General features: G+C 49.2%; 1 protein-coding gene and 1 non-coding gene across 4 annotated transcripts; one reads left to right on the forward strand and one right to left on the reverse strand.

Moving 5' to 3' along the window:
- The first annotated feature begins 4,386 nt into the window (after window positions 1-4,386).
- TFCP2L1 (transcription factor CP2 like 1) lies at window positions 4,387-53,088 on the forward strand. Of its 3 annotated transcripts, XM_037049860.1 has the most exons (15): window positions 4,388-4,552; window positions 8,291-8,442; window positions 29,484-29,560; window positions 30,091-30,196; window positions 30,830-30,936; window positions 31,962-32,114; window positions 35,180-35,290; window positions 37,597-37,688; window positions 40,377-40,431; window positions 40,518-40,611; window positions 42,696-42,786; window positions 43,790-43,896; window positions 46,913-47,055; window positions 51,410-51,461; window positions 52,298-53,088. In XM_037049860.1, the coding sequence occupies exons 1-15, from the start codon at window positions 4,491-4,493 to the stop codon at window positions 52,342-52,344; spliced, it is 1,449 nt and encodes a 482-aa protein (XP_036905755.1). In that variant the 5' UTR covers window positions 4,388-4,490; the 3' UTR covers window positions 52,345-53,088. The 3 variants fall into 3 exon arrangements, with proteins under 3 accessions (XP_036905757.1, XP_036905756.1, XP_036905755.1); XM_037049862.1 differs by lacking the exon at window positions 31,962-32,114 and having other exon boundaries at window positions 4,387-4,552; XM_037049861.1 differs by lacking the exons at window positions 51,410-51,461; window positions 52,298-53,088 and adding an exon at window positions 48,884-49,729 and having other exon boundaries at window positions 4,387-4,552.
- LOC118989675 (U6 spliceosomal RNA) lies at window positions 44,717-44,823 on the reverse strand. Its single transcript, XR_005067052.1, has one exon. It is a non-coding gene; the product is annotated as a U6 spliceosomal RNA (small nuclear RNA).
- Window positions 53,089-70,281: the final 17,193 nt, after the last annotated feature.

The raw sequence follows: 70,281 nt of genomic DNA on the forward strand, positions 1-70,281 counted from the left end.
GACTCAAATCAAGGGAGTGGACCAGAAAGAAAGAAACAACCAAACAGAAAAGAAGGAAGAAACAAGAATTCAAAAAATGGGGAGAGGCTTAGGAATCTCCAGGGCACCTTTAAACCTTCCAACATCCAAATTATAGGGGTACCAGAAGGGGAAGAGAAAGAACAATAAGTGGAACACTTATTTGAACAAATAATAAAGGAGAACTTCCCCAGTCTGGCAAAGGAAATAGAATTCCAGGAAATCCAGGAAGCTCAGAGAGTCCCAAAGAAGTTGGACCCAAGAAGGAACACACCAAGGCACATCATAATTATATTAGCCAAGACTAAAATGAAGGAGAGAATTCTAGAAGCAGCAAGAGATAAGGGGACAGTCACCTACAAAAGAGTTCCCATCAGACTGTCAGCGGATTTCTCAAAAGTGACCTTACAGGCAAGAAGGGGCTGGAAAGAAGTATTCCAAGTCATGAAAGGCAAGGATCTACATCCAAGATTGCTCTATCCAGCAAAGCTTTCATTTAGAATGGAAGGACAGATAAAGTGCTTCTCAGATAAGGTCAGGTTCAAGGAGTTCATCATCACCAAGCCCTTATTATGTGAAATGTTAAAGGAACTTATCTAAGAAAAAGAAGATAAAAATATGAATAGTGAAAGGACAGTAAACTCAGTTATTAACAACCACACCTAAAACAAAAGCAAACTAAGAGGCCCCAGCTGGTGTAGCTCAGTGGACTGAGCATGGGCCTGTGAACCAGACAATCATGGTTCGATTCCCAGTCAGGGCACATGCCTGGGTTGCAGGCCAGTTCCCAGCAGAGGATGCACAAGAAGCAACCATACATTGATGTTTCTCTTCTTCTCTCCTTCCCTTCCCCTCTAAAGATAAATGAATAAAATATTTTTTTTAAAAAAAGCAAACTAAGAGGAAAGCTAGATCGGGAGCGGAACCACAGAAATGGAGATCACACGGAGGGTTAGCAACAGGGGAGTGGGAGGAGGAGAAGCTGGGAGAAGGTACAGAGAATAAGTAGCATAGGCAGTGGGTTGAAAATAGACAGGGGGGAGGGCAAGAATAGTATGGGAAATACAGAATCTAAAGAACTTGTGACACATGGACATAAACTAAAGTGGGGAGAATGATGGGGGAGGGGTGTGCAGGGTGGAGGGGAATGAAGAGGGGGAATAGAACAACTGTAATGGCATAATCAGTAAAATATATTTTTAAAAAAGAAAACCCAAGTTATGTTTGTTAAATTATAAACAAACTTATAATTTATCCTCACCACAAGGTTATGTATTAAAACATAACAAAAGGGAGTCAAATCTAAAAAAAAAACAAAAAAAAAAACAAAAGACCATCCTCTCAGGCATCAGGCCATCAGGCCCAGAATCCTCATTGTGACCTTCTCCAAGGTCAGCTGGAGTCCCTTGAGGAACTTCTGGGAGGATGTTGCTCCCTGGGGAACCTGTGGGGCCTTGGGCTACTCCTTGGGAGCAGACACACATCTGACCATAGGACATTTATTCAGTCTGTGTGAAGAAAGGATAAAGGGCCTCAGGACAGGAATTGATGGTAGCCAAAGATCATAGACCCTGAGATCTTTACTGGCTTCAAAACCCAGAGCCTTGGTTTTCTCAAGTATAAGACAGGGTGATGGGCCTACCTCTCAGCATTAGGAGATTCCAGTGTTGACCCAGGCCTGGCAAAGTATAAAAGTAGATATTTCTGTGTAAATGAATGGTGGATACTTACAAAAGAAAAAGAGGGACTGGCAGGCCATTATCTCAAACCTTCTTTTCCCTTTTCCTCCTCACTAGACTGAAAGCCCCTGGGGTCCAGACTGGGCCTAAATGTGCCCTGTAACAACAAGAATTCAAAGGCAGGGTTGTGCTACCATGTGACTCAGATGCGGTCTCTGTGGGCTTTGTTAAATCCTACCCTCAAGAGAGTCAAAATCTAGGAAAGGGAAGAAGGTATGCAGTCACTTGAAATGAACAGAAAGAGTCAAACATTCACAAGAGGCTACACTCACCTGACCCTGAGCTTTATCACAACCCTGAAGCGAAGGTTTATGACCCCATTTTACCAATGGCCAAACAGATTCAAGGGGCCCAGGATATCATTTCTTCATTGGTATATAACAAACCATCCTGTAACTTAGTAGCTTAAAACCACCAGGGCTTGCTGGGATGTCTTAATCTGTTCCATGGGACTTCTGGGGCAGATCCATTGGCACATCCAAATGATCTCTGCAGTAGGCAAGGGATGTCTGGAGCCTTGCTGGTTCTTTCTCTCCACTGAGGCAGTTGGATTCTATACTGTGATCCAGAACTTGAGGGGAGCAGAGGTGGCAGCTTCCAGGCCTTCTAGGGCCAGCCTGGAACAGGGACATCACCTCCACTGCACTCTATGGTCAAAGCAAGTCACAGGGCCAGTCCACAGGAGAGTGAGGAGGAGAGGAAACACCCATCTTTGATGGGAGACTAGCATGCAGGCAATTTATCCCACCCAGGGTCACCCATCCTCACAGAACCAGCTGGTAAACCCAGGTCTGAGACATTGTAATCTGTTTCCCATATTTGGTGCCCTTCCTCCAGGCTTCTGCACACGCTATGTGCTCAACTCGACGCCCTCCTCTATCCCCCACTTTATGGATTGGCCTAACTTCCACCTACTCATGCATCAGGATATGTTACTTCACCTGGGAGAGTTTCCAGAGCTCCAAAGTCCTTTATATTCTCAGAGGAGCAGCTTCTACTTCCTCAATCACACGCACTGTGCTGCAATTGCTGCACACCCACTGGCCTCTTCTTTTAGAATGCAGGCTTGCACCCTGGAGCCCAGTGACACACCTGGCACATGGCAGGTGCTCTCAGGGAAGGAATCCAGTCAAGGGTAGGCTCTTTCCACACTACCCAGAGTGCCTCTCATTTAAATGCTGTGCTTGTCATGAACCCTGAAACAAAGATTAGTGTTAAGGATGTTAATTGGGAAATTTCTCTGAGATTAACACCTGTGCAAGGGATGAGAAAGAAACAGGGGTGGACTGAGGAAGCCCCGCTCCCTACAGCTTCAACTGGTCCGTGGGGAGTCCTGGGGCTGAAAGAGCCCATCAGCAGAGATGGCCAGACTTCTTAGTCCTGCCTCAGTGGTGGCTCTCTGCAGTAGAGGCAGTCCCTGAAGTTGATGGTGGCTGAGGGCTACCTGCTTACAGTGCTCCCTGTGGCTAGTCCAACAAGTCCTTCCTTGAACCTGGACCTGAATGGCACATTTTCATTTTTCTCATGAGACAGAAGAGCAGTGGGAGGTAGTAGTCCTTGAAGGTTGCTTAGGGTAAGTGGCCTGCCAATTGTGGTGAGAGGGAAGGGAGCTGAGAGAACAGAGTGGGGAGCTAGGAATTCTGGGTCCAAGTCTCTATGGGACTTCATTTCATTTGATTAACACTCAGGGACAGAACTTGAGTATAGGTTATGGCTGTTTGACCTCCACTCCCTCCTAACTGACCTCCACTACGGCCCATTGTCCAGACTTCTTCCAGACTAATCTTTCCTATAGGCAACTCAGATATGCAACTCCTCTACTAAAAACACACAGACTATAATGCCAGTTCCCTGAAGGGTCTGCTAGGCCCTCTATGATGGGTCCTGCCCACCTCTCCCAACTCATCCGCCAAGGTTTCCCTTCTGTCACCCACCCCCAGCCGCGCATGCCTAAGTAGGTCTGCCTCAGGCCCTTGGCAATTACTGTTGCCTCTGCCTGGAACCACTTCCCTCCAGATGTTCACAGGTATGCTTCCTCAGCCCAATGTCACCTCCTCCAGGTGACTCTGGTTACTCACTTGATGCATTCCTTTTTTTCATATTTATTCAACAAGTACTCATAGAGCACTTACTGCATCCCAAGCACTTTTCTAGGCAGTGGGTTAGAGTGAGCTACCACCCTAGGCAAAGGGTGAGTTAGAGTTCAGGCCTTGCCCTATTGGAGGTTACATTCTAGGAAGGAAGACAATCAACACGCAAGTAAAAATAAATGCGCCACTCTTCAAAGAGTGTCAAGTGCTATGAATAAACAAGAGCAAGGTAAGGAGTGGAGGGTGTCTGCGTCTTGGTCCCTGACATCTAAGCTCAGAGTGTCTTCCACTTAACTACTGTGAGGCTCTCGGGACCAGCCCTTTGGCAGGACCGGGAGGAGGTGCGTGAGGCCTTAGGAGCTGCGTTAAGGGTCTCTTGAGCCCCACCCTCGGGATCCTTGGCGTAGCAGCATTCCACTCCTCGCACTTAACTCTCGGGAAGCGTTCTCCGTGCAGATCAGCCAGGTGCAGCGGCAAGGCCTGGAGGGAGGGCTCGGACGCAGCCCCGCCCCCTGGGCCGTTCATAAAAGCTCAGGGCTGGCTGGAACTGTGTTTCGGAGTGTGCTTTCAGGTGACCGTGCGAGGTAGGCGCGGCCTGCGTCCGGTTCTGCGCGCCGGTTGTGGCGGGCTCGGAGGTCCAGCCATGCTGTTTTGGCACACGCAGCCCGAACACTACAACCAGCACAACTCCAGCAGCTACCTGCGGTGAGTGCCGCGCCGCCCTGCTGACCGGGATCCAGCCGCGGTCGCGGGCCGGGTTGGCGGGCGAGGCGCTGTTGGCTGTCCTCTGAGCCTAGGGGAGTGTTGGGGTCTGGGGTCTTCAGAGCCCTCGCAGCGCTACATTTCCTTGCTCTCTGCCCTTTGCGTTCTGAGAAGATACAGCAGCCTAGAGCCCCGCCTAGGGCCGACCGACGGACGCCGGCGTGACCGGTTGCGCAGTGTTGGGGACCCGGCTTGCAGAACCTGGTGCCCGGGAGGGCGCCTCCCCTGAGGACTCACTCCGGCGGGCTCGGAGCGCACACCTGTTGGCTGCAGCCAACCCAAGTGCTCTGTAGTGCCCAGTCTCCTTACCTCTGGCATCGGAGTTTTGCCTGTCCCGAAGAAGTCTAGTGTCCTGCTCTTTGCCCCTCTCCGCCCCGTCTCTCTCCAAGCCTCGTGCCTTCTCCAGAGTCCTTGGTCCCACCAAGGGTCGAGTAAGTGGCGAACGCTGACTTGCATCACAGCCTGTCTCACGGGTGCCAGGGGGGCTCGGAGGGTCTAGTGGCTCCCTCCCTCTAGGTGGTCTTGTGCGTTTTGTCCTGAGGCCCACACGCTTCTTGCCCTTGATAGAAATCTTTCGTCCTCAGAGGTTTGACTAGCGCTCTTCAAGGAGAAAAATAAGTCCTTCCTGTCTGTAAAGTTCTCTTTTATCTCCTGAACTTAGGAAGTTGGACCCCGTTAGCGTCCATCTCCGGAGGGTTGTTTGCCACTGTTCTGCAGCGGGCTGGGTACTAATGGGCAATCATTTTACTTTCTGAACTCACCTGAACCAGCTTTAGCCTGTCTTTATTTCCAACTGAGTCACAATTTATGAAATGTACCCAATTTAACCCAAATGGCATTTTGGATGGTCGCAGAGAAAGGGAATTGTGAGGCCAAGGGAGTCTCTGGCACTGACAGCTCCAAAGTGCGAGCCCCAGGGAGTGCTTTTTCTTTTTTCTTTTTCCTCCAAGAAATTTCTACCCAGATTTAGCAGTACATGTTATTTGCTTTTTTTTTAAACAGTTTCTTCGAAAATTCATTTTTATTAACTGTACATGTTATTTGTAAACCCTGGCTTCTGAGAGGTGTTTGTCCAGTAGTTCTCTTTGAAGACATGCCCATCCAGAAGGCCGAGGAGTGACTGAGTTGGTGTGTCTGTTGTTTTTTACTCATAGTCAGGATCACAGGGGATGGCATATGTCTAGGGTCTTCATTGAGGACCGATGACCTCCCTGAAGACCTTGATGATGTCACCAGAGGGAGGCTGCTCTGGGGCATGGGGAGGCCCACTGGGCAGATGACAATCCCTGGCAGAAGATTGTGCCCATTCACTTACACAAAATGCTGCAATGTATTTATTATAATGCAAGATGCAGTTTTAATTAGTTTTGCCTAAGTTTTAGTTTGTGGCCATTAAGTGTGTGCCATACCTTAAAATTGATTTTGAAGGTGACCTTGAATGGAGGGTGAGTGTATTTAAAACTTCCTGGATACCTTCAATGTCATCCCATTAGGGAATAATTCCCCTTGCATGGGAGGCACCTCTGGTACTGAGGAGGAAATGTGTCTGTGGAATACCTAAGATACCTTTTGGGGTTTTGGTGTTGTCCTGGGGTTTGTGGGGAGGGCAGGGAGTTAGGGTGAAAGGAGCCATAAAGCCATATTGGTTTCTGGGATCATTTTGGGTCTGTGAAAAAAGAAGCATTTGGTCCATGCCGCCCACCCTTTTATTTCACTTCTTAGAAGCTAGGGTTTTTGCCTTGTAGAAGTTGACCTCCATGAAGGCCAAGGTGGGCATGGGGTGGGCAGTAAATATGTCCCTTGTTCCCCCAACTCTAGAGTGAGGGTCTTGTCCTCTTCCTTGGTTTTTATATTTTATTTTTGGTTGCCTCCTCACTGCAGAACTTTTGCGAGTTGTTTGACCTTACCAGGGTGGTGGCCTTTATAAAACTCTGTTCTTCACCTTTTCTGTTTGGTGTTCTCATGACTTTTATTCCTTGGCAAATAAGGATACCAGGCTTGAAACAAGTTACTGTTGAGTGATGGTTCTTACTCTGCCTACCCCCAATCCCCCTTTTTAAATTTAAAGGCAGCAGCCAGCCCATGGATTATTAACTTCACATGGTCTGGGCAAACATGAAGTTATGCCATCCCTGGGTGGGCACTCCTGTCTGCTTCTCCCTTGTTCCTCACAACCCCTGGGATTGGGAGTGTGTGCCAGTCTGGTAAAAGGAAGGCACGGTGTTTAGGGAGAGTCAACAGAGCACTGTGCTCTGGTCTTTTGGGCCACAGACCGTGGCAGGGGAGCTGCACTCCCGGGAGGTTTTCCAGGTGCGCCCCAAGCCTGCTTTTTCCTTCTGGGAACTGGTTAGACATCGTTGGGGTGTGTGCTGAGTTTGTGTTTTAGAGACATTCGTTTATTGTGTCGTATGAGGAACAGATTGTACCGGTGGCTCTGCTGTTTATACAGCGAAGTGGGGTCAGTGAATCTGATTTATAGCCCTGGACACACAGAGGGAGGAGGGTTATCAAGATAAGGGCACTGGCACTTTTTTGGCACCTGTTTTTGTCCTGCGTGTAATTTAGAGGTCTAAACAAGGCTGCCCTGACCACAGGTCATTCATGTTCTCAAGAATTTCTTTTTTCTTTGCAAAGGCATTTAAAAATACATCTAGAAAGATGTTCTTTAGTCATAGGCTGCTGTGAGGCTAGGTTTTTTTGTGGATATGTCAGGGAGTTTTGTTCAGATGTGGAGGAAAAGAATCTTTGAGCATCTAACCATTTTCCGTTTGAACAAGAAAACAGAATTGAAGCGAATGGCCTTGTTTTGCATTTAGGAGATATTAGTATGACCTTTATCATAGAGATTATGGATCAGCTGTCCTTTTTATTTTTAGAGGGGTGGGGGCATATCTCAGTCTGGGTGAGTAAAGCAAACAGTTTCTGTGTTTGCATAGTTTATAGAGCCCCAAGGACAGAGTTGTATTATTCTGAGAAGTGGCTAATAAATAAAATCGTTTATTTAAACAATTAAAATATTTGTCCTGGCTGGGTGGCTCAGTTGATTGGAGCATTGTCCTGTACCCCAAAGTGTTGCAGGTTTGATTCCCAGTCAGGGCGCGTGCCTGGTTGCAGGTTGGGTCCCCAGCTGTGGCGTGTACAGGGGGCAACCAGTTCATGTTGTGCTCTCATATCGGTATTTCTCTCTCTCTCCCCTCCTCCCCTCTCTCTAAAATCAAATAAACACATTCTTGGGTAAGGATTAAAAACATAAATAAATGAAAATAATTAAAATATCTGTTCAGAGTCTGATTTTAAAAGCAAGATTTTATAATGTCTTTCTTATGGATGGAAAGAGTATGGCATCTAAAGTTCACTCCATTGCTGTTAGTCCCCCTTGTCATGGAGAATATTTCTATCATTTGTATATGTTAGATGAGTTCGAATTTTGACCTCATTGATGATTCGAGTGACTGAATCTCTTGAGAGACACTGAGAGAAAGTAGAATCATCACAGATTGGTTTGCTCCTTCTGAAAATATTTGCGATGCGTGGTGTGGGAAGCTGGCCCAGCATGCTGCCACGTGCTCTGCCGGCTGCCCTTGATGACTGTGGTAGGCATTCATTGCTCCCAACTTGACTCTGTCTTTTCAAATGGGCTCTTGGGGCTCTGCTCCTGACCGCTCCCTCTGTGTGTTGCAGTGATGTGCTCGCTCTGCCCATCTTCAAGCAGGAGGAGCCCCAGCTGTCCCCTGAGAACGAAGCCCGCCTGCCACCCCTGCAGTATGTACTGTGTGCTGCCACATCCCCAGCCGTGAAGCTGCATGAAGAGACACTGACCTACCTCAACCAAGGTAGTGGCCAGAGCACTGGGCCAGGGCAGAGCCAAGGGGCTGGGGAGAAGGAAGGGGGAATTGACCTGACCCCTATTTGGGTTTCATCACTTTGTCACAGTAGGGGAGGTGGGGATCAGGAATGAGGCTGTGGTGTCAGATGGATTACATGTCCTAGCTGTAAGACATCAGTGAGCCTCAGTGTTTTCATCTGAAAAATGGACATGTCAACTCTGCCATTACTTAGGCCAAATATGGGTAACATTCTTTATATAGGCCCTCCACACAGCAGATGCTTAGTGATTGCAGCCGTTGTTATAAATTGCTGTTTACTGTGACCACAACTGATGCCCTTTCCCGCACGTAGATGGAGCACATTTGGTGTGCCAGGTCTGTTGTTGTTCTGGAGCTGCGCCCCTGGTGCTGGGAAGATGGGCTGCAGCACAGGGGGCTGGACTCCACACGTGCCAGATGGACATCCTTTGTGGTGATGGGAATGCAGTATCTCACTGTGTCCCACGAGAAAGGGCATGGGCTCTGGAGTTTAAATCCCAACTTTAGCGTTTCCTAGGTCTGTGACTTTGAGCTGTGTTTTCTTTTTTGTCTGAGCTTCAGTGTTTTCATGTGTAAAATGGGACATTTAGTTTTGTGACATTTAAAACAGTGAAGGTATGTGAAGTGCCTGATGTGATAGTGGCTTTTTGATTTCGGATTTCCTTTATCAGGAACCAAGTATCACTGTCTTGATGGATGTCATTTTTGTAGTTTCTCTGTGAGTATGTGTATATGTTTATTCCTGAGTCACCTCATAGACACCCTGCATCAAGTGGATGGATTGCCCCTCAGTTTTAAATGGGAAAAGCTTCCCTGACTGGCGTGGCTCTGTAGGTTGAGCATCATCTCACAAACCAAAACGTAACCAGTTCAATTCCCAGTCAGGGCACATGCCTGGGTTGCAGCCGGGTGCCCGGTTGGGGGTGTGTGAGAGGTAACCACACGCTGATGTTTCTCTCTCACATCGCTGTTTGTCTCCCTCTCTTTCTCCCTCCCTTCCCCTCTGTCTAAAAAATGAATAATATCCCTAAAAATAAATATAAATAAATAAATACAATGGAAGAGCAGGGGGCAGGGGAACACAGTGGTTTCTGTAGAGATGCACTGAGTTGCAAGGGAGCTGGAATGTGCTAGTGGTTTGTCTGACACAGTTCTCCTTTCTGTAGAACTTTGACTCCTCAATTTGGGAAGCCAGCTGGGGTGGAATTTCGACCTGATCATCAAGCTCTCCTCTGACCGCTGAACTTGCCAGTTTCTGGGCCAGGGAACCAAATTAGCAGGTGCCCCTGGGTGGAAACAGCCCTTTCCTGTGGTTGACTTGGCCCAATAGAAGGGCATGCTTATCCCTGTAATATCTCTGTGGCCTCAGTGAGTTCCCAGGCCAAGCTCAGGTCCTGAGATCTGTGCTCCATCTGCTGAATCCGGTATCCATTGATGGTGGGTGATGTGGCCATGTGGAAGCTATCTCTGTGCATCTGGGCTTGTTTCTGGAAGGATTTCAGCCATTTTTCTTTCTCTTTTACCAAAGTCAACTGCTGCCAGCTTTTTATGTTGCACAGTTGCTTCTCTCTCTTGCCTAAATGTAGCATGAAGAAACTGGGTGAAGTTTGTGGAGCGCTGTACTGCAAGGCAGTTCTTATTCCTGGCTCCATTCTCTGGTGCGAGGAGTGAGCACTCCGAGGAACTGCTGGACCAAGTCACTGGGTGCACATGCCTCCCTGGCCGTCTTTAGGCCTTTGACTGCCTTCCCTGCTTTCCCTCTGCCTCCCGCCTTTAACCAGTCAACTTTGGACAGCGTCTTTTTACAGTCAGCATACCAGGTCTTTTTAAGAGTTTATCTTGTGCTCAATATAGATAAGTTAAAAGAAAGGAAGAAAGAATTGCCCCGTGGTCTTACCATCCTGTGTTAATTTGGTGCATTTATTTTAGATATTTTTAAGCTACATTTTCCTGATAATTAAAATAATACATGTTCATTAAAATTTTGTATATGATTTACAAAAGTTTAAAAAGGAAAAGCAAAAGAAAAGCAAAATCAAAATCTCTAATTTTACCTGAGAATCACTGCTACCCCTGTTTCTAGATGCTTGTGTAGACACCTTTCACAATTATGGTCATGCACAGACACATGTCCTGATCTTTTAATTTACTGTGTTTGGGTTGCAGTCCAGTTCCCAGCAAGGGGCGCATGAAAGGCAACCATGCATTGATATTCCTCTCCCTCTCTCCTTCCCCTCCCCTCTAAAGATAAATAAATAAGATCTTTAAAAAAAAAGAAAATTAAAACTAGGCATGATTTGCCCTGGCTGGTGTGGCCTAGTGGATTGAGCATCAGCCCGTGAGCCAAAATGTCACAGGTTCGATTCCAGGTCAGGGTGCATGCCTTGGTTACAGGCCAGGTGTCCAGTCAGAGAGGCAACCAATTAGAATATCTCTCACACATCAATGTTTCCCCCTTTCTCCCTTCCTTCCCATCACTCTGAAATAAATAAATAAAATCTTAAAAAAATAACATTAGGCACAATTTATTTTATTCCATTTTCTCTCTTTTTGTTCTATTATCAATGTGCTATACTGGATATCTTTTTCAGTATACCTTATTTAAAGTAGCCTGTCTGTATCCCATGACATAGGCATTGATTCAGTTAAAAGATAGTTTTGACACATCAGCCTCAATAGCAAACAGAAAAGTTTGCTATTAAGTATTTGTTTACTTCACTGGCTCTGTGATGTTGCAGTCTTTCTATTGAGCCATCCCATGTCATTTTCCTTGTAATGCTGTGTTTAAAGTTCTCCAAAGACATGGAAAAGAAGCTGTACCTGTAAATCAAAAAGCCACTGAAACCATTGAATGCCCATTTCTCAGGGCAGTGTCGAACCAGTGCCCTGACCTTATGTGGCTTGGGCAAGGAGTATTCGATACGATATCCTGTCACCAAGCCCAGTGACTAATTCTGAATATGAATGGTGAAAATGGTTTGGGAAAGAAAGCATGTTGCCCTGATTAGTGTGGCTCAGTGGGCTGGGCATCGTCCTGCAAACCGAAAGTTTGCCAGTTTGACTCCTGGTCAGGGCAGATGCCTGGGTTGCAGGCCAGGTTCCTGGCTGGAGGTGTGGAGTGGCAGCTGATATTTTTCTTGCAGATCATATCTATGTTTCTTTCCTTCTTTCTCCCTTCCTTCCCATCTCTCTAAAAGTAAATAAATAAAATCTTTTTTTAAAAAAAGGAAAAACAAAGTATGTCATCTTCCTCTGAAATAGAATCCTAAAGAAAAGCGGTGGACAGCTGTTGTATGTAGGTCTGAAAACTTTCAGATCGACTGTCAGTAGCCAGAGGTCACGGGGACATGTCTTTCCTGAGGGCAGGCTGCAGTCAGAGGGGAGGGATGAGTGGGTGGTGAGGGAGGAGTCCTGGAGAGTGGAGGAAAGAACCCAGGCAATCTGTAGTAAATTCTGGCTTTGAGATAAGACACAAATGCAAGGATGATTTGTTTTGGAGAAAGCTTTGGTATTTCCTACTAAAGCAACTTCTTGAATCTTAAAGATAGTCATGAATTTCTTTTGGACTCTTACTTTCATGTATTCATAGAAAAAAACTTCCTGTTCATTGGAAGGAATGGTGGTTCAGTGAGAAGAGAGAAAACCATGTGCAAAGGCAGGAGTGGGTTGGGGTGGTGGTGCAGTTAAGCACACTACCTATCCAAAGAATCCAAGTTGTTCAGGATGACTAGGTTTGGGAACACCAGGAGTGTGAATGATGGCCAAGATCTCCAACTTCCTCGCTGAGGCAGAGTTATTGGACAGCCACTTGGATGAGTCACTTAACCTCTCAGTTTTTCCAATTTTCACCTGTAAAATGGAGGAAAGAAAATTCCTACAAAGTAGGTACTACTATGTGGATGAAATAAGTTAATATATGCAGGACACTGAAAACGGTGTCTGGCGCATAGTAAGTAAGCACCGACACGTCGGCCATTGTTAATAATAAAGCAGAAGCATGGGGGCTATTGACCCTAATCCTGTTTTGGAAGTTGACAAGGTCATCAAATTGGAAATTCTTCACTGTTTTTGTCCTTTTCCTAATTCAAAGATTAACACAGGATTGGCTCTAGAACTAAGAATCACCCCTCTTAGAATTTAAAGGTAGTAGCTTTCGGATAGGTAGGTAACAGGCAGGAAGGCCTGTTGACCTTTTCTTCTGTTTTTTTATTCTCTGTATAATCAGATGATAGATATAACCTGGAGGAGACATATCCTATGCATGGTGTTAAAGTACCATCTTTATAATTGTGATTACAAAGAACATTGGACTCCTAAATGATGTGAGTGTTTATGTCAAGAATTACTTTATGTGGGTACCTCACAGTCTGTAGGGTGATACTTTGTTTAGCACTTTAGAATTTGCATAACACATTATGACATTCTCTCTTAAATTATTCTCCCAAATTGTATTACGTATTCCCATTGTACAGATGGCAGGCTGAGAGGTGCAGTCAGGTTTGCCTCCCACGGCACGTATCAGGCTAGCCTGGGCAGTGGCTGCGCTGTGATGTGGGGTTCTGGAAAAGGAGACACTGTTTTTGGCCACTTTTTCTAGAATTGCCTCCTGGCAGGTTTCTAGGCTGAGCACAAACTAACATGAGAGGCACAGCTCTGAGGGAATCGGTAAAAAAACTTGCAGGGAAGAGGACCGTGAAGGAATAGAGAGAGGAGAAAATCCCCTCTTAAACAAAAAACCATGATCAGGTTCTCCTACCCCATGCCCGCCAGTCTCTCCACCTCCGCCCACAGTGACCTGAGGGAATGGCGGGGAGATCAGGGACCTTCGGGGAGTCTGTCTTCCCTGCTCCCGGAGCCCAGACAGAATGGCAGCACTTTTTTTTTTTTTTCACCAGCTTCTACTTTGGGAAAATCACTTAATCTCTAGGAGCCTCTGTTGACCTGGATGGAATCAGGAATCAGGATGGTTTCATTTTGTGTGTTGACTTGAGAGTTAAGTGAATAATGAATGTCTGGCAAATAAATGCGTAGTTATATATTTTCCTTCTCCTTGATTATATCAGTGACATTGAATTTCAGGAATGAGGCAGAGGATGAGTTACTGTACCTTTCTCCATAGCTGAAATTTTCTTTCCAGATTAATTTTTAGCCTGAAGTTTGGGATATAAACTGATTAAATCAAATGACCCTTAAATATTACTTTTAAAAAATGCTTCCTCCCTTACTGTTTTTTCCAGAGTATAAAAGTAGCACATACTTACTATAAAATAAAATAGCCAAATAGTACATAAATAGGTGCTCTGGAAAGCTTCCCCTAACCTCATTTCTGAGATTTTTCTTACTTATACATTAATCCATGTGTGTCTTAACTGCATAGTCATACATTAACCTACGTATATCTAATTGTATATAGACACCCATACATAGACACTTGTAGAAGTGTGTGTGACTCTTTTTAAGAGAAATGGAATCATATTATATCTACTGTTTAGCAACTTGCTTTTTTTTTTTTGTCCAACAAAATATCCTGAAAGTCTTCTCAGTGGGAACATCACAAAAGTAAACCAAAGCTGACCCTTCCTGGTTACATGATGGCCTGTGGTGTGGGTGTTGCATAACTGACCCTCTTGAGGAACATTGCGCTTGTTCCTACATTTTCATGATCGCGCCTAGCACTCCAGGGAGCATCTTTGTACCCACATCTTTGTGCTTGAGCAGGAGTGAGAACCTCTGTAGGATAAATTTCTAGAAATAGAACTGCCAGCACCACATTTTGTAGATATTATCATAATACCTGTAAAAAAGTTGTACTGATTTGTACTTGTATGAACCATAACTATATGGATAATTGTTTATTTGCTCCTCTCTTACCATCTGTCTCCCACCTCTCCCACACATGGAATATAAACTTCTTGAAGGCAGAGACCTTGAATATCTTGTTCACTGCTTGTCCTAGCACAGCGTCTGGCATGTATAACTTACTTGAATGAACGGAGGATGTCTATTTTATATCTATACCTTTGCCAGCACTCTTTAACCTTTGGTCATTAGTGGGGGAAATATAAAATATTCCTGTTTTGGTTTTTCATTTCCTCAATTTTGTTGAAGATGTTTTATATTTTATTTGGTTATCTCTATTCCTTTTGCCTTCCATGAGATCGACCCATTTTTGAAATAGGATTTTCATCCTTATTTGTCTGTGAGAGCTCTTTGCATCTTTGGGGTAATGTGTTGAATGTGTTAGGATGCCTGCGCTGGGTGGAGACTTGGATTTGAACTGCAGGTGCTTTGTGCATTGGATTTTCTGCATGTAACTTTTAAAATACTCTGTTTTTCTCTCTAAATGTTAGGGAAGCATTTAAGTTGAGAGAATCATTGAATTTCTTCAAATCACATCAGACTCCTCATCCTGGTCTCTGTTTCCTGCCTCACTCTCTTTCACTTGAGCAGGTGAGTCAATCCTTTTAGTGCAGCTTCAGTCTGAGATTTTAACTGGCCCCCTCCATCATCACCCTCCCGTTCCCTTTGTGCGTGGGTTTTCAGGCACTTCCTTCTCTCCCCCAGCTCCTCTGCTCCTTCCCTTTCCCGAACATTTCTGGGGCAAGCAGCTGGAGGCTTTCCTGAAGCTGGCTGTTGTCACCCGAACCATGTGCTGTTTCCATTGGGTGTCGTTCTGCAGTCTTTCGGAGCTGTCTTTCGGATGTTTCTGGCCTCAGTCCCCTAGGCCTCGTAGGATTTGGATGCCTGTGAGTGACCTCGTCTGCCCTCTGGATGAGCCATTATGATACTCCATGACATGAAATTTTAGAGCACTTGCTTTTCTGTCCCCGGTCAAGGAGGTCTGCTGTGTCCCTCCGTGATAAGGAGACCCTGTTCACAGCTTTGCTGGGTGTTGCCAAACACAGTTTGTGATGACAGAGGACTGGCCCCCACTTTTAGTGGCTCAGGGGTTTCAGTGGCTTCTGTGATACTTCCTATCTGCTTGCTGATGTACACGCTTTTCAATCTGGGTAGCAGCTGTTTAAGCCAGCTCATGTTTCCACCAAGTACCTTGGCTGTTACTGTAAAAATAATCAAAGTAGCGCACTCCAAAACTTCAGGGGCAACTCAGGCTGGTGCCCATCATTTAAACTTCATGAAGGCACCACCCACATTTCACAGGACCAGCAGCACAGACGTTTTGTGGCTGTCAGCACGCCCTCCCTGGTTCCAAAGGGTACTGTGGCTTTGTCCCTGGCCAGTAGCTTGTGGGCCACAGCTGACTGCCCGGTACCTGTGAGTGTCCTACTGCTGAACCAAATAGGACAGGCCATCAGTGGGGCTGGAGGCCAGGTTTAATAAACTCTGCTTTGGTCACTGCACAAGTAGAAAGGGTGATAATTTGTATGGTACATTGTAGGAAGATCCTCATATTTAATGCTGGATATATCAGCTGATCTTAATAAATGTTATTTCTCTTCTGCCGTTAAGTATGGCTGTTTTTCACAAGTGTTTGGAGGGGAGGGGTGCAGGGAAGAAGGTCAGGGGTAGGAAGAACCCCTTTACACTTTACTCTTTGTAAGTGGATCCTTGAGTCAGGTTTCAGGTGGATTACGGTAGAATTAGTACTTAGAAGAATGTATGCAGGTTATCTGTTCTGAACGAGGAATACATTTTTGTATTTTGTTATGTGTCACAGTAGCCAGTCTACACAAGTAGGGGCCATGATTGTTTTAACCCATGTATTTCATGAGAGAAGGAAGGAAGCCCAGAGAAAAGATGGATGTTTCTAGGTCATTCAACCTGCCGAATCAGGGCCAGGCATAAGCCCAGGTATGGACAGTTTTTGGAGTCTGTAGAGGGCATAGGGAGAAGGACAGGTGCTTCCTTGTGTTAATTAGGAACTGATGTTCCTACCTCTTTTTTCTCAGGACTGTGTCCCTCTCACAGGCCCCATGGGGCACTCTTTCTGTCAGAGCTATCTGGCAAAGAAACCCATTGGGTGAGGGGGTTGGTGCTTCTTGGCTGGAGGTCAGAGGTGGACAGCAGGCCTCCCTTCCTACCTTCTGTTTTGCCTGTCACCTTGTCTTACACATGAATGTCCTTTGCCTACCTTAAGCGGTATCTCATTCAACCATTTAGTGATGGGGAAACTGAGGTCTGGAGGGTAGAATCGACTTATCAGCATATATCATGGGTTCCCGACATTTCTCTTGGAGTGCAGTTGTGTCTTCCCTCCAGAGTGGCTCTAGAGTGGCATTTGGCCTTGAACCAGAGTGCTAGGAGCATCAGAACCTCCCAGACTATGTGGTTCCTGCTGTGTTAGAACTGGGAGGGGCAGGAATCTGTTTTCACTAAGCAGCCCAGCAATCAGGTGCTAGGGGGTACTAGGATTTGTTAGACACTGCTTTAAGGGTTCTGCTGTTCCTCACTTTTTTCTTTCCAGAAGGAGAGGGATGGACCTTGTAAAGAAAATGTGGGCCCTGCTGCATTCACGGCTCTGTGCTTTGCAGGTCAAGGACCTCTGTGTGCACAGTCTGTGGCTCTGTGCCCAGGTAGATTTGGGAGGTTCTTGACCTTCCTTTGCCAGATACCATATCCTGGCAACTTCTTACTGGGTGGTTAGAGGACCCCTTGAATCCTGAAGGGGAAGAAGAGACCACACCTACTCTGAGAATTCACAGAGCTGGGCCAGAGCAGACTCCTTAAGCAGTAGAGGGAGAGGGGGCCTAGGATATCTCGGATGACCTGCTACTGAAAACGTGGTCCCTGGAGTAGCATTACCTGAAAGCTGGTTAGAAATGCAGGACCTTGCATCTGTTGCAGAACAACTGAATGAGAACTTGCATTTTCACAAGAGTTTAGCGATTTATCAACATGTTAAAGTTTGAGAAGCACCGAGCTAGTTAAGCAGCCCCCATCTCACTCCTGTATTACAGATGGGTGGGCAGGGGCCCAGCAAGTCGATGTGACGTGCCCCGCAGAGCGGCACTTTACTCCAAGCTCCTTTTTTTTTTTTTTTTTTAAATAGTTCTGTTGGGATACAATTCACATACCAATCCACTCATTGAAACTATACAGTTCATGTTTTTTAGTACATTTAACTAACCATATTAAACTATTATCACAACTAATTTTAGAACATTGTTCTTCCTGAAGTAAACTCTGCACCCATTAGTAATTAATTCTCATTCTTTCCCTGGTCCTAGGCAACCACTCATTTACTTGCTTTCTAACTCTGTAAATTTGCCTATTCTAGACATTCCATATAAATGGCAAGGCACAGATGGCGTGGCTCTTGTGACTGACCGCTTTCACTCAGCACGACATTTTCAAGGGCCAAGGACACTGACTGCAGCATGCATCACAACCTTGTGCCTTTTTGTCGTCCTGTGACCCCTCATTATATGGATGCACCTAATTTTATTTATTCATTTTTTAGTCCATGAATATTTGGGTTGTTGCCACTTTGTGGCTGTTATGCATAGGTGGCTGTGAACATTCATGTACATGTTTTTGTGTGGACCTGTGTTTTCATTGTTCCTGTGTATATGCACCTAGATGTGCAATTTCTTGGTCACATGGTAACTATGTTTAATGTTTTGAGGAGCTGCCAGACTGTTTCCCAAAGCGGCTGTACCATCACACATTCCCACCAGTGTATGAGAGTTCCAGTTTGTCCACATCCAGCACTTGTTATTGTCCATCTTTTGGACGGGTGATGGCAGAGTGATGGGACCCCTTCTGTGGGCCACTCTTGGCCGCCCGCGGACAGCACAAAAGCAGGAGCTCGAGGCAGGGCTGCGTGGCTTCAGGAGCAAACTGAAGCCAGAGGCTCAAATCCCACGAGGATTTTCTGACTCTCTGTTCCTCTCTGGGGATCTGCCTCGTGCTGTTTCTTCCCACCAGATTCTCTGCCTCTGTGACCAGGGGGAGCTGACAGTAAGACCATCAGAAGCTGCTGGCAATGCCCAGGGAGGCTGCTACTCTCATTCCCTGCTTTCTGCTCCACACTCGCAGGGAGGGATCGTTGGCCGGCCAGGTGGCAGGCTCACCTGGATCGGCTGTGGCCTGACAGCTGGGCCCTCTGTAAATATGGCTGCTCCCACCTTCTCCTTTTTCTGCTCTGGAAGCAGTGGCTAACAGTGGAGCCCTTTCCTGAGGTGGTCCACAGGTGTACACACTTCTGGAAGGTCTGGGGGTCCAAGGGAAAAGAAGGCTTTGGTTGTCTCAGGCTATACTGCCAAGCCCTGTTTACTCCTAGAGGAAGGAGAATCCTTTATCTGTCTTGCCAGAGGCTTAGACAAAAAATGGGCCGGATGGGGCCAGACAGTGATGTTTGGAGTATGAGCACCCAGGCTGTCTGGCTCCCACATCCAAGATCTTGGCTGATTAAGGGCATGCGAATGCCCTTAGCCTCAACTTGGATATGGGTCCAGGACTTGGAGGGGAGGTGCCTGGGTGAGTCACATTTCTGACCTTGTCTTAGAGATTTGATTTTCTACTGTGCACTGTCCTTTGTCATTCTAACTTTCACAAGATGGGACCCCAGCCTACCACCTGTGCAAGGTGGTACCTCTGTCTCCACATTCTTGCCTGCATTCCATCTTGTCTACTGTTTGAATCTTTTCTAATATTCACACAGAAAATTAGCACTTTATTTTTATTTACACTTACCTACTTTTTAATAGCAGCAGTAAAATTGAATGTCTTCTCATTTGCTTACATGTATTTCCTTTATATGTGGCTCTTTTTTGTGGCCCTTTTGCTTATGGACCTGTAAGGACCATTGCATTAGGTGGAACTATGTGCATTTGCCATTCTGTAACCCAGAATGGGTTGATGGTCTGTAACCCAGAATGGGCGGTTTCATAGGTTTTAGTATAGCAGTGTAGCTGGACACAAGTTTAACATGAAAAATTTGTGGATTTCCTATGAACAAGCAACAGTGAAGTATAAAATAAAATAGGAAAAAGAGATACCATTCATAGCAAAGCAAACAGTTTTTTAAAATGCTGACCAAGTGTCCAGGGGTCCAGACTGAGAATCTGCCAGCAGTGCTTGTGAGCTGCCTCATGACTGAGCCCACTCATTTACTGTACACAGTGCTGGGTGGGCCTTGGGAATCCAGGGCATCATGGGGAAGAAAGAGAGAATAATTTTAGACTGAAAGAAAAGTCAAAAATAGGACCAAGAATTCCTGCATACATTTAACCCAGCCTCTCATAATGTTAGCATGCCATCCTGGTACAATTGTTGAAACTAGGCAGTCACACTGGTGTGATTCTGTTCACTCTCCCACAGTGCCTTATTTGAATTATGCCCGTCCCCCTACTACTGTCTGTCCTCTTCATGTTCCAGGTTTCTGTCCAGGGCCCCACACAGCACTTCACAGCCATGTTTCCTTAGTGTGCAATCTGTGACTGTCCTTTAGTCTTTCCTTCGCTGCCATGAACTTCACACTTCCAGAGGTCTGACCAGGCAGTTTCGTACATGTTCCCCAATTTGGGGTTCTCTGATGTTTTTAATGATTTGACTGAGGTTATGCATTTTTGGCAAGAATGCCACAGAAGTGAAATTGTGCCCTTGCCAGTGGATCATATTAGGGACCGCGATGCTGAGCGGTCTTCCTGCTGGATGGTGGCAGTAACCTTGATGATTAGTGTCTTCCAGGTTTCTCTACTATGTTTCCCTTTGTAATTAACCAATATTTAGAGGCAGGTACTTGGAGACCAGGCCGATATCTTGATTATCCTTAAATTTGTGCCAACTAATTGTAGCATCCATAGGGGGATCCTGTCTGCACCGATTTTCATTTAGTTCCCTCTTCCCACACTTCACAGTTGGAATGCCATTTCTTTTTCCTACCATTCATTTATATATCTATACTTATTATATCAGTATAGACTCATGGGTATTTATTTGATTCTGTGAGTTAAAATTCAGCATTATTGTTCTCTAGTTTGTTGCTCAAATTGGGCCAGCTGTGATCATTGGGAACTGCTTTAGATTGGCTCCTTGGCAGCTCTGATGTGCCTCCACCCTTTTTCTGAGCATTTCCTCACTTTCGATACTACAAGATGCTTAAGACGAGAGGAGCATCTTGTCTTTTTCCCGCCCTTCCCTGAAAAGGGTTTTTCTCCAAAAAGATTCGAGGACACGACTCACTCTTTTACTTCTGTGCACATGCCCACACACACTGTCTGCCAGGTACTTGTTGGAGAGCCGTTGTGTGCCAGGCATGGTGCCGAGTCCTGGGTATCTGTATGTGTTCGTGAGGAGGCAGAGTGCCTCGCCCAGGGTTGCCTAGCCATAGGGCCTCGGGATTGGGATCAGGTCTGCTGACGAAAGAGCCTTGTCCCTGAAGCATGCCTGTGTGTGAGTGCTCCATGTCCACAGACTTGCATAATGCTGCACGTATTCAAGTGACAAGGCAAACCACATATGCCAGACACAGTATGGGCAGTGTTTGCTGTCTCTGGCTGCCATTAGGACAGGAGTGTTGGTGCCCAGACCTCCTCTCTTTGAGGTAATGATGGCCTCCATTATGTTTTATGTGGCATTAATTATCCAAAGCAATAACTGTTGGAAAGTAAACAACCTGTAAATCTTGGTTGGCCAGTGCAATTTCCTCCTGTTCTTGGGAACATAGTGATCTGGGCAGGAGGCCCTGCACTGGGTTCCGCTCACTGGGCAGAGCCTCTCTGCAGGAGAGCCTGGTGGGCACAGCCCAGGGAAGTGGGGGGAGGGGCTTTGGGGGCAGTGCCTGGGTCACAGCAGCCTGTCTGGCATCCCCTACCTCCCTACCCCCTGAAGCCTTTGAGCCTCCCCACCCAAACCCCTTCCCCTGTCTACCTGGGGGCATGTCCCAGCCTAGCTGTCCCCTGGCTGTGTGACCTTGGGTGGCCTGGGCCAGCAGGCTCATTCTGTGTGTGGAGCTGTTGTGAAGGCTGAAGCAAAGTTGTGCAGCACTGAGTACAGTGGCCTGTGATGGGCGGGATCTTTGCAGGAGGGAGCATTTAACAGTCATCATTTGGAAGTGGTAGTCATGACTGGCACTTGTTGGGTACTCATTACATGCCTGCTGCAGGACATTATCTCCTTTAAGCCTCATGGCAGTTCTGCATGGAACAGTTTGTAGATGCAGAGAAGTTCATGAACTCACCGGGACATGGAAGAGTCTGGCTCAACTCTGTGTGTCTGACCTAATCTTAGAGCCTCCTTCCCTTCTTGCCCTGGACCAGGCCACAGGCTGTGCTGAGTCTTCTCCACCACCTTGACCACATCAATACCGCTCTGGGCCTTGGTTTCCTCACCTCTAGACTAGGCACAGTCTTACTGCACTTGTGGGTTCTCAGGGTGGTCTCCCAGAGAGATACTGGGTTGAAGGACCTCTTCATGTCTGACCTCATTTGCATGAGACATGGCCTCATGTGTTTGCTGTCTTATTTATTAAATGAAGACTTTTTCCCCCAAGCACCCTACTCTATGATGGGGTTTTGGACCCCAGCCTGGCACTGTAGTAAAAATACCAATCGTTGTCCCAGGGGGTGTCTGTTACATGCTTGGAGCAGGACGGGGCACTCCCTGCTTTTTGTTTTGTATTTTTTCAGATTTGTATGTAATATATTCTTAGTTTTTAAAAAGCTGATGCTGAAGGTGTATATAATTTAAAAGGAAAGTGCGCATAGGGGTGTGTATGTAATGTTTTAAAATAAAAGTGCAATCACATTGTGTACGTATCATTCAGCACTTTTCTGATGGGATAGTTAGGCCATGGGCTTTTTTATTTGCCCTATTGATGGGTATTGTCTAGATGCCCACTAGGCTGTGATGTGGTATCTCTCACCTCCAGCATGTGTGACAGCCCATTTCCCTATCTTCAGTCCCCGTGGGATGTTAGCAGTCTGTGAAAACTTTAGCAAGCTGAGAGAATTATTTGAATTTAATATTTCTTTTGCCATTATGGAGGTTGAGCATCTTTCACACACTTCTTGGTTTGGCTGACTATTTTGAGCTCTGTTATTTGCTTTAGGGAATTTATATCAAGTTCTGCCACCATCAATTTAAGTTTCTCACATGCTAGTACTGTATAGGGGCTAGTGTGTGCACTCATGTATGCATGTGTGTGTGCTCATGTATGCACGTGTGTGCAAATTGGTTTGGGTAAACTGGTAGCCGACTCTAGAGTTGCCAGTCTGGTTGGAGAGCTGCGACTCAACCATCATGCCAGACAGCCGAGGGGCATAGTTGCAAAGTGCCCAAAGAAGTTGGGAGGAAGGAGAAGGTCAGCAGGAAGATTGAACATCCTCTGAAAATTCAAATAAAGTTTTATTGGAACACAGCCATGCCCATTCACCCACATATTGTCCATGGCTGCTTTCTTGTTACCGAGTTGAGTGGTTGTGGTGAGATCTGTAGCCCACAAGCTAAGAATAGTTACTGCTGGCCCCTTACAGATTGAGTTCATTGATGCCGTGCCAAGAGGTGTTGGGTGTTGTGGGCTGCATGAAAGAAGAGAAGGAAGCAAAGCTGTATTGAGCACCTGCCAGGGCCAGGCACAGTCTAGAGTGCTGAATGTATATATTTCATTTCGTTTTCCTTGGAAAAGCTTTCTCTGCTATCCCTTATTCTCATTGCCCTCCTTTCCCCATTTCTGTGTGGGATGGAGGGGAGGAAGGGCAAAGGCTGGGTTGGGGAAGAGAGAAACTTTTAACCCTTTGGAATGGCTTCGGGGCTCTTTGGTCAGGGCCCAGGGGGAGGCTGGGGCTCTCCACTGGGCTTGTGTGTAGCCAAGGAGCCCTCCCCCTCCCTGTGGGCTGAAGTTGGAGTGCTGAACTGGGCGGGGCCACCAGGGCTCAGCAGGCCACTGCTGATGGGGGTGGGGAGGTGTGAGTACAGCCTGTGCCCACCCTTCCTCCGACTCCTGCCATTCCAGGCACTGGGTTCCTCTGGGCTAGGCTGGTGGCTACCTGTGGAGGGCTAGTTTACATCACCAAGTGCTGACCCAGGGCTCCTCCCCTGCTTTAAAAGGCCTTTAACAACTCCAAAGTACAGGGTGGGGCCAGAGATATTAGAGGGAATTGCCTTGAAGAGTTGGAGGCTGTGGAAAGGCCACCACCAGCCAGAAGGGCCCCCTGCACTGTCTCCCAGTGCTGACAGGTGGGGAGGTCCAGCCAAAGACTTCCTGTGTACCAGCCATGCTGGTGCGCCTTCAGTTCTCAAAGAACTCTCTGCTTGGAAGTACCAATGTTGTCCACTTTTCAGAGGCATGGAAAATGATGCTCACAAATGGGAGCATTTACCCAATACAATAGTAAGTGGTGGACACAGTGGTGAGCCCAGGCTCCAAACTTGGGTGCTAGGGGAGCATATGTAGGAGAGCATTACTTGTGTATCTGTATAAGTTTTATAATAACTGTTTATTTATGGTATATGATTATGATTTTGTACTTGCAGGTGTGACATACACTTAAAAAAATTAAATTTAAAAAGTGAGTTGATTAAATAGGTTCTTCAGTGTTTCAGAATGTTTTTAATTTCAGTGGCAAAATTGTGGGGTGGTATGCGAATGAGTGGGGTGAATATGGTACAGTAGCATCTCCGGATGCCCTGTACCAGCACCTCACTGGCACCCAGAGGGTAGTGGTGGGGGTGTATAGTGACTGCTGAGCAAGGAACCCAAGGGACCCTCCCTCTAAGGTGGAGCTGGGGAGTCAGAAACATAGCCCCAGTGCAACACAGAACGACAGCTGCTGGCTCTGGTGTTCTCCCAGTCATTTATTGTGTGTGTGCGTGTGTGTGCGTGTGTGCGTGTGTGTGTGATGGGAGTATTCACATTTCAGAGTGCCTGAACTCTACAGAGAGTGAGGACAGAGAGTCATGCTCAGCACAGGTTTTTCAACCTCACCAAATTTGTTTCTAATTTTTAATTTTTTCTAATCTTGTTATCTTTCCTCCTCCCTAGAAGCAAAACCAGCTTGTGAAATCAGTGTTGGTTTGCCTCTCACTGCACATTCTCAAACTTTAACTATTTGCCTCATCAGCCATGAAGGTGAACAGTATTGTTTTGTGCGTGTTAAACCTTTATACAGGTAGTTTAATATACATCATCATGTACTTTTTTGTTTAATATTATGCTTCTGAGATTTCTCCATGTTTTTATGTGTCTTTAGAGTATTTAAGTGTCATGTGCCAGTTTATTTTCAGTCAAATGATAGAATTTGCATACCTAATTTTCTCTTCCTGGATCTGTAGCTTGTTGACATTTTTGTCTGTAATCAGCAGTTTTTGCTGGTCTCCCAGTGCATATCAAATGCTTCTGTAGGATTTGCCTTTAGAGTTGGAATTAATCTATTACGTATGGTGTGAGGTAGGGGGTTATTTTTCCCAATGGCAACCAGTCATCCTGCACTCTTGAAAAGCTCTCTTTCTCACTGTCATAGATCAAGTTTCCAAGGATTAAAAAGTGTATCTGTGGGCTCTTTGTTCCTTTCCATCTGTCCACTTGTCCTCATGCCAAAAGTGACATGTTTTGGTTACTGTAGCTTTCAGGGTATTTTAAATGGGTTAGGAATGTGTGTTTTATGGAGACAAGTTTATCAGGAGGAAACAAGTATCAAACCTTATGCCACAGTATGGTAACATGATCCGCATGGACTTCTTGATTCAGAGAACTGAGGTCTTGGAGCTCAAGGATTTGACCTTAAGGGAAGGGGAGGGCTTAGAGGTCATGAAATAAAATGAATATCAAGAAATTCAGGAGGAATGAAATGGGTAGACTCCCTGAGTATTAGAACCAGAAGGGCCCTTTGGAAGACACTAGATGCTGTGCAGAGTAGTGAGTAGTTTGGCTTAGTGTTTAGTACGTGGAGTGAGAGAGACCCAGGTGTGATCTGCAATAAGATACTCAACCCCTCTGGGTCTGAATTTCTCCGTCTGTAAAATGGGGTTGGTAACGGTTTTCCTTCTGGATTGTGGGGAGCACCGAGTGAACTATAGGGGCTTAGCAGTGTCCTCGTGCAGGCTGAACAGCAGGTAACTGGTAGTTACTTGTTACTCTGTTTCCTTTACTCTAAAACCAGCCCCCCCCCCATTTCACAATGCTGAAATTAATACAACCTTTACTATGGTTTGCTGTAGTGATTTGTTTTTTCTCTCAGATCACTGCTTAGAATGCAGGAAACAGTATTTGGGGGGCAAGAAAAGGGAACCAGCATCTTTGAGGTCACCTGGCAGGCTGAGTTGGTCATCCTTGGACTCATCTTTATTGTTAGTCCTTAAGGAAAGAAGGAAGGAGAAAACACCATCTTCACTTGGGATGCCGAAGGTGGGGGTGCTTTAAATGCCATAAGACACTGTAGGCAGACATTTCTTGCTGTGCAAATAAGTAGCTTCCAGAAAGGAGAAGTTGAGGACCATGTAGGACTACAGATTCCCTCCGAGTAGCAAATGACACCCACCAGGTAGGATGTGGCAAAGACTGTGATAGGTTCTGGAAACACTTAGTTTCTGCTTCTGGCTCTGCCACCGGCTAGCTGTGCCTGCATGCCCAAGTCCGGTAGCCTCTCTGAGCCTCTGCTTTCTTCTCTCAGTGGGGCTCATCCTAAATGCCCCCACTTATGTGTTCTGAGACCCAGGTGACTTAATACCTGCACAGGCTTTGCCCCTGGGTAAGCACCCAGTGAGTTGGTGAAAGCTGTTAGTTATTGTTCCCCAGAGGCACACCTCTCCCCTCTTACCTCCTGGCTATAGCATTACCTACGGGAATGTTCTCATCCATTTGTCCCCTCACTGTCGATCCTGTCCACTCTTCAGATTCTATCTCTGATGTCAACTCTTTGCTCAAACCGTGTTTTTTACCGCCCCTCCTCCCCATTCCAGGTGAGTGTTGTCCATCTCTTAGAGGGATTTTTCAGATTCTGCTTTATATTAGTGTTTTTCTTGTACTGTTTAATGCACCCCAGAAAATTGCTAACCCTTTGAAGGCAGGAGTGTGTCTTTTGTAAACCCTCTAGTTCTAGCACAGAGCAGCACAGCAAAGAAGATGCAGTCATGTTCAAGCTTTTGCTGAGTACCTACTATGCACCAGACAGTATGTGAGCAGAATAGCCTGTGCCTTCACAGAGCCCACGTTTCACGGCCTCGCCTATACGCCAAGATGACCTGGCCAAGTAGAGACATACCTGTGTGCTTCAGGTTGGTTTAGCTTTCACATTGCTCATTGGCTGGTATCTGACCTTGAACAGTGGCCTTCTGGATGGTGCTGTGCTGTGTGAGAATGGAGCTTGGGGGGGCCAGTGTGCTGGCACTGAGGCAGGCGTGGCGAGGGGGGCTGGCCATTTGTCCTGCCTGAGGCCTGTGTCGGGGAGGTGCCTTGTGGCTGGGAGGAGCTCTAGAGTGCACGAGCGGGGTTGGGAAAGGGATAGGGCCTGGGCCAAGTCTCTGCTGCTGGTAGAGGAGGCTGTGACCAGGGTCTACAGCCCCACTTTAATAGAGCTGCTCTGTGTGGAACAGCAGGTGCCTCCTGCTGGGTGTAAGCTGAGCTTGCCCTGCAGAGCTCCGGGTCAGTATTAATTGGGCCCTGGAGCCAAGTAATGACCACTGGGGCCTTGGGCCTCAAGCCAGAGTCTGTTCCTTGCTTCCTTGGGGACAACGGAGGACAGTGGGAAAACCAGCTGGGGCGTGAGAGGCTCCGTTTTATGCTGCTGTCAGGGGAGTGTTGGCTCAGGAGCCTGGCAGTGGGTGTCACAAGTCTGGCTCTTTGAGAACTTTAGAAGTGTTGGTTAGGTCAGCAAGACCCTGCTATGAGTTGCATCTTCTGAACTGGCAGATGGGCAGGACGAGAGTTTGGGGTTGGCGCCTCTTCCTTCTGACATGATGTGCCCAGGGTACTCCCCTGACCTGGGCCATGGTGTGTTCATGAAGTGTCCAGCAGTCCTGTAAGACAGGCTGGTGAAAGCTGGGTGGAAGGCTCCACCCTCCTGAGAAGAAGGGAGTGCCAAGTGGGCATTCCCAGGCTCAGCCAGCAGCCTCAGCAGCGTGGTGGATGCTGGGGCGGTGAGCTCCCTGGCGCATGGCGCTGTGTCTGTCTTGCCAGTTCCAGGGCCTAGCAGTGCACGGCATTTGGCACATAGCTGTTGCTCAGCAAATATTTGGAATGAATGATTGAATTTCAAAAATTTTTGGTCATTCTTTTATTCATTGTGTATATTAGTTTCCTGCGACTGCCTTAACAAATTACTGCAAATAACTTAAAACATTGGAAGCTTATTCTCCAACAGTTCTGGAGGCTAGAAGAAGCATGGAAGGCCATGCTTCTTCTGGGGGCCTGAGGGGTGACTGGTCCTTGTCTCCTCCAGCCTTCGGCGGCTCCAGGCGAACCTGGCTTCTGGCTGCATCACGTGGGGCTCTACTCCCACATTCACATGGCTCTTCTTCTTTGTGTCTTCTCTGCCTGGCTCTTACAAGGACACTTGTCACTGGACTCAGGGACATTGAGACAGTCCAGGATGATCTCCTTATCTCATGATTCTTAACTTAATTGCATCTGCAAAGACTCTTTTTCTTCCAAATATTGGGTAACACTCACGGGTTCTGGAGATTAGGGTATGGACTCACCTGGGGGTCGGGGCACTATTCAGTCCACTATAAGGGGGTCTTAGGCGGTCTTAGTATTTTTCGAATCATTTCTCTTTTAGTTATTTTAATATTATTAGCCTATATTTAATATAGAATATATATATATATTCATTCATTCATTCATTCATTCATTCTAGATTTCACTTTTTCTCTATGACTTCAGGTTTGGAAAGTCTTTCCCTACTAAGTACCTGATAAGTAGTCATTCATGTTAAAATAAAACCTCAAAATTAACTTTGAAATCCAGTGGTAACTTGTTTTGATATCTGCTGTGAGATGACGGTCTGCACTTTGAAAAAAATAGCTAATCTTTACATGTGGAAAAATGTAATAGACCTAGACATGTAAACACAAACACGAAGAGAGGGGCTCACCTGCCAAGCCCAGGGCGACGGGAGGAGCTGCGGGTCTGGCCGGGGTCAGGCCCCTGGTGCCCCTGCCCCAGGGAGCCTGGGGCTGGGTGCTCAGGGCCTTGCTGTGCAGTTTTTGTCATTTCTGGTGAGTCTTTCATTGTTTTAAAACATTTTTTTAAAACTGTGAAATCAGATTTACCGATACCAATTATTAAATCATTTATTCCATTATTTGTAAAACATCTTTTATTAAGTTGGGGTACTTGCTAGGGTGTGTTAGAGTTGTGGTGAAACTTAAGGAACTTAGGAAAAACGGACATGATTTGCTACACGGTCTTGCATTTGGAACCCTTGCATGCTCCATTCATTCAGACTCTGCTTTATCTTCCCAGTAAAATGTGTGTAGTTTATTCATAGATACTTACTGTTTCATAGATACTTACATCCACCCTTATTATAGATGAACCCTTTTTTCATTTATATCCTCTAGCCAGCTTATTCTGGTTACATGTTACCAAATAGAATCGCCGCACCCTTTCAAATACATGAAATTCTTTTAACTTGGGAAAATGCTTTTCATTCTGCAATTAGAGACAGTGTTTAACAGGCTTTTCTATTCATTTCATTAAACCTGCTCTCAGGAAGTGTATGGTCAGCTTACTATGGATTTGAGTAGCTGTGTTCTTCATCCAGGTGTATGGGACATTCTTTATGAAGAAATAATATGAAATTATGTTCCATTAATTTAATGCTAGGTAGCTATATTTTGTTGGATTCTATTTCTTTAAAAGTTATAAGAGGTGCTGGTTCCTGAGGGTCCCGTGGTATGTTCCCTTGGCCTAAACAGGCAGGGTGGGCAAACGGGGCTGTCCAGGCTAGAGGTGACTGGAGCTGGACATGGACTTCCTTCCCCGCTTTCTTCCTCGGCCGTGAGGCCTGGGTGGGCACTGAGGAGGTTGAGAAGACCTCTAGCTGGGGGAGCCCCTCATTGGAAAACACTCAGAAAGGAGAAATGTACCATTAACCCTCCTCTAGGTCAGTCTTATGAAATTCGGCTGTTGGAGAATCGGAAGCTGGGAGACTTTCAAGATCTGAACACAAAGTTCGTCAAGGTAAGCACGTGGGGCGCTCCCCCCACCCGGGGTTGGTTGGGGCCTCAGCACTGGAACGTGCTGTGGGGGTCAGGTGTGGCCTGGGGGCTCAGGGAAGGCTCTGGGGGGAGAGTAGACTCCTGTTCCCTGCAGCGTGCGTTCTGAGGGAACAAGGAGAGGTCGCAGCACTGGGAACTGGGGCCCTGGGCAGGGGGACCAGGCTCCTGTGCTTTAGCCTGGCTTTGGCACTTACTGAGCTTTTCTGAGCTTCTGTTTGCTCATCTGGACAGAGGATGGACACATAAATCAGCCATGTGTGTAAAGCACTTAGTAATCGTGGACAAAAGGGCAGTCATCCCTATTCTGGCTGTTAGCGTGATTGGGGTTCTGTGGAGCAGCAGCACACGGGCTATGGAGCTGGGGGGCAGGTCCAGGAAGAGTGGCCCTGGAGGGCAGAGGCGTGTGCTCTGGCTCGGTAAGTACAGGCGGGTTCCCCTTGAGTCCCTCTTGGCAGCCACACTCAGCTGTCTCCTGCCTGCCTCCCCTCCCAGAGCATCATCCGCGTGGTTTTCCACGACCGTCGGCTGCAGTATACAGAGCACCAGCAGCTGGAGGGCTGGCGGTGGAGCCGGCCTGGAGACCGGATCCTAGACATTGGTGAGTCTCTCCACCAAGATGAGCCCCAGATGCTCCTGCGTGTTGAGGTTCTTCCTGGATACCATCTGGACTGTGCGAGGCATCTTAGTGCCCTCCCGCCTTGTGGGAAGCCCTGTGGGAGCAGGCAGGGCTGAATGTGCTGCCAGGCCTGCTCTCAGAGCATCCCCGCTTGGTGGGGGAGACAGGCAGCTGGAAATCAAAGACCTGCTGTCAGGGAGTCCAGGGAAGGCTTTGCAGAAGGATCGTGCATTAAAGGATGGGCATGACAGGTGGGCAGTGAAAATGGAATCGCGGGGCTCACGCAGTGGTCACAGTCCTGTATTCACAGCTGAGGCTGAGAGGATTCGGAATTCAGAAGTTAGAGTGGCAGCGGGGTGTGGTGCATGGACCCATAGCGTCGGGACAGGCCTCCACAGGCCCAGCATCTTCGTGCAGCAAAATAAAATGGCGTGAAGACTAAGTAGCTTCATGGCAATTCACATCAGGCTTTCTGCCAGAGGAGTTTTTATAAAACTCAGTGTCTGAACATTTGGCATTTCCAACGTGGGTAGAGAGTTGGGCCCGCGAGGGGTCCCTCCTTCAGCACTGGGAGTGGCTGACAGTTGCACTTTGTGTGTGTGTGTGTGTGTGCAGATATTCCACTGTCAGTTGGTATCTTGGACCCCAGGGCCAGCCCGACCCAGCTGAACGCAGTCGAGTTTCTGTGGGACCCTTCGAAGAGAGCCTCTGCGTTCATTCAGGTGTGCGAGCAGGGGCTGACTCTGTGTGGGAAGCCGGAGGTGGGGTCCAATGTGCAGGTCCTCAGGACCAGCCCTGCGGGTCTCCTGTTCTCTGTTGCAGGGAGGGGGGGGGCGGGGAATGTGCAGTGTCTCATGGTCAGAGGTGGCCGGTCTTGGGGTTGGGGAAGGACTAGAATGTTTTGGAATCCTGTGTAGGGTTTGCTTATAAATATGTAAGCTTTTCGTAAAATAAAGTATTTCCTAGCATATATAATTTGAAGTTAGAAACATTTCCATGAGAGTTTCTGATAATAGAGTAATTATTTAATGGTCAAGTGCCTGGTGTGGGTCCAGCCTTGGGGTAAATGGGGCAGATGGAGCCGGCCGAGGGTGTGGCCACAGGCCATGCTCCGAGGCTCTCCCTGCCTCTGTCCCTCTCCTGCGGCCCCTTTGTGAGCATCTTGTCAGTCAGATACCGAATATGTAGCCTTTACCTCAGTGCCCATTCATAATAACCACTAAGTAGAAGGTACTGATCTTTTATTCATGATTACAATAACTTTGTTATATTTTAAAACTGTCATTACAATATGTATTATATTATTAACACACTGTTATAATAATAAGTGTACATCAAGTGCCTTCTGTGCAGCAAGAACTTAAACGCAAAAATGGCTCCAGTCTCCTCCTCTGGCCTGGCCCAAGGGCCCTGGATGCCAGGCTGTGTGGCACGGAGCCGTGGCCCCCTTGCAGTCTTTAGCGTTTGCAAGGGAGGTCTCTGGGTGAGGAGTGAGGGTGGGGCCCTTGGGGGTCAGTGGGCCTGGAGCAGTGGCAAGGACTTAGCTGGTCAGGCGGGGCCTCTGAAGTCGAGGGACAAAGGTGGGAGGGTGTGTCATTTGAGGACAGGTGAAGGGGATACCATCTGCTCAACAGTGGGTAGCAAGGGGGAGAGCAGGGCGGTTGGCCAGGCAGGATGGGAGCCTCCCCCTGGAGAGGAGCCCGCCCTTGCCCCCTCCTCACTGCCAGCCCCACGTTTCCCCTTACAGGTGCACTGTATCAGCACAGAGTTCACACCAAGGAAGCACGGGGGCGAGAAGGGAGTGCCTTTTCGAGTGCAGATTGATACATTTAAGCAAAGTGAGAATGGGGAGTACACCGAGCACCTGCACTCTGCCAGCTGCCAGATCAAGGTGTTCAAGGTAGGGTGGCCACACCACGTCCGCCGGCAGTCCGTGTGCTTGGGTATGCCTGCACTCCCCCGCCTGTGACACAGAAACGTTCTCACAGTTCCACGTGGAGGCCCGGCAGGGAGCTGGGTGTCCCTGCAGCCGGGCTCTGCCTGTACTCCTGCGTGCGCTGGCCTGCTGGGCCTGCCGCCATGGCACCCTCCTCATCTTTCATCGTCCCACATGTCAGTGCGCACCTCTACTGTGTAAGAATGATAGGAGTTGCACATTTTTAAATTTTGTTTTCCTACCAAGAAAACACTTGGACTTTCCTCACAAGGAAAGACAGGGACTGTGCTGTTTATTTCTCTAGCACCTTCTGCAGAGCCTGGTGCACAGTGAGCACTTGGCAGTGACATGAAGAAACCACCAATCCCAGCAGCTGCAGGAGAAACAGCCAGAGCAGACGCCTCTGCACGGAGGAGACCGCCCAGCCAGGCTGCCGGTTCATCCACACTCGTCCATCTGGTGCCACATGCCACGGCCATGGGCACGGGATTCCAGGCCTGGCTGGGCTGTCCGTGATGCCACCTGCATGGGAGGGCGAGGTGTGGCAGAAGTGTGGGTTTGCCTTTCTTGCCAGAGAGGCAGCCCTCTCCAGAAACCTACTTGAGGCTTTGAAAGCCTTGAAGTCGGCCTCTAAAGGAAGCTGAGCTTTCCCCACTCTGTCTGTCTGTCTTCTGTTGCTGCTACAACAAATTACCACATGTTTAGTGGCTCAAAACTATCTACATCTATTGTCTGTCAGTGGTGGAGCTCAGAAGTCTGAAATGGGTCTCCTTGGGCTAATGTCAAGGTGTTAGAGGCTGCGTTCCTCCTGGAGGCTCTGGGGGAAAAGCCTTCCAGGCCTTTCCAGCTTCTCCAGCCTCTGCATTCCTTGGCCCTCGGTCCCTCCCCCATCTCCAGAGCCAGTGAGAGGGTGCTAGTTCTCACACTGTGTCACTCTGACTTCCTGTTCTCCCTCCCTTTTCCACTTTCAAGGGCCCTGTGATTACATTGGGCACCCCTGGGATAATCCCAGATCATCTTCCTATTTTAATCTCACACTATTAGCAATCTCAATTCCATGCAAGCATACCCCTTCTGACATACTTCCAGGTCCTGGAGATGAGGATGAGCCCTTGGCAGACCATGGTGCAGTGGGCACTGTAGCCTCAGGTCCTACCGCCTGCTCCACGGGCCCGTGTTCTGGTTCGCCGAGGGCATCTCCATAAGTGCACTGCTGCTGGTCTTTCCCTGGGCTCCAGTCACACCTCTTTCTCTTCATATACACACTACATCCACCCTTAGATGGTGGTTAATGTCCTCGCCCAGGGCCGTCCAGTGTAATCCATGGCTCTCGCAGTGTGTGCCCTGCAGCTGAGACTATGCTGGGTAGTAAGAGAGAGGAATGAGGTGGGACCTCTCTGTCCAGGGAGCACCCAGTCCTACCCATGGTCCCCACTCACTCCCCTTTCTGCATCTTGAGGCAGAAGCTCAGCGGTGAGGGCCCTGTCCATGGCTCCTTGACCATACACCAGGTGTGATTTCAGGAACTGGGCCAGAAGCTGCTGTGTCTGAGTGACCCAGGAACAGTCTTGGCCTCTCCTGCAGGGGAGTAGGAGCCCCTATCACCAAAACCTGGCTCCTCAGAATGCCCGAGGAGGCGTGGCACCTATCCACCTGTGCCCATTCACAGAAGCAGTTCGAACAAGTGTTTATAAGTGCCAGGAGGGGTCCAGCCAAACTTTCCACCATGCACCCACCCCTGGTCACCTCAGTTCCTGGGAAGCACCCTCCTGCTTCTTGGAATCATGCCCCGAGGCTCTGTGTGGGGTACCAAGGCCTCTGAAAGGGAAGATGGGGCCCCTTTCTGACCGGCCAGCTCCCTGTGGGTATCACCGGGGCTGAGTCCCATCCCCTGAGACACAGGCTCAGCCCACAGTAATGTCACCCTGCTTTGTGTCTTCTGGACGTCTTCTCAGGAACTGGTATATGGAGATGGAGCAGGTGATAGGTGTTCGGCAGCCACATGCGTGACTCTACCACTGACCACTGGATCTGCCATTTATGTCCCCATGTGACCCTCCTGCAAACCCACCTCTCTTCAGCATGGCATTACTCGGACCCTTGGTCCCTAAAATCCCTTGCACCAGGAACCAAAAGCTGTACCTGAGGAAGGTGTACACAGGATGAAAATCCTCGAAGGTGCCATTGAGCTTGGGAATGAATTTTGTTTACTGACTGCCCACCATGCATGACATAATAACTGCCCTGTCCTGGGCTGCCAGGGGTCTTGGTAGCTGACCTCACCAAGCCCACTCTGAACACCTAGGAGGTGAGAGTCCTGAAGGTCCTTGCCAGCCAGCCTGTTGGGGCCAGCCTGGTGGTGGCGCATACCTGGGCTCTTTGCATCAGGACTTTCGGCTTGGTCAGCACTTGCTTCTTCTACAGTCTTTAATGGAACACTTGAGCCTCAGTGTCCTCACCTGTAAATGGGGGGAATAATGTACCTGTGAGGTGTGGACACTGGTGAGTTTCTCAGGCTTACTGGCACCCAGGACAGGCTCTCTTAGGGCAGAGGCCCCACCCTGCATGTGGAGTGTGAACCTCGAGTGGCAGGAGCCCTGGGGCCAGGCATGGAGGCCTTCATGATATGTCTGGGAACTCCCAGCCTGAAGGGCAGGCCAGACTCTGACCAGCAGCCCCTAACTCTTTCTTTTCCCTTCATTCTCCACAGGGGACCCTAGGGGTGCATTTGGATTGGTCATGACTCCTAAGGGTTCCCTTCTGCGAGCGAGCGGCCATTGGTAAAGATCTTTTCCAGGCATTTCCCCACGAGCAGCCTAGTGGCAGGACTCCTGCCTTAAAAAAAGGAAGGGTGCCAGGAAGGACTGTGTCTCTAATGTCTGGAAAGTGAGAGAGATGCTGTCCTGTTTGCAAGAGCCTGCCTGGGCTCCTGCAGGCTTTGGGGGCCCCTGCTCAGCCCTGGATCTTTCCCCCAATAGCCATCTCTGTCTGTTTTTCACTAATTGGACCGCTGTGCTTTGCATTTGTAGCCAAAGGGAGCAGACCGGAAACAAAAGACCGACCGGGAGAAGATGGAGAAGAGAACTGCCCAGGAGAAGGAGAAGTACCAGCCATCCTACGAAACCACCATTCTCACTGAGGTGAGCTGCCCAGGGTGCTGTCGGATTAGATTCTTGGGAGATTGCCCGCCCGGGGGAATGCTGTTTTTGAGAGCACCCATTACATTGTGGTGTGCTCTTGGATGTGGAGCTGTGTTCCTCTGATAAGGCTCTGCGGCCAGGAAGGCCTTTCAGAGATAACTGCTATTTGCACTTTTCAAAATCAGCACTTTTTAAACAAATAGGTAATAGGTCCAAAATTCAAAAGGCATAAGAGAATGTACATTAGAAAATATCTCTCCCAGTGCTTTCCCAGCCTCACGGTCTCTCTCTCCAGGGCAGCCAGCATCTCTGGTTCCTCCCGTATCTGACCGGACTTTCTCTGCCAGTGAATCCCACTCGCCCATGTCCTTACACCAACAGTGCACACAGACACACTGTTCTGCAACTTGCTTATTACTTAAGAGCATATTTTGGCAACTCTTCCCTTTCTGTTCATAAAGTGCTTTCTAGTTCTCTATCCACCCATGTTGCCTTTGTTGTGTGGTGGACATTTGGCTGTTTCCAGCTCTTGACTCTTCACATGGGTGCAGGAGAAGTTCTGCATGTGGGTAACGAGTCTGCAGGCTTCCATTCTTGGAGTGGGATTGCGGGTCGGAGGGTGTGAGCACTTGCTGTTTTGTTGTTTGGGTGGATATCAGAACATGTTTTCTCCTAACCCTGATGCTCGTCCCACACTGCTCCAATCCTTCTGCTCAGAGTACTCTGAGATATTCACTGTCTCCGGCCTGCTCTCCTCCTGTCACCATTGCTGCTGGTGCCACCTCTATTCTTATGGTGCCCTGTCTCTTTTTTTAAACAATGTTTCCTGCTGCGCTCTGTCATCAGGCTAGCTTGTACGTGTTGGTGTGTGTTCTCCACGTAACTTGACTTACTCAGAAGGCCCCCTACAGATCCGTAGGGCTCCGGCAGGGCCATACTGGGGTTAGGGCTGTGTTACAGGTGAGGCCAGGCACAGAGCGTCTCAGAGGACAGTGGCCTGGTCCTGGCTGACAGGCTGTGTGTGGGTGTGTGTGTTGTTTTATCTGAGGGTAAGAGTGGCCAGAGAATCCTGTCCCCACCCAACCCCACCCCTAACCCAGTGCTAGATCAGAGCTCAGACCAGAGGGTATTTTCCAAGGACTGGATCCTGCTTGTGCTGCTTGAGGTCCCTCCCACCCCCGATTGCCCTCCATGCTCTCCTCGTCCTTCGCAGGCCGAGCCTCACTCAGCCTGTCCACCCCGGCTCTTCCGTGACTCCCTCAGTGGAGGAGAGGCATGTGTGCTCATGTAAGGGCTGTCCAGGCGCCATCACTGCATGGCGTGGTTGGATGAATCGCCCACCTGGCCCTATGACCTTGTGAGGTGATGGCTCCTCCTGTATTGCCCATCAGTTCTGTTCCTCTGGGTTTCACACCGACAGATTCCAGCCCACACTCGCACGGGAGGTAAACATTTACCAGCCCCGTGTTTGTGGGCGACAGACAGTAGATCTTTAGGAATGCTTTCTGTGGGCCCTCTCCGAAGATGTGCCATTGCAGGGAAGGCAGGAAGTGAGTGCTCTGTCCCCTGACCTCCCATCAGGCCAAGCTTGTGTTTACTTGCTTTGGGGTACTCACGCATGCGCCACCTTCAGCATCTGCACAGGAAGTTCTTTGAAGTTGAGGATGACGTCTTCTTGTCCTGTGCCTCCCTTAGCTCGTAGAGGACACCTGCAATGTCCTCAGTATTCACTGGACTGTGTCGCAGAGTGGCTGCTCTTGGTGGGTGTGAAAGGCCGTCAGCAGGTTCTTTTTCAAAATAGCTCAGGTTTTAATACTGGCCTTTACTGATGATTTTTTGTTTGGATGTTGTCGGTGGTCCCCTGCTCCCTACTTCATGCGTTTATACCCATTTTTCTGCACCAGAAAAATCTGCTTGTGGGCAGCTTCTCCATTCTGTTTTTCTCTCTGTTTTCTTGTGGGCCCAGGAATCATGTGATCGACGATGTTTCCCTCTTTGGTGTGACTTACTAGGAAGCTCACAGAGTGTCACACTTGGCTTGCTCTGAGGGTGGCCTGTTGAGCGTTTGGTCTCTGCTGCTGTATTTGATTCTTTGGTGTGGCCCTGGTAATCCACCTGTCCTGGCTCATGTGGCCATTCAGTACATGCAGGTTAGGTGTGGAAAGGACAGCAGCTTTCCACGTCAGCTTTGGTGGATGCTTGCTTGGTGCAGCCCTTGGCTCCTGGGATCAGCACCTTAGCAGGGCCAGCTCCTTCCAAGGGCCCCTGCCCTCAGGTCATCGCTGCCCTGTGCTCTCTTCCCACAGTGTTCTCCGTGGCCCGACATGGCCTACCAGGTAAACAGCGCCCCATCCCCAAGCTACAACGGCTCTCCAAACAGCTTCGGCCTTGGCGAAGGGTATGTGTCACCTTTTCCATGTGGACTCTGAAATGATGATGGGTGTGGGCTCCTTTCCTGCTCTTTCTCTCTGTGTCTTCTCTCCTTTTATAGCCTGGCATTGATTCAGGTTTCAGGGCAGCTAACTGGTATTGCATTCACAACTATTTTTATCCTTTTTACAGGTTTTTTGTGCTCAGACTTCTCTAAATATTGTCTGATAGGGCAGCAACTGAGAACCCACTCTAACCCCCTTCCTCCAGTAAAGGCAGAAGGTGGCCCACTGGGCACTGGGTCGGTGTTGTGAGATGGCCTGTGGGCACCCCCGGGCACACTCCTAGGCAATGTGGCCTGGGGAGGCAGATGCTTGGGTAGACAGAGGCTGTGTGGGCCTTCTTGGATATTTGTGCAGCCCTTGTGCCCACTCACTGAGTACCGTAGGTCAGCTCAGAATCCTCTCTTCTGGGTTTCAGAGCTTGAAACGCAGAAGAGGTCACCCAGCCCTGCAGCCGCACTGGCTGTCCTGACTCCAGGGTGACGGGAGCGCTGAGCTGGTGGGCAGCTGCCCCGCTTGTCCCAGGCTGCACGTTGCAGGGCCTGCAGCGTCACTGTGGCGGCTCTGCATGTCATGTTCACGGGGACAGGGGAGGCAGGAAGAGCGCCGAGCAGGTTTAGCAGGCGAGTGTGGGGGCTCCTCGAAGCCCATGCTTGGCAGACAGAGAACTCAGCTAATGGGAAAGCCAAACAGGCACTCGATTTACTGAGTGTGACCCTGAGAGGCAGGTGACAGCAGAGGTATACGTTTAAATTGAGGCAGACCTAGACATAGGTCTGTACCTTTGGGGGGGAATAAGTTCCTTAACCATCCTCAGTCTCAGTTTCCCCACTATAAGGCGTATAAGAATTTCCTGCAGGGCCAGTGGGATGTGTGCAAAGTACCTGGCATCCCGTGGACACCCGAGGAAGCGTAGCTGTTAGGGCCATCCCTGTGAGGGTCCTCTTGTTTCTCACTGTGGCAAAACAGATGTAATATAAAACATGCTGTTGTAACATTTTAAGAGCATAGTTCAGCAACAGGAAGTAGTTCAGGTTGTACCATTGTTACAGAACAGACCCAAGGGGGAGTGCACGATGTACTGTTACCCAAAGGACCCCCCATTAGGTTCGCTATGTTCACTGCCAGAGGAAAGATGTCTGTCAATGCCAGAGATTTGTGAAAAGGAAAGGAAATGTTTATTTAAAGCTATACAGACATAGAGTAATGACTTAATGTCTTCATTAAAATATTAAAGTCCTTTAGGGTACCCAGACACACACAGCCCTAGTCTGGGGTACCATATCTCAGGAAAAGAAGCAGAAGTTTGTGATTCAGGTTCCCAACACTATCAGCTGTACCACCTCCAGGATCTCCAGTTAATCCAAAGCCATGTGGCACCTTCTCATGGCCCACCAGCAAGAGTCCTTTCACCCCTTTTCTTCCAGGCAAAGTCTCTCCTGCTTCCTAAGCCATGTGGCAAAAGGGAGCACCCCAAAGCCGTGTGGTTCTCTCTCTCACCAGAGCTGGGGACTGAGGGTCCTTACTCTGCCAAAGCCATGTGGTTCTCCCTCCAATGGCTGCTGCATCTGGGTTTAAATCCCTGTGCCAATCTTCCTCTGCAGCCCCATTTCTGACTTTTCCTACAATCAGTTACGTCTGCCAACATTCCTGTATCCTTCCAGCTTTCCTGGGCTCTCATGGTGAGTCTGGGCAGGTGTGGCCCCATGGCATGGAGCCAGTCATCTCCAAGCTCTCACGCAGGCGTTACATCTTGGGTGAAAGTCCCTTCCATCCCCCTGGCTCAAAGCATGCCCACAGCTATTTAACATATCTGTGCAACCAGTTAAAGGTTACAGATATGTTAAATGACCAGGCCAGAGGTTAGCTGCAAAGCTGTTGCTGTACAAAACAGCCCTGCATGTTCCTGCTCTATGTGTCCCTTCCCCCAACTCACACCTGTGGGGGGAAGGGGTGAGGACATCCTTTATATCTTTGTAATATTTCCTGGACACCTTGAGTTCTGGGCCCCATTCCAAATACCTATTTGGGGCCCCGCTCTGGGCTGCACCCTGTTACACCATCACCACTATCCATGTGGGATACCATCTTAAATACATCTTTCTTTCCGTTTAAAAACCCAGGTGCTCAGGTCTGTGGCCCCTGTGAGTCCACCCCTGATGAGGGTCAGAGAGGAAACACCACGAGAATGTGTTTCTCACGGATGACGTCAAACTAGGGGTGCTTGTTCACTGCACAGTGATTCCCCGACGGTGCTCCTGTGCCCTCTCTCGTCGCCACGGAGTGCAGTGCCCGGCGGCCCCTTTGTTTGGCTGCTGCTGTCCTGCACTGGCATCGACTCACTGTAGACACTGCCCCTCCTTAGGCTGAGGCTGGGCTGGGAACTCCAAGGGGGAGGAAATTCTGACCGAAAGGAGCCCAAGGCTGGGGTGGGGAGCTCATTGCTGGCTGGGACAGCAGAGCTCATCTGTCCACACCAAAGAGCTCATTAGGGATTGGACAGTGGCTCCTGCTTTTTTTCCTCTGACTCAGGGAGATTCTCATTCAAAAAAAGCCTCTGAGCTGAGGGGAGTAGGAACAGCAGGCAGGGGAGAAGACCCTCAGGAGCCCTGTAGGAGCTCGCTCTCATCGCTCTCATCACCTGTTCTTTACAGGAACAGCTCGCCAACCCACTCCCACCCAGTGGAAGCCCTGCCTGTAGGCAGTGACGTAAGTGTCTGTGTGGGTGCTCAGGCTGCCTATCCCATGGTGTAGAGGCCGAGCAGTCGTCTCAAGGGCCCTCTCTCTGTCTGCAGCACCTGCTCCCGTCAGCCTCCATCCAGGATGCCCAGCAGTGGCTCCACCGCAACAGGTTCTCGCAGTTCTGCCGACTGTTTGCCAGCTTCTCAGGTGAGCATCTCCAGACCCACAGGGATCTTGCAAACACTAACAAGGCTGCTTACCTTCCAGGACTTGCCCTTGGTGCCTGTGGGGCTGTGGTTTTGTCCTGGGGGCCCCAAGTAGTGTGAGTCACTCACTCACACTTGCTGACCTGCACCAAGTGCCAGGAATTGGAGTCCTGTCCCTAGAACTTTCTGGTCAAGTGCGGCTTTAAGGCAGGATCATCTGGGCACCTTAATCAAGACCCCTGTCACCTGCAGGGTGGGCTCTTGTCTGCCTGGGCAGGGCCCTCAGCCAAGCAGGCCAATGCATGCTCACAAGCCTTCTTGGCACTTGTCCTACCAAAATGTTGCTCATTGCTGGTGTCCAGGGCCACGGCCTGGAAGATGGAGGGAGGTGAAGCCGCTGGCGAGAAGGGAAGGCTGGTTCTTCCTTCTTTAAAAGGTTCTTGAGGTCTTTACTGTGGGTCCATCAGGCAGAAGCCCTGAGCTCGGGGCTCTGGGGGTAAAAGGAGAGACTGAGGGTTGAGCCTTGCTGCCAAGCAGAGTCAGACCAGACAGGCAGGGACCGAACCAGAAGGGTGGCTTTCTGGGACATCTCTGGCAAGGAGAGGAAAACACCCAGTTGTCTTTCAGCTCAGCTTTTCCAAGAACTTCTTTTGTGTTGGGGGAAGGGACGGGAGGTCCAGGCAGGGACCCTGTTCTCAAGGAGCTTTCAGCTTTGAGTCAGCACAGACACATAAACCAGGCATCTCAATAGAGTGTGGCCCATCTGTGATGGGAGGGCTCAGAGAGGGACCTGACTTATCCTGGGTGGAGAGATGGGGGACAGCTGGCTGTGGCCGAGAATAGGGTGGTTGGCAGGGGCCTTACTGAGAAGCAGAAAGCTGGAACAAGGCAAGAGAGTGGGCCAAGTGGGTACTGGAGGACCAGGGTGGAGGGTTTGCTTCCCAAGCAGAGTGAAGGAGCAAAGGCTGCGAGGCGGACACCTGCCTGGTGTGGTCATGGAGCAGAGGACCCGGGTGATTGGGGCTGAGTGGACCATGGCAGGAGGAGCATGGAGAGGACTGGGGGGCCCTGGTGCAACAGTGGAAGGGCCTTGGCCTTTGCTCCCAGTGGAGAGGGAGCCACTGTGCCAACGGAATTGTACCTGAAACTGTATTAACTGTGCCAGGAGAAAAAGGATGGGATTTGCGGCTCTGGGCCACATGGCTATTGGCAGGTTTTTAGCAGAAGGCCAATATCCTGCGGGTACCTTTGGGAAGTCCAAGGAGGCTCCTGTCAGCCTCCATCTAGGATGGGGGACTCCTTGGCCTTTGAGGAGGAGACTGCATTCACCTCCGGGGATGTTCATAGAGAGCTGTTCATAATAGCCTGGCTGGGAGCCCCCCTGATGACCATCAGCAGAGAGAGGCTGTGTGAATTGTGGCATATTCATGCAGTAAATAACATCTAATAATGGGCATGAAGGGTCTACATATAGTAGCTGTAAGCCCTTAAATAGAACTTAGAGGGTGGGAGCCAGACATAAAAGGGTATATACCATTCAATTACATTTATATAAACTTCAAAAAACTAGCAAAACTCATCTATACTGCAGGAAGTCAGGACAGCAGTTCCCCGGAGGCTGACACAAGGGGCCTGGGGGTTGCTGGGAACGTTCTGCCCTGATCTGGGTGCTGGGTGCATGGGTGTGTTCAGAATGACTGCAGCCAGTGAGCTGTGCGCTCTGCATGCAGGCAAGTGTACAAGTGACCGATGCCACACGCCCATAGAGGTACACATACATTATATGTCAATAATACAAAGTACAGAGGGAGGGGCGAGCAGGCACAGGCTTCTTTAAACACCTGTGTGTGCTGCTGGGTTTTGTGAATGCCAGTCATTTAGTGCCTGCCATCTCTGGGGCTGTGATCTGATGATGTTTGACTCTTTGTTGCTTCTCTCTCCATGGAATGTTTGATTCCCCCTGAGGGTGAGCCTGGCTCTCCCCCATCCCATGTACCCTAACCCCCCTGCAGAGTCTGCAGGTGCTTGGTGACGAAGACTTTTCTTTGTGTCCCACTTAACGGGCAGTCCCACTTACCTGCCTAGGTGCTGACTTGCTGAAGATGTCTCGAGATGATTTGGTCCAGATCTGCGGCCCCGCAGATGGAATCCGGCTTTTTAATGCCATCAAAGGCAGGTGGGTATCATTTTCCAAGTGGAGGCAGGGTGTGGCAGGAAGCCAACCATGGGGCCCTCTGGGGCAAGTGCAGGAGGGGAGGCCGTGAGAGGGGCACAGGCTGGGCTGCAGCATGGGAGTGAGAGGCTGTGACTGCTGCAGGCTGCTGCTGAAGCACACCCTGCCTGAAGGCCACTCCCTCTTCTTGCCTTTCCGTGAGCCTTGGACTCTGGATCTCAGCCCTTCAGCCATAGGTTGTCAGGTGCTGGCATGGTCTGGGACTTCAAGCTGCCTCCTCCTGGAGGGAAGCCGGGGGCTGGTGAGGCCACTCAGCCTCATGCCGTGGTTTCTCGGGAGGACCGGAGAGCAGCGCTGTGTCCTGATGGAGCTCCCTGCCATGGGCGGGAATGTTCGGTGCAGCAGCCCTGCCCCGCACACGGCTCGGGGGCAGCTGCTCTGAGGCTCCTGTGACTGATAAACTGAGCTTTAAATTTTAACTAACTAATGAATTTAAATTCTAATAACTACACATGAACAGCACAGCTTCAGAGTGAACGAGAGCCTGGGTTTGAATCCCAGATCTGCCTCAAAGGAGCTTTGGAGCTGGGCAAAAGTTCTTAGCCCCCACGAACCTCAGTTTTCTTATCAGTAGAATGAGTATGGAGGTCCTTGCTCCCTCATAGGTGATATGAGGAAGAAACAAATTATGCATGTAAAGTTCTGGAATGTTGCCTAGTGCAGAGTAAGCCAGAGAAAGTATTTGCTTTTATGACCCTAAAAAATACCTCATTTTTCGGATTCGTGTTCTTGGCAGATCACCCTCCACCACCCTGCTGCCTTGGCAAGTCAGTCTGGCTGGGGTTCTTCTCCCAGCCAAACTGTGGAAGGCATTCAGCATCCCCACAGCCTTCTTTCTTTGTCCCTGGGTCCTTCCCCTGCTACATCCACCCTGTGTTCTGGAACATTCTAGAACAACCGAGCTTGGTCTCCCATACCTGCTGTTTATTTCCTTCCTGCCTGCCAGGAACGTGAGGCCGAAGATGACTATTTATGTCTGTCAGGAGGTGGAGCAGAACCGAGTGCCCCTGCAGCAGAAGCGGGACGGTGGTGGGGACAACAGCAGCCTTTGTGGTGAGTGGTGAGGGGCTGCCCCACCAGGGCTACAGGGCGACAAAGCAATGGAAGAAACAGCCGGCCTTCTCACTGAGGACATTTTCCCAGACCCACCTAGGGTAAAGTTTGTGCTAAACTTTATCCTAGGGTTGAAATGTTTAAGGTGGAGGCATCCTGCAGGGTTATCCGGTGAAGATCACTTATTTTATATCCAGGGACACAGAGGCCCAGAGACTGGGTGTGTCCCCCAAAGCCACTGAGCTACTCGTGGTAGAATTAGGAGTTGGTCCTTCTGGCTCCTAGTCAGGTGGCCCCTGATGGCTGTCATCTGGGGAGCGCTTCCTCCTGGGATTTCCCGTGGCTGGATATGTGTTTCCCGCTTTGGTTTGGTTGCTGCTTGAGGCTAAGGGGCACAGCTGAAGGGGTTTGGACCCCCTCGGGGGCATGGGACTTCTGTGGCTTGGCAGTTTTGAGAGAGAACACAACTTTGAGGCCAGTTGTCCCTGTATACCAGTGCTGGCCATGCCAGCTAGTGGCCCTGTCCTTGGGCAGGGCACCAGGGCCTCTGCATCAGCTTCCACATGTGCATAGTGAAGACAGCAGCACGTACCTCGTAGATGTTTCAAGACCTCATTTCAATATGTCATCTCATTGCTTCTGAGCTCCTTGCTTTTGCTGCTGCTGCTTTTTTAAAAACACCCCCTCCCCCTTTATTTCTCTTAACTACTTTTATAATTCCGTAGAAGAGTACTAAGTCACTGATTAGAGAACACAATACAGAAGGAATACGTTGGAGAGGCATTATTTTGTTATCTGACTTTGATGTCTTGCCTTATTTAAAAATATGGAACGCTTCATGAATTTGCATGTCATCCCTGTGCAGGGGCCATGCGAACCGACTCTGCATCGTTTTAATTTGAGTGTATGCGCTGCCGGAGTGAGCACTGTGCTCCTTGCTTCTGAGCACCGGTGAGTGCTGAGTGTCCGCTGAGCTACCAGTCTCAACTTGCATAGTCATTGCTCAGTATTCTCTGCAGAAAGAGTCCTGTCTGCCTCCTTGCAGGTCCCTCCCTACCCGCAAGGATGCCCAACAAGTCCCTGTCTTAAGGGTTTCCCTTGTAGTCATTTATTCGCTTCGTGTCGTCTCAGGAACTGTTGCTAACATTGTTTCACTGTGGGGGAAATTGAGGCATAGTTGACCAGCCCCAGGTGACAGCATTGAAGTTGCAGGGCCTGGGTCCAAACATCGGGACCCTGGCACCTGGCCTCTGAGCCCTCAGCTGCCTTTGCACATTTCTGGTGAAAGTCTAGGCCCTCCCGCTGCTCTTCAGCTTAGTGAGGCTGCAAAGCCCAGAGCCTGAGAGTCGTGATTTTCCACACACGTGAAAAGGGCCACTTAGTGCACGCCCTTGCTCAGGGCAGGTGTGCCACACACAGTGCATGATTTGACCTCGTGGTGGCCCTGCGATGCGGGTGCTGGCAGGGCACCCCAGGGCTCCCAGAGGTGTGGAGAGTGTCTGGTGTCTTGCTTCAGTGAGCTGAGGAGTTAAGATTAGAACCTAGGATTACCCAGTCTGGAGCCTCTTGTTCCCCACCCCTCCCCGCCCTGTGCTGCTCCTGGTGGCACAGGCGCTGTGCACCCTCTACTAGCTCAGGCACTCCTGGTGGCTGTGTTCGGCTGGGGGCGGGAAAGGCCAGGGACAAAAGTTACAACAAAAGGTGCTAGCCTGTGGTCCTTCCAGTTCCTTCTTGTCAGCAGTCTGATTTGTTTGAGGAGTAAAATTGGATCAAGTTGAACAGGCTTTCTAAAAAGTTGGGGAAAAGCAGTCCAATCGGAATTGTTGTTAAAAAGAATCTCAGCAGAGAAGCCTAGCGCCGGTACTGGAAGGAACATTACTCAGGGACCACATTTTCTGGACAGAATCTAACAGGGGGTCAGCATGTTCGAAATCATGGGAAAGTGAATCTGTCACATGGCTGGAACCTGTGAGCTCTGCCACCAACTTCAAAGGGACCCACTGTGTGTGTGTGTGTGTGTGTGTGTGCGCGCGCGTGCACGCGCGCACATGCATGCTTTTAAAGTTGGGCCTGTGATCAGATTTCTTTTTAACTGAGGGTTCTTTAGTTGAGGGAGGAGCTTGGGAGCCCCTCATCGAGTCCAGCTGTGTTTTAGTTTTGAGGGACAGGAGGCCCTTGGACACTGAATAACCCACCCAGGCCTCCGTGGAGTTTGCTCCTGCCTGGCTGGTCTGGGGTTTCCAGTCTCAGGGTCACTGTTACTTTCTGATAGGCTGATGCTGCTCCTAATGCCCCCTTCACCCTTTGGGGTCACAGTGCTCAGCAGACTATATTATGTTTGCATGGAGAAGTGTGATCAAAACACAGGCTCGACTTCCTGCTGCAGCAAAAGCCAGACTCACAAGACAGGGGCTGGCACAAAAGGAAAGAGGTTTTCCAGGTGCTGTGACCTGGGAGAATGGTGGACCCTCTTCTCGAAGCCTGTCTGTGCCTCTGCAGTAGCAGAAGGGCCCTTCCGCGGTCAGTAGCACTTACCTGTCACTCTCACTCTTTGCCACCTGAAGCCATTCCTTGAAACCGTGGGAAGAAAGGAAAGGGAGAGCGGTTTTTCCTTTTTCATTCTGCAGTGAAGTGCATGTTGGGCCACAGGTCAGAATGACTGGAAACTTGTTAGAAATACAGACTTCTGCCAACCCTTCTCCCTCCAGCCACCATCCCCATCAAATGGATGTTATTGGGTCTGGGGTGGATCCAGGAATTCTACATTTCATAAAAGTCCCCCAGGGAGACTGAAACAGGAAAAAATAACCACAGCCTGGCATCTTTTCACCTGTCCGTCCGTGGCTGTGCAGACACCACGTGGCTTCTGGGTGTGTGCCCATTACATACAGCTCCGGCCTGAGCTTCTGCCTGAGCACGTCACTGACTTCTTCGGGTGGGGTCGGGTGGCAGATAGGCTTGCCCCTTAAAAAGCAGGCACTTGTTCTACAGGCGGACCTGTTTCTTCCTTCTCCAGTGTACCATGCCATTTTCTTGGAAGAGCTGACCACCTTGGAGTTGGTTGAGAAGATCGCCAACCTGTACAGCATCCCCCCACAGCACATTCACCGAGTCTACCGGCAGGGGCCCACGGGCATCCACGTGGTGGTCAGCAATGAGGTGAGCCTGCCGCCAGGCCTGCCCCAAAGAGCCAGGACTTTGTGCTCCAGGCAGGGGCAGTGGAACCTGCACCAGAAATACACCCTGTGGGGTTTGGGGATGGCTCAGCACAGAGGTGGCAAGCAGGTTTCATTTGGCGTGCCCCGTGCTTGTGGCTGCAGCGCCTGCCTGGAGTACTGTGAAGGAGAGAGTTTGGAGGCCATGACTGGGCCCTGAATAGCTATGAAGTATCCGCTCCATACCTCATCCTCATCCAGGTGCCGAGCAGGACTCAGGGGCACAACTGCACCCCTGCCTGCAGGGGCCTTACAGTGAGGGCTGTAGGGAGTCGGGAGGAGGCCGCGCTCGCCCAGCGTAGGGGTGGGCCGGAGTGAGGGGTGAAATGGACTGGGAGTTGGGCGAAGAGAGGGTGTGGCTCCTGGAGAGGACAGATGCCTCCTCTGCTGAACGACAAAGGTGCCACGGCCATCCTGGGCCTGTCACTGGCCACCCCGATGTGGCAGGGCTCAGGCCGCTGCTGGCAGAGGGCACAGGTATTGAACAGGGCCCTGCCGGAACTGTGCCTTCAAGTGATCTGATTCCACTCAAGGCTAAGGAGGGGGCTTTGCAACAGGTTTGCTGACACATGTAGGCATTCCTGCAAGTTGTAGAACAGAGGTCTCTAAGCTTGTTCTGTCCTGGACTTTTCCTGTCACTCATAGTAAGGAGTGCCAGTATTATTGAGTGCCCACTGTGTTCCCTCTTCTGTTCCAAGTCGACTCATAGTGACTCATTTAATTCTGGTGGCCTCCCTTGAGGTAGGTGCTATGGTTATCCCATTTCACAGGTAGGAAACTGAGACACAGAGAGGCTGAGTGCCCCAGGTCCCACAGCTGGTAAGGGGTGGAGCTGCGGTGGGAACCTTGGTAGTCCAGCTGCAGAGCCCAAGCTCCGAGCCAGCAGGTTCTCCAACCTCTCCTGAAATGAATCCTTTAAAAACACAGATGGGCTGATGGGACCACAGCTGGGACCCTGAGCCCCTGCCCAGCCCCTAGCAGATCCTAATCCAGTTGTGGGAACTCTGAAAGCCTCTGTGTAGAGGATTATAAAGGAAATGGTACAGGAATGGTGGCTGGGGAAGTAGAGAAGATGTGGGGCTCGGAGTTGGACTGGTAGCTGAGCAACCTTAGGCAAATTTACTGAACCTCTTTGAGCCTTCGTTCCCACATCTGTAAAATGGGGATATTTAATACTTATCGAGCTGGTAAGGGTAAAACGACAAGACTGTTAGGTACCAGGAGATGCTGAATAAACAGCAGATGTAATTGACAGTGCTTAGGCACTTGTTTTGGGGAGTAAGTGATGGACAGATGCTTAAATTTGACAATGTATAAAATGTAAGTCTTTTAATAGTCTTTATATTTATTTCATAATTGTCATTATTAGTAATAATCCTTTGCTCCTCGTTACAGTTGCTAAAGCCCCTGAAATGGGAGTCTCCATTTCAGGAGCATTTCAGCCTTGGGTCTACAAGGTGCCATTGCCTTCCTTTTTAATTAAAAAGTGATCAAGTGGTCAAGCAGCCTCAAAGAGCAGATGTGAGAGGCTCTCATCTCCCCACTCTCTTTTCCTGGGGGGGTTTACACTGGGTCTGTGTGGTCCTGGCAGGTGATCTTGTGTGTGGTGTCCACTACGTGCCTGGGCGTGTGGACGTGCGGGTTCTCTACCACGCAGCCAAGACTCGGTTGTGCCTTCATCTGCAACTTGCTGTGTTTGTCCCCAGTTCAGAATTCCTTCCATATTGTTATGTTCAACTATAATGCAGCTATTTTTTACCCCCATTTCACAGATAAAGAAAAGGAAGCCCGGAGTTCCTAACTTTAGAATAGTCTGGAAGGTTAAACTGCCCTGAGCAATGGGTTGTCGTTGTGGCATGGAAAACTTGTCACTTTGCAATTCAGAATGGATTTCTTCCGTGAAGACAGAAGCCAAGAATGTATGGAACCCTGGCAATTTCATGGGTCTCTAAAGGAAGTTCCTCCTCCAGCTTGCCCTGTGACCCCGAGAGTATGCAGTTAAGCAACTGAAGCAGAGAACAGAATTCAAATGCCACCCCAGCTAAATAGGCCATTCCTATTCCCCAAAGTCTCCTTGCCTCTTAACCCCAAATCAATTGGAAACCTTTTGCTTCTTAATTGCCTGGAGCACTGGAGGAAGCCTGGCCAGCCCTTGCTGCCGTGGGGGTGTACAAGGGCACTTAATTAAACAAGGGAGTTACTGATTAAGCCTGTGTGGGCACTGCCTAGGGCTTTGCATGCCCAAGTGACTGGGTGGCCCAGGGTCCTAGAGGGCACAGGCCAGCAGTATAGAGTGAGTGTGCTTCACACATCATTAGGCCCTGCAGCGTGGCGTGGGTGTCTACAGGTGGGTGGATTTGCAGGATTTGGGGTAATAATCCAGAGCAGGCAATAAAATGTGGATGCATTTTGTAAATTGGAAAGCAGTTTTGCTGTGGTATTGGCTAGTGTGTGAGTGTGATGTGAATGTTTATGTGTATGTGTGTATTTTTATAATTCTTGCCATTTATATTGTGACAAGCAGCATACATATGCAACGAGTACATAAAGTGTATGTGTGCAGTTTAAAGAATAATTGAGCCCTGGCTGGTGTAGCTCAGCGGATTGAGCACTGGCCTGTGAATCAAAGGGTTGCTGGTTCAATTCCCAGTCAGAGCACGTGGCTGGGTTGCAGGCCAGATCTCCAGTACGGGTTGAGTGAGGGGCAACCACACATTGATGTTTCTCTCCCTTTCTTCCTCCCTTCCCCTCTGTAAAAACTAAATCAGTAAAACCTTAAAAAAAGAATAATTGAAGTACCCAATACTTGCTCTACAGTTAATATAGTGTTATGTTAGAAGCCCCTTTGGAAGCTAATTTCATATTCCTTTCCACCTCTCCACCTGTTGGTCTGAATTTTGTATTTATCATTCTCTTGTTCCTCCTCAATGTATTGTTGAATTTTGTCTGTTTAAAAACTTTGTATAAGTGGCATAATAGTGTATTCTCCTGTGATTTTCTGCTTTTTTCCACATGGTATTATTAAAAAAATTTTTTTCATCTTCACCTAAGGATACATTTCTTGATTTTAGAAGAGGGGAGGGGGAGAGAGAGAGAGAAAGAAATACTTATTGGTTGCTTCCTGTATATACCCTGACCCGGGATCCGACTGGCAACCGAGGTATGTGCCCTGACCCGGACTGAACCCACAACCTTCCGGTGCACGGGAGGAGGCTCCAACCAGCCAAGCCACCTGGCCAGGGCTGCACGTGGTAATTTTGAGATCTGTGCGTGTGAGGTGTGCTGCTGTAGGTCACTAGCGCTGCTGAAGGCATGACAGTCCGTGCTCTTAGTGTCGACTGACATGGGGCTGTTTTTGGTTTGGGTGCAGCGTTAGACCTTCTTAGGTATGCTTTGTGTGTGCGCGCGCAGTGTATCAAGGGTGTCTGCCTAGAGGACAGATGTCATGTTTCCAGGTCTCACGGACAGTTCTGTAAAGCGGGTACACAGATTCACACTCCACCAGTAGTGGCACCAGCCTCCATCACTCTACCTCCTGGTTATATATTTTTTATTGTCAAAACAGCCCCATTTCACACGGAGATAGGAAGAAAAAGGCTGACTTACCCGGAGTCATGAGGTAGCTAATCAAAATGGAAACTCCAGAGAGGTGGCTGGTGAGTAATTCTTCCATTCCCACCACATTTTTAGATGCAGGGAGTGGCACTCTGTTTATTCAGGGTTGGGCATCAGTAGGTTTGCAGTTGTTTGTATGGGAAAAAAGATGCAGATTGTGAGTATTACAATAGCTTTATCAACTCTGTGTTTCACATACTCAAAACTGTAAACCTACTTTTGCCCACCTCTGTACCTGGTGCTCCTATGACTCTAATGGGCAGATCCTGCTAATTACCCAGGTTTTTTAAAGCATATTAATTGTCATATATTGCTACTGTACACATACACTCTCCTATACTGTGTCTGCTAGACGGACCGGAAGATCCAGTGACCAGGACAGAGCAAAACAAAAGCAAACAAAAATTTAATCCCACATTTAAATCTAATAACATTTTGATTCCTTTCCAGGCTCCTTTTTGTCTCTTATATTCAGTTTTTTGTTACTTAAAATTGTAATCATATTGCACATTTATTTTATATCACATTTTTGTAGCTGAAGTCAAGCATCAGCATTGGCCTGCGTTTGTGCAAACACGGTGACTGTTGTCTCTGATGGCGTGTGGCGGGCTGCTGAGTGCTGAGGTGTTTCATGTGGTACGCACTCATTGTTGAAGGGATGTGGTCTCTCTTTCGCCTTTCAGATGGTGCAGAATTTCCAAGATGAATCCTGTTTTGTCCTCAGTACCTTAAAAGGTAAAGCCTCCCTCCCACCTCCAGCTTTCCCGTTTATTTGAAGAATGCTGGTTGCACCCCCAGGGTAATGTGTAGTGAGGTGAGCAGGGCTTGCCTGCACACTGCCCCCTCTGGAGGAGGTTCCCTGGGATTGCTCTCTGGGAAGGAGAAACAAACTTCCTGGGGACCCTAGTCCTGGAACAGGAGAGTTAGCGAGACTGGCCCCAGAGTCACTCTGGAAGGGACGTCCTGGCTGGACAGTGTGTTCTCCATGGACTTGGTGCCAGGTAGACATAAGATGGATTGAGTTTTTCTAAAACCTGGGTCTCCAGGAAGAGTAAGCATGGAATATAGCAGCTAAGGACAGTGTACTGGAGACCTGGGCTTGGGGCTGGGGTAGGATGTAAAGGGCCCTCCTGAGGAAGGGGCCTGAGAAAGAACTTGGGGGCCAGGAAAAAGGAAAGACCAACTGTGACCTGCCTTAAGGGCCAGGAGAGGTGAGAGGTGCGAGTCTGGCATCTGTCCAAATGAAAGCCATCTGACTGGGTTTGAGATACTGCGTCAGGACAGGGCCTGGGGGCCGCAGCAGCCTAAGAAATACTGTTTGCCCAGAGCCTCCTTGGATGTAGGTCTTTAGTCCTTGAGTCCAGAGCAATGGTGGAAAGGCCGCTGTCAGAGAGAGACTCAACAAGACAGATGTGAGGGCATGTGCTGAAATGTCTGCTTTTGCCAGTGCACTGTGCTGTGCGCAGCCTTATTTCGGTGGTGTCTGGCAGCATTCGTGCCTTCTGTGACTCCCAGATGCCAGGGCACTGTGCCTGTCTTCCTGGAAAATGCCCAGTGTTTCCCTCTTGCAGCCGAGAGCAGTGATGGCTACCACATCATCCTGAAATGTAGCATCTGAGCAGAAGTACAGCCAGCAGCTGTCTCCACCTCCCAGCCCTGTGGACCCCCTTGGACCCATTGGATGTGGAAATCGCACCTTTGTGAGCTGCATCCTCCCCTGGCAAGCTGCAGCTAGAAGTAACCTTACCTGGTGTGTGAAAGCCACAGGCTGACAACCAGCAGAAACCCACAGATGTGGTCTCCGGCATGCAGAAAGCCACTGGCTCGTCTCTCCCTTCCCCTTTAGCCTGAATGGTTCTTTGGTCTTTTTCCCAGACTTGCCACTCTAAAGAGGCGAACAGTGGGGTATCTGCTCTGAAACCCCTCCCACTCTGAGTTGGAGGCTAATCCACGGGCTGTCTTGGTGCCTCCTGGCCTCTTCTGCCGCCAGATGAAGTTCTGCCTCACCCCAACCTTTGCCTTCTCTGGTGACTGAGGAGGCCCCATGGCTGGGACTGCTGACTGGGTGGGGGGGCGATTCACCACCCATTTTTGTTCATGTTGGTTTCCGTCCTTGGGGGCCCTGGTGAGCATCTGTCTGTGCTGTTCTTGGGTGGATTGATGGAAGTGGGGTTTATTCTGTGCCTTCTTCTCCTTTCACCTTTACCTTGTATCTAAGGATCTGCTACTACAAAGCCCAGAGCTGGGCTCATCTCTCTGCGTTGGTGGGATACCACAATGTGTGTGTAGGACCCACCACACGAACCTGGAGGCTGCTTTTAGGCACATTCTCATGAGTATATAAAGGATGAGAACAAAGTGATTCCTCGTGAGCTCCTTTGGTGTAGTTTTGTTTCCTAGCCGTCATGGGTAAGGACCAGGAAATGGTCATCCCAGTGTATGAGGAGGTGACCTTGACTGTCACGATACCTGGCCCTCTCGGGTGGGCTCACCAAACTCCATTAAAGAAGATCTTGGTTACCTATGGCCAAGTCTGCCCAGTGTCCTAGGAAAAATTGCGTTTTCTGTGAGGGCCCTATTTAAATGGTGATCTTTCTTCACTTGTAGGGGATGCGAGTAGAGTGTTTTGCCTATACCGGTGTGATCCGATCACCTTTCTTAGTGGCCTATGAGGAAATCTGAGTATCAGTAACTGGTAGGCTGGCCTCTGTTTCCTGGGACCCAGCAATCCGTGCTGGCCCAGGGCTTCAATCCTTTGCTAATTTAGGTTCATCTTCCAAAGCATAGTGAACCTATGACCACTGAACAGGGTTTTACAGCTTCTAAATTAGAGCTTTTGGGGGGTACAGTGCTAGGGTCGGGGATGATGAGAATTGGGTAGACCTTGTTTTATAGATGCGGAAACTGAAGCCCAGAAGGGCAAAGCCACCGGCCTGATAACACATGGGGATTTATGTCAATTAGGGTATTGACATAAATTTGTCATACAAACCAGGCCACTTTTGAGAGTGAATGGGATCTATAATAATTAGGTTGGGACAGTGGGTGTGGTATTTCTACAGAGGTCCAGATTCCTTTGCCCTTTTTGAAAGGGGAGGAGGAGCTGGTAATGGCTTTATTGAGATATAATTCATTTACCACACAATTTATTCATTTATCCATTTATGGTGTATAACTCAGTGATTTTTAGCAAATTCACAGAATGACCATAATCAATTTCAGAGTGTTTTCAGCAGCTCCCAAAGGAACATGCCCCCGTTAGCAGTCGCTCCCGACTCCCCCACCTGCCCTAGTCCTGGGCAACCACGAATCTGCTTTTTATACGGCTCTACCTATGTTGGACCGTGCATAGATAGAGAACCATGCAACGCACGGTCTTTTGTGACCAGCTTCTTTGACCTGGCGTCGTGTTTCCTGGGGCCATCCCCGCTGAGCGTGTGCCAGCGTGCCAGTCTATATTCTGTGCATAGGCCACGTCTTGTTCGTCCACCTGTCACTTGATGGGCGTTGAGTTGTTTCTACTTTGTGGCCATTACGAATGATGCTGCTACAGGCATATTTGTACAAGTTTTCATGTACACATATGTTTTCATTTCTCTTGGAAATATATATAGGAGTGGAATTGCTGGGTCATATGGTCACTCTGTATTTAACTGGAGTAACTGCCAGGCTGTTTCCCAAAGCAGCTGCACCATTTTCCACTCCCATTTCATCCACGTTCGAGAGTTCCAGTTTCTCCACACCCTCGTCAACACGGGCTATTAGCCGTCTGTTGGATCACAGCATCCTAGTGGGTATGAAGTGGTATCTCATGGTGGTTTTGACTTGCATTTCCCTCATGGCTAACGATGTTGAGCACTTTTTTTCATGTGCTTATTGGCTATTTGTATATCTTCATGGGAAGTATGTTTATTTTTTTGCCCATTTGTAATTGGGTTACTTCTCATTTTATTATTGAGTTATGTGACTCCTTTATATATTCTAGATACAGGTCCTATATCACATACATGATTTGTAAAAATGTTCTCCCATCTTGTAGGTTGTCTTCACTTTTAAAGTTTTCAATTTAATAAGATCCAAGACTACCTATTTTTTTCTTTAGCCGCTTATGCTTTTGGTGTCAAATCGAAGAAACCATTGCCTGATCTAAGGTCAAGAAGATTTATGCCTACGTTTTCTTCTAAGACATTTTATTTAATTCTTGCAATGGCCTCTGATTCATTTTGAGTTATTTTTTGGACAGGCATATGTAGTTTTATTGTGCTTCATGGATGTTACACTTTCTACAAATTGAAGGTGAGACCCTCCACCAGCAAAAAGATTATGACTTACTTTATTGTGATAGTAGCTTTTTAGCAGGGGTCTGGACCCAAACCCACAGTATCTTTGAGGTGTGCCTGTATGTGGTGTGGTGTTGGGGTCTCACTTTATCCTTTTGCTTGTGTCTGTCCAGTTATCCCAGCACCAGTTGTTGAAACGACTACTGGAATCCCCATGGAATTAATTGCCTTGGTATCTTTGATAAAGGCCCCTGATTCTTGCTGAAAAAAAAATTTTTTTTGGACATGGGGCTGTTGTTGGAAAGCTCGCCTTTTCTTTGTTGTAGCAGGCTTTCCGTTCTCTTTGTGCCGTCTCCCCCTTTGCCTGTCTCAACAGTACTGGGTCATATCAGTTTCTGGTGTTCTGCAGTCTTTCTTGGTGCGTGTTCTAGCCTCACACACTATTCCCTGGGGAAGGTCAATGCCAATCATTTTCTCTTTGAGGAAAGTGAGTCACACAGAAGTGAAATAACTTACTGAAGTTTACATAGAACCAGGACTAGACCTGCAGTCTTCTGACGTCCAGCCTTTCTCTTTAGTCACCTGTACCTGAGTGGTGTTACTACCCAGGCCAAGTGATGGCAGGCTCAATTTTACTTCTAAAAATATAGTAAGCTAATATTTTTATTTCTTAATTCCAAGAGAGGACCTAATAAAGATCTGTTACCTTAAGTTTGCTGTTACTAGATTCTTTCATTCTCTGAAAAGCCCACTGCTTTCTCCTCTCCTTTCCTTCTACTAATGGTTGTAGTTAAATCTTGTAGCTTACAAAGAAGTGGAAAGTAATAAATGCCAAGAAAGAATACACATCATAATTTGTTAACAAATGTTTTGGCCCTTCCTCATGAGTCATATGAGCTAAAGCTGTAGGTTTTATTGCTCTCACTGTATTAAGTACAGAAAAGCTGGACCCCTTTATACTCCTGTACACTGTCTGTCCTGTGAGCTGAGTTCAGCGTCTGGACCCACTGGGCAGGACAGCCCTCCCTGCCAGGGCTGCACCCTCCACCCTGCATGTTCTAGGCTGTGGCTTCACTGTGGACCAGGATCACAAAGCTGTGCTCATTCTACTCAAGACATTGCGCTTCTTTGCTGGGCAAGTGTCTGTTTGCAAGGTGGGGGTAACCTTTCCCTGTTTACGAGGTTGCACCTTAAAATAAAAATGGAGAGGCTTTTGAATGGGGGAACAGTGAGATTTGCTGGGGGATGGGGCTTTGTGTCTTTGGAAAAAGCAAGATAGAGTGGGGACTTTGAAGTCTTGGCTTGAGGTCCTAAGCAAAGGTCAGACATTGCCCTGGGGACCTCCTGCCAGGCAGCCTCAGGCCACCTTAGACAAAGCTGTGGGGTGGGGTGAGGGGGCTGGCATGTAGTACTTTCCTGGGAGCAGACTGAAACTGGTTGAGCAGTGTGTCACAAGTTTCCAAGTCCAGTGTGGCTTCAGGGACCGGCCTGAGTAACTTAAGGTTGGAAAATGATTAACAAGTTGGTGAAAAACACGGAAAAAATCTCTTTTGGGGTTGTCATTGGAGCGGAGGAAGGAAGCCCTGAGGCTCTTGGAACAGCTGGAAAAGCAGAGGCTGAGAGGGGTGGGTGGAGAGAGGAGGAAGGACAGGGGACCAGCTCAAGGGCCCTAGGCCCCAAGACCCTCGTTTCCATGAGTCTCTTTGCCTCTCTGGGTTTCTGTGACCGCCCTTGAAAAATAGAGCCGAGAGACCTGTGGAGTTGGGGCTAGCTCAGTCACCTGGTGAAACTAGGGGTGGTGAGTCTTTCCTATTTTCCCTCCGTCAGAGTCATCCCGTGCCCAGGTGCCGAGTGTGTGCGGCATCCTGGTTGTGCACAGAGCTGCTACTGCTCTTGCTCAGCTCAGGGTGCCGTGTGCACTCCAGGGTTCAGGCACCTCGATGTGAGGTGTAGTGTCTCGGTCATGTCTCGCATGGCTGTAAGAATCAAGTCTGGCTCGCAAGTGGGCTGCCTGCTCCTTCAACACTTTAGAGTGGTCACCAGGTGTTCCCCTATAGCCTGAGCCTGGACACAGGGTCAGCCTGAGCTGCAGCTACATTCTAGGTGTGTATGTACACGCATACATCCCTTCCCTGCCTCTGTGTCTGGCAGGAGTGTGGCCCTGAACACTCTCAGCTTTGCTACACGTGATGACTGCTGTTCCCCTTAGATCTTACATGGCTTTCCTGCTTCTGGCTTTGTTGCTGAAGCTGGTTATGGTCAAGTTGCTCTACCTGGGGGCAATCCACACCCCATGTCCAGCTCCTCTGGGGAGGGGAGCAGTGCTGGCCACTGCCATCCCACAAGGCCCCTTTGAGCAAGACCCAGGGAGTCGTCCATACAACCACCTCATGTCCTTTTTTCTCCTCGGTTCTATATTGTGGGTGTGATTGTGGTTAGTCTAGCTGACTGGTAGGAAATGATTGTGTATCTTTTCTGACCACCTTTCAGCCCCTTCCCTTCACCCTATGGAAACAGGACCGGGAGGTTTTCAAGACAGCCCAACTCAGAGAGGAAGGTGTTACAGTGAAACCCTCAGTGGGCCTGTGTGGGAAGCTGCTGGTCAGGTCACCCGGCCTCCTCCTAGGGGCACACAGAGCTCCTCGAAGCCTGGACAAAGCTCTCCAGGCCTCTGCGAAGGCCCCTTGTGGGTTTTCTTTTTCCACTTTGTGGGTGACAAGAAAGCCCAGGAGGAGAAAGGCAGTAGGTCTCAGTGGTGGCTTTCTTGCCAATGGCCCAGGGGTGGAATTGCCATCCCATTCCCCTCTTGCCATGTAGAGACCTAAAGGTAATGTACCCTAGGAAGTCAGCCCTGACTGGTGGATTGGCTGCCCTGTGCAAGGCTGCTGAGGGGTGAAGGAGGTGAGTCTGGGGCTGACCAGCCCTGCCGTTCAGATAGGCAGACCAGCCCCCACAGAGGGACATTGCCTGAGCCTCCTTCACAGCCTTCAGCCTAGGAGCCCTGGGGGCCGGGCTGCAGCGAGCCACCAGAGCACAGGGGAGCCTTTTATCACAGGAAACTTTGAATCTTCATCCACGAGAAAACAGTATAACTAATCCCAGCACCTAGCATCGATCGATGAATGCCCACTCAAGGGCTGGCCAGCTGCAGCCCGAACCAGCTCCCTGCGAGGCCTGTGACCAACTGGATGATAGGGAACACTGCCTTTAAACCACTCAGGTGAGATGTTATCCGGCACCCCTTCAGAAAAACCCATTCTTCTCATTAGCAGACCTATATTACAGAAAAGTACTCCATTATCTTATTTTGAATTTCATTTAAAAATATGGAAATTCACTCTCTCTTATGCCTACATAATATTGATTTGCTGCTTGGCTCTTAAAGATGAAAACGTGAACTAATTCTGTACACAAAGTTTGCCAACCACTGAGCTAGACCTCCATTCCTGTCTACCTCCAGTGGGTTATTTTAAAGAAAATCCAGAAAGTAGGACTTTTTAAAAATAAAAAGTATTTTGATTTGAACTTTGAAGCAAGAGAAACCTTTCGCCAAGCAGCCTTTGGACCACCCCTCTTGCCCCGTGGTCTCACTTCCCCTGAGGCAGGGAGCCCTCCTGCCCTTGGTGGGCCCATTCCTGCAGACCTGACAGGTCTCTGGGTCTCTGGGTCAAGTGCTAGGGGCTGTGCGAGAGGTCTGTGTGTGGGAGGGGCTCTGCCAGTACTGACAGGCCACCCCTCCATGCTGGGTGGTGGCCTCAGGACTGAGGTCTCTGGAATGCTCCTGTTCCAGAGGGAGTAGCCTGGACTGCATTTCCGTCTGGTACCTTGAGGACTGTACACCTCTTGGCTTCTCTGGATTCTTGCAAATACCTCCTAATGTCTTCCTCCTACAAAGAGAACCAACCACTTGTGACGGCCTCAGCTTGGGGATTGGGAGGGGCTGCTTTCTGGCCCTCCATAAAGGTTTCACAGGCCCAGGTTTCAGGCTCTGTCCAAATGCCAGCCTCACCGGGGGTGACTCCATGTGCTGCTGCCCCACCCTCAGCTGGGGCAAGCCCCCTTCCTGTGTCCTGGCCAGCCTTCTTGGGCCCCTTGCTCCGCCCCTGCACCAGGCACTGCCTCCAGTGCTCCATTAGTACCAGCACCAAGGGCAGCAGCTGGTGCTGACTGGCCTCTCGTGCGTCAGGTGTTGTGCTCAGTGCTTTCGTCATTGATTTATTTGATTCTCCCCACAGTGCAGAGGGGCCTCTGTAGCTCAGCTTCCTGGGGAGGAAATCAAGACTGAGAAATCAGATGTGATCCCATGGCCCTGTAATTACTGGCGGACTGAGCCAAGATGAGAGGCCAGGCGCCTGGATTCAGATCCCACATCAGGGCACATGCTATCCGCAAATACACGGAAGAGCTCCTATGTAACACTGGCTCTTATGCAGACTTCGTTCATCACTGGGCTCAGAGCACCTGGTGGGGAAACGGTGGGGCTTGTTAAAGACAAAGATAGAGAAGGGTTTGTTTTGTGTGCCTTCCCCTGCTCTTGCCTTGCTGGGTGTAAACTTGGTTACTTTGTTCTCTAATGTTCATGTATTTAAAGTGATTTTTTTATTAAAATATAACTTTCCCACCTTTTCCCAGATTGGATGACTTTTCCTAAATGTTGTGGGAGTCTCTCTTGAGGTGGTGTTGCCCTTGGATGGGTCAGGTGGGAGTGATGGTCATGGGGGAGGTGAGCTTGAAACAGAAGTTGTCGTACTGCCATTGTTTTTGTACCTGAAATAAGGCTATTTGCAGTTGTTACTGCACCATCGTGCAGACGAGCAACCTGTATGTGGGATCTGTGCTCAGGTCAAAATGCAAATAAAACTTGTTTGTAAGAAACCCTGCTGGTGTGGCTCAGTGGACTGGGTGCTGGCCTGCAAACCCAAGGATCACTGGTTAGATTCCCAGTCAGAGCACATGCCTCAGTGGCCGGCCAGGTCCCCAGTAGGAGGTGTGCGACAGACAACAGCACGTTGGTGTTTTCTCCCTCTTTCCCTCCCTTCCTCTCTGTCTAAAAACAAATAAATAAAATCTTTAAAAAAATAAAAAGAAGCAGCCCCTATGGCTCAGACCTCCAGGCTTTTGGGGTTTTTTTGTTTGTTTGTTTATTTAGTTGTAAAACATATAGAGGGTGAAAGGCGCCTTCTTAACCATTTTTAGGTTTATTAACTTGAGGGGCATCAAGTGCATTCATGTTTTACGGTCGTCAGCACCGCCCGTCCTCAGAACTCGTCTTCCCCAGCCAGAACTCTGTCCCCAGCAAACACCAGCTCCCCATTCCCCACCCAGCCCTTGGCTGCTGCCGTTCTACTTTGTGTCTCTGAATGTGACTGCTCTGGGTATCTCATGTAAGGGAGTCATTCAGTATTTGTCCTCTGGCTGGCTTCTTTTCATCACACATAATGTTTTCAAGGTTCATCCATGTGTAACATGTGTCAGACCTTACTTCCTTTTTAAGGCTGAATAATATTCCATTATCGACATATAGTACTACATGCATTTTGTTCATTCGTTCATGAACACTAGGTTGCTCCCACCTTTTGGCTGTTGTGAATAATGCTGCTGCGAACCTGGGTGTGCAAATCTCTGTTGCAGTCTCTGCATTCTCTGGGGTCTATGCCCAGTAATGGGATTGCTGGATCCTAAGCTAATGCTGTTGTCTACAGCAGCTGCACCATGTTCCATTCCCACCAGGGGTGCACAAGGGTTCCAGTTCCTCCACATCCCTGCCAATGCTTTCTCTCCCCCTCCCCCTCCCTCTCCTTGGTAGTAGCCATTCTTATGGGAGTCCTCTGGTCTTTGAAGTTTGATCACTGAGAGAGCTGTGTTGAACCTTGTGGTAGGCACATTTGCATTGCCACCACCCCACGTCCTTTTCATCATCTAAGGCCAAGGCTGAAGTCTCACGAGCCACCCGCTGGCCTCCCTAAAACCACCCGGTGTTCTCTGGAGGACCATGGACCTCTTGGCTTTGCTCAGAAACCTTCCTACCCAGACCACACTTTTCCCGAGCTTTTCAGCCCCCGTCCTCCATTCCAGTCAAATGTGTGTGCTGTTCCCAGGGCTGCCTCTCCTCTGTGTCTCCTGCTCACATTCTCCCCACCCTCCTGAGACTAGTGGATCCTGCTCCCCATGGCACTTTGGTAAGGTCCCCCTCTCCTCTCAACTTGCCTGTGCTCCTATGAGAAGAACAGAGGGTGCAAACAGGGGTGAGGGGCCAGGTCTTAGGTTGGGATCCTGGCACCAATGGATCTAAAGCAAGCTGCTTAACCTCTCCAAAACTCAGTCTTCTCATCTGTGCAGTGGGATGGGAGCACCACCTGCCTTGCAAGCTTGCGAGGCTGACATGAGACTATGGGTGTGAATCAGTGAGCGTGGCTGTGTACAGGAGCCCCTTGGGTGGGGCTGTGAGATGGGAAACAGTGTTTTCCAGGACCCAAAAGAGAGTGACACCTAGGGGGGGTCGGAGTAGACAGCTGTGTGTTGGGTCAGATAACAGTGATTCTCAGAGTTTCACAAAACTATGGTTGAAAAATTCCATTTCATGTTTTCTTTAGAAATGCAGGTCCTGACCTGTCAAGTCGACTTTTTGACCCACTGGTAAGCTGTGCCCTGCATTTTGACCACACTGACGCAGGATCTCACAGGCCATGTTGGGAGGGGCTCTGATTTGCTTTCTAAGTACAGTAGGAAACAGCAGTGGAGGTCCTTAAACTAAAAAGGGGCAAGATGGGATTGAGTTCAAAAGCTCAGAGTTGAGCTGGGGAGCTGGTTGAGGCAGTGGAGACATTAGTGGCTGGAGGCTGGAAGCTACCCTGCACCACTCTGCCTCGAGTCAGGCTCGCCTGCTGGCTGCCCACCTGCCTGCATGGCCTCAGCCCCAGCAGGAGACTCATCTCTCAACAGGAGGCACACAAGCCCAGAGGTGTGCACCCAGAAGTGCTTTCAGCCCACCTTGGGCGTGCCCCTCCGCACGGCCCTACAGCTGCTCTACCCAGCAATCCGCAGGAGAGTGGGCCACCGGGCAAGTGAGGCCTGCTGAGGCAGTAGCAGAGCCACACTCTGAAACGGTCCATTTCCAGCCACATGTGGGCGTGAAGCTTTCAGGATGAGTGTCACATGATGCCTCATTTTCAGGGAGCATGGGTGGGTGACCCTCAGACTGCATCAGGGCCACCCATAGGGCTTGTTCAAGAGACTGCTCGGCCCCACGCCCAGCGTTGCTGACTCGTAGGTCTGAGCTCGGGCCTGAGAATTTGTATTTCTAGAAAGTTCCCAGGTGGCGCTGATGCCACTGGTGCAGGGAGCACACTTTGAGAACCATGGTACAGTAGATTGACAGCACCTTGTTCCAACTCAGCTCCCAGCTCTGTGACCCAGGCAAGGTTATTTAACTCTTTTGAGCCTGGCTTGCCTCATCCCTGTGGGACTGACGTTTATACCTACTCTGTAGGATGTTAAACAGGCCAAAGTGACTTTAAGGAGTGCAGAATGGCCCTGGCACAGAGTGAGCTGGTGGGTGAGAGGCTTCCATTCATGGTTGATGGTTTACTGGGGGCCTTTGTAGCCCCTGCTGAGAACTGTCCTGGGCGGCCCACGGAGGGCTGGTAGAACACAAGGCTGGGCCCCACACGTGGGCTCTTCCATTCAGTCGGGGGCTGCGAATGTGCTGTTAGTGGGGACCCCACTTAGGGAACCACTGGCCTGGAGGACTGTGTTTTCTTTCTTAAAGAAGCATCCAAGAGGAAAGTGAGTCCCTTGAGACGTAGACTTGGTGGGGGAGGATGGAGGCACTGGAGAATGTTAGGGTCAGCTGTCATGGTCACCCAGACCCGAAGAGTAGGGTCGCAGTTGTGGCATCTTTCTATCAGGGGAAGCTGATTTCAGTCATGAAACCTATCTATGGGACCCTCTGGGGAGGCCAAGGGGCCTCCTGGGTACACCCAGTGTGGCGGCTGCCAGCTCTCCACCCATGTCTGGTCTGGACCAGGCACAGCAGCCACACTCAGCCCTTATAGCTTCTAGGAAGTTGTGGGCTGCAGTGGCTCCCATGTGATTGTCCACGTGGAAGACCAGAGAAGGTTGCCAGTGGTGGAGGTGGCAGCTGCTGGGGAACTGTTTGGGCCTCTGTCCTGTGAGCTTGAGGTTCCACTGTCAGATAGGATGGGCCCTACAGGGCTAAGACCAAACCCTCAGGAGGCTGAGGGAATCAGCTGAGGGCCAGCAAAGCAGCGTCTCAGAAGGAGTGATTTGTGAGCGTGTTCTCCCGATGGAGCACAGCGACTGGAAAACTGTTTTTCCCTCTGCATCTTTCTCTGGTGGGAGCAGTGTGCACTTCCCAAAGAGCCCTGTCCTGTCCACACTGGGAAAGAGGCTGGGATGTCCATGCTGCAGGCACTGGCAGACACAGGCACTGAGGCTCCCTTTTGGATAGGATGCTTAGATCTTACAGGGGCAGAACCAGGCTTAGAGAGCCCCCAGCTCAAACCCCCAGATGAACAGGCTTTCCAAGGAAGCCTGCACCCCAGAGCTGCCCCTCCCTCAGCCCTGCCTAGTGGCAGGAGGCTTCCAGAGCGCAGCTGTGTTGAATATTAACCTGCCTTGATTGGGAAGATAAATATTTAAGCTCAATTACAAGGTAAAGGGGTTATCTGGAGAGAGCTTATTGGGCAAGAGCCACGGTTGGCATATCTGATAATCTGAAAGGCTGATGTGGAGTGGGAAAAGGGGCTGGGCCCCAAACATGTCCAGAGTGGAGAGCAGGGATGGAGAGATACCAGCCAACTTCCTCCCTCCGTCCCTTCCTTCCTTCCCCACTCCCGCCTTTCCCTTTGACACCCAACTTGCTCTTTCTTGCCTCCAAACCACAGAGCTTGCCAGTCCTGCTCTCCCCCTGAGCTCCCATGGCTCCTGTGCTTAGGCTGAACTGTCTTGTCTGTCCGCCTGCATCTCGAGCTGGGCTTTGCTCCTAGAGAATGGGGATGGTCTGCCCAATCAGCGCCACTCTGGAGTCCAGCCTAGGGCCTGGCGGGGGAAACCCTCTTCAGGGCTGTTTGTTGAATGAGTAAATGACAGCAATATGGTGGTTAGCAAATGAGGGAGTGGGGCCCAAAGACGCTAATTCAAAAGTACCTGTACTGGGCAGGAAACCAGCTGGTGTGCCTTAACAGGTGAATTTATTAGCTTTGACCACCAAGAACAGGCTATGGAGACAGGCAAATTTGGAAGGGGGAGTGGGGATTTGAGAGAAATACTAAGCATGGTGCAAAGGGCATTGGGTGGGTCAGCTTGGGGAGGGTCTGGGAAGGGCACCCCCAAGCTGTCAGGTACCTGACATGTGCCAAGTGTCTTACAGACTTCTGAAGATCCAGAATATACCATTATGAAGAGGTTTTTTGTTTTGTTTTGTTTTCAACTCTTATCTGCCAAAAAGCAGAGCCTCCCCAAAGAATTCAACTGTCATAAATTCTCTGCCTCAGAGTTTCACAACAGGGAAGATTAACTCCTATCAGCAGAGAGGAGACAAGCGGCGACATCACGATAAGAAATCACCTGGCAGATGTTGTCACAAACTGTCATCTCTCTCACCTGTTCTTCTGGGGCCCATTTATCTTTCCTAAACATCCTCTGTTTTCCCAAAAGTGCCCTTCTCCCCCCCCCCCCCCACTTCCTCTATTCAGATGGTATATATTATTAAATCCCAAATTCTAACCACCTCCTTGAGTCTTGTTTTTCTGTGAACTTCTATCTATGTAGGTGAATAGAAATCTGTTTTTTCTCTTGCTACTGTCTTCTGTCAGTTTAATTCTTTGGCCCCTCAGGGCAGTGTGCCTTTGGGACAAGCTACATCTCATGATCACCCGCATCTCAGCCCTGTCCCATCTGTGCCCTTGGGTCTGGGCAAAGGGGCAAACCAGAACCACCTCCCTGTGCCTAGCACAGCACCAGAGTCTCTGCCTGCCATTGGCTTCCCTGGGAGAACAAAGGTGGCAGGGGCAGGTAGGGGCAAAGCCAGAGCTAGCTTGGTAAGTCTTTGGTTTGGAGCCCAGCCCCCGCCAGGCCCATTTGTGGTCACTGTGGGCTTCTTTCCTACAACTGCAAATGTCCCTCTGCTGCCCTCTGGAATGTGTGCCCAGGACCCTACATGTGCAGCTTTTCCTCTGGGCCCCCAAGAGTTCCTGACCCGCAGTTATCTCAGCACCCTACCTGCTCAGGGGGTCTTCTACATAGCCCCAGGTGGGCCTCGGAGATGGCACCTTTTGCTGAGTCAGTTTAATGTTTGCATAAACTGGAAGGTATTGAAGAATGTTTGAGTCAGGCCGTCGGAAAGTCTCCTGTTTCAGGGGCCGTTGGGCCTGGGCATTCCCTGGTATATAAACGTCATTCTGGCGAACCACTGCTGCTGGCCTGTTGGCCATGAGCCTCAGCGAGAATTCAGCATTTTCTTTTGGGCTGTAAGAGCACCCCAACAGTGTCGGGACCCAGGGGTGGAGGCCCCAAACTACCCTCTGGGGGGCCAGAGCTGTGCAAGGGGTCCTGAGGGACCCATCAGACTCCTGGGCCTTCCAGCCCTGACTGAGTTACCCATGGAAAGCTTGCTGCTCCCTGTCCCCCTGCTGCTCCTGATGGCAATGGCCTCTGTGATCCGACATTAATCTGATTCTGGGAAAGAGGTCATGAGGGCCCTGGGCAGAGCCATGTGTTCTGAGTAGTGTTTTGGGTGCCATGTTTTAGTTGTGCTAGTGACTTAAGAGTTTGAAGAATGAGTCTGTAGACCAACTAAACATTTTGTAAAGTATCCAGAAGGTAACATTAAAAAGAAGACTCTCCAGAATGCAAAACAACACCATTGTGTTAATAGCTATTAGACATATAATTAAGTTGGAAATAGCCTGAGGAGAATAGTCTCACACTATACTCTTATTAGGTAAGTAAATACTAGGTACTATAAAATAACCTCTAAACTTTAGTGGCCTAACATAGTAAAGGTTTATTTCTCCTTCGTGTCTCAGGTTGACCTGCGTTACCAGGGCTGCACTCCACTTGGTCATTCAGGGGCCTAGGGTCTCTCCATTGAGTGTTTTCCTAGGGCCTCAGAGTCCTTTGCGTGACCCTTTGCTGTAGGCAGAGGAAGAGAAGAGGGAGAGCCTGGAGGACAGAAGGAGAGGTTTAGAGCCTGGAAGTGGTGCCCACGAGCTTCTTTTCACACGACAGTGGGCAGAGCATAGTTGTATGGCCCACCCTGGGCTTGGTTGGGTGGCTAGGAAATGCATTCTGGCTATAGGTCCAGCATTTTTTTTACACAATAGCATTTAATAAATAACTCTTTAAAAACCACAGCATGAATAAAAAAAAAGAAATCAACACCATGTATGATGTCAGCCTATGCCAGGCTCTGTTTGGAGTCTGCAGATACCAGCACTCCCAACAGCCCACTTCAAGCTCTGTCATAGGTCCTATTTTAGGAAGGTGGAGACTGAAGCCATGATCCATTCACTAACTTGCCCAAGAAATAATTCGAACTTGGCTCCAATGCTGTGCATTAAATCACTACCCAACTCTCCCTCAATAGAGATACAAGGTCAAAAAAGGGGGGGGGGTGAAAGTAGACTGATCTTTAAAGGCCTTGCAGGGAGCCCCCCATACAGGGTAGGCAGTCATGAGACTCAGGAGTTAAGAGAGTAACTGTGGTCTCCCCACCCGCCCTCTCTCTAGACTCCTCTAATGGCCTCTATGTGCCCCCACACCCAGGAACGTGCACTGGTGCCTTAAGAAAAAAGGGGGCATCATTGTTAAAAAGATAAAATCAGGCTGTAGGTGTCCAGTGCCCCCAAATGGGTGTTTGGGGTGGGCTGGGCTGGCAAGCTGGGCAGTGGCACGCAGTGCCCAGGCTGGGGCTCCAGCTTCTTTCAGTCCAGAGCATCTCTGGCACAGAAGGCACTGGAGAAGACGCGAGAGGGAGGGCACAGCTCTACTGTGACATGGCTGTGGCACTGTGGGGCCAAATTCCAGCCAGAGCCTGTATAATACAGACCTAAAGTCAACACTTTAAGGACCCTAGACATTACCCAGGTCAGGCATTTTCACATGTGTCCCCCAGCCCCATAGGGAGACACACTGTGCCTCCTCATACAACCAAAACAAGAACAACGACAAATTTAAAAACAAAAAATGACCAGAACTGACAGAAAAATCAAACTGCATGGAAGTCCAATAACCAAGGAGTTAAAGAAGACACATTCATCCAGACCGGTAGGAGGAGCAGACATGTGCAGCTGGGGTGGAGAGGACTCACAGCAAGGTGGTGGCTGGCAGACTGGGCAGTCCCACATTTGTATGAAGATAAACTGGGAGGAGCAACTGGGGAGTGAGACAGACATTGCAACACAGGGCTCCAGCGAGGAAATAAAGCCTCAAACCTCTGATTAAAAACACCCATGGGGGTTGAGGCAGCAGTGGGAGAAACTCCGAGCTCATAGGAGAGTTTATTGGAGAGACCCAAATGGTCCTAGAACATATACAATCCCACCCACCTGGGAATCAGCACCAGAAGAGCCCAAATTGATTGCAGGTAGCAGGGGGAAGAGACTGAAAACTGACAGAGAGTGGAGCAAGCAGCATTGTTCCCTCTCGGACCCCTCCCCCACATACAGCACCACGACGCAGCACCGTGGGTTGCCCCACCCTGGTGAACACCTAAGGCTCTGCCCCTTACTATATAACAGGTGCTCCAAGACAAAAAAAAAATGACCCAAATGAAAGAACAGATCAAAGCTTCTGAAAAGTATAACTAAACAACAAAGAGATAGCTAAACTATCAGATGCACAGTTCAGAACACTGGTTATCAGGATGTTCCTGGAACTCACTGGGTACTTCAACAGCATTAAAAACACCCAGGCAGCAATGAAGGTCACATTATGTGAAATAAAGAAAAATCTACAGCAAACTAACAGTGATGGGAAGGAAACGAGGACTCAAATCAATGGTTTGGAGCAGAAGGAAGAAACAGTCAACCAGAACAAAACAAAGAAACAAGAATTAAAAAAAAATGAGGAGAGGCTTAGGAACCTTCAGGACATCTTTAAATGCCCCAACATCCAAATCATAGGGGTGCCAGAGGAGAAGAGGAAGAGCAAGAAATTGAAAACTTATTTGAATAAATAATGAAGGAGAACTTCCCCAATCTGGCAAAGGAAATAGACTTCCAGGAAGTTCAAGAAGCTCAGAGAGTCCCAGAGAAGTTGGACCCAAGGAGGAACACACCAAGGCACATCATAATTGCATTAGCCAAGATTAAAGATCAGGAGAGAATCTTAAAAGCAGCAAGAGAAAAGGAGACAGTTGCCTACAAAGGAGTCCCCATCAGACTGTCAGCTGATTTCTCAAAAGAGACCTTACAGGCAAGAAGGGTCTGGAAAGAAGTACTTGAAGTCATGAAAGGCAAGGACCTACATTTAAGATTATCCATCAAAGCTTTCATTTAGAATGGAAGGGCAGATAAAGTGCTTCCCAAGTAAGGTCAAGTTAAAGGAGTTCATCATCACCTAGCCCTTATTATATGAAATGTTAAAGGCACTTATCTAAGAAAAAGAAGATTGAAAATATGAACACTAAAATGATGACAAACTCAGAGCTATTAACAACTGAACCTAAAAAAAAAAACCTAAGCAAACAACTAGAACAGGAACAGAATCACAGAAATGGAGATCACATGGAGGGTTATCAGTGGGGGAGGGGAGGGATAGGGGGAAATGTATAGAGAATAAGTAGCATAAATGGTAGGTAGAAAATAGACAGGGGGAGGTTAAGGATAGTATGGGAAATGGAGAAGCCAAAGAACTTATATGTATGACCCATGGACATGAACTAAAGGAGGGGAATGTGGGTGGGAGAGGGTGTGCAGGGTGGAGGGGGATAAAGGGAAAATGGGACAACTGTAATAGCATAATCAATAAAATATTTTTTTTTTAAAAAGGAGGCAACATGTGGCAGTGTATTACAAACCAAGAGCCTAACTGAGGAGGGACCAGGTCAGGGTGGGAGGAGGCCATGGACTTACTAGAGGGGTGTGAAAATAGCTCCGAGACCACCCGGGACGATGTGAGGCGGGGTGTGAAAAACTGAGCTCCTCTAAATTCTCTTGCTGCTGTGGCAGCAGTGGCAGCAAGGATGGCGGTGGCGGTGGAAACTGAGGCCTACAGAAAAGAAGCCACATGCAAGATCCCCTGGAGAGTTGTGGCCCACTCAGGCTAAGAAGGAACCGAGGTGCCCAGGTCCTCAGCCAGGCTCTGCTCTGAAACTCAGGACCTCCCACCAGAGGTGTTAGGAATGCACCTGGGTGTGTTTGCACCTGGCTCCTGGGATGGAGGGGCCACGGAGGGTGCAGTGCTGGCATGGGGTGGGGGTAGGGCACTGGACCAGGGTGGCTGCCTTCTGGAAACAGGTGCTGAAAGAAGCTGGAGAGGGGGAAGATGGTGGAGCCAGCAATTGAATGTCATGGATAGCCCCTAGGTGGCCAGTTCTCCTTCCCGGGGGATGGTGCTGACACACGTGGATATTGGCTGTCTGTTTGAGAGGCGCCAGGCTCTCAGCCTCCCTCCGCCAGCTGGCAGCTGAGCTTCTACTGGCTATGAGGGGTGACAGGAGTAGTGGAGTTGGGAGAGTCATTGCTAAAGACATTTGTCACCACCATCTGCGGAATGCATATGCTGTGGGTTCAGGCTGAGCACTCAGCAGACATTGGTCATTTAATCCTGCAACTCTCTTCATTCTCTGAGGAAAACGATGATGATTATCGTGGTGAGATGCTGGATCCGCCCACAAATGTGGGCCGGTGTCCTGAATGTGGGTTTTCTGGCTGCACAGCCAGGGCTTCCACATTTTCACACCATCTCTCCCACTGGGGACACCACCTGTGCCCAAGCCTCCTGGCCTGATTAACTGTGTGGTGACCAGTGAGTGATTCAGGTAGTAAATACTGCTGCAGGGGTTAGTTTTCACTGTCTGGGGCCTGTGTTGCTTGTCTCCAATTTAAGGAAAGATTTCCAAACCCTCTTTCTTCAGCCCATCCCCTTTGGGATCCAAGAGGGATGTTTGGAAACTTAAGTGTGGATTTCATTTCTCTAAGTCAGCGGGACATCATCTATGAGCGAAAATGCACAGACTCAACAATACAATTATGAAGCATTCATGTGAAAATGAATGTGTTCAATTTCATTTTACTTATTTAATTTTTTTA

Source organism: Sturnira hondurensis, unplaced genomic scaffold (genome assembly GCF_014824575.4).
Source record: "Sturnira hondurensis isolate 20B ecotype Veracruz unplaced genomic scaffold, ASM1482457v3 Scaffold0006496, whole genome shotgun sequence".
Taxonomy (NCBI): Eukaryota; Metazoa; Chordata; class Mammalia; order Chiroptera; family Phyllostomidae; genus Sturnira; species Sturnira hondurensis.

Coding starts and splice junctions, on each gene's coding strand:
- TFCP2L1 (XM_037049860.1), top strand. CDS start 4,491: ATGCTGTTTTGGCACACGCAGCCCGAACACTACAACCAGCACAACTCC. Junction 30,937..31,961: donor GAGCCTCTGCGTTCATTCAG/GTGTGCGAGCAG, acceptor TTCCCCTTACAG/GTGCACTGTATCAGCACAGA. Junction 47,056..51,409: donor ACGTGGTGGTCAGCAATGAG/GTGAGCCTGCCG, acceptor TTCGCCTTTCAG/ATGGTGCAGAATTTCCAAGA.